The sequence below is a fragment of the Lytechinus variegatus genome, chromosome 14 (genome assembly GCF_018143015.1).
Source record: "Lytechinus variegatus isolate NC3 chromosome 14, Lvar_3.0, whole genome shotgun sequence".
Taxonomy (NCBI): Eukaryota; Metazoa; Echinodermata; class Echinoidea; order Temnopleuroida; family Toxopneustidae; genus Lytechinus; species Lytechinus variegatus.
The window spans coordinates 21,973,711-22,045,799 of record NC_054753.1 but is presented as its reverse complement, the minus strand read 5'-3'; the positions used below and the strand labels follow the sequence as shown (position 1 = coordinate 22,045,799).

Here is a 72,089-nt window from a genome sequence, read left to right as displayed (position 1 = left end):
TATCAAGACTGTATCTTGATATCAAGAAGTAGAACCGTTGACATACAATTCTTGATATTTAAGAAATAGAATTCTTAATTTCATTAAATGAATTTTTGATTTATAAAAATTGCATTTGTTAATTGTAGAAAACAATATTTGATATATTGATATCAAGAAATCTATTCGTGTTATAAAAAAATGCCATTTCGAGATTTCAACTATTAATTCTAAAAATTGCATTTCTTGATATGATGAAATAGGAATAATACAGACATCTTTATTAAACCGCCCGGGAATATGGTACACGCCAAATAAAAGTAATGACAGTATTTCACTCTCTTCAGTTGCGAATGTTTGAGAATAAAGTTGATATGAAAGTCGACGGCCCAGCAATGAAATCAGGTTTAATATCATGATTGTGATGACAATGGCTCAGTTTAATGTATCTTTGTTCATTACACATTTCTTCCTTTTTCCCTTTCCAAAAGGAGAAAACATAATCTTGCATGCTCTTGGAAAATTCCGAGTGCGTGGTTACATGGAATACCTTGAAATAATCCATCGCCTACTTGCTTGCAAGACTCAAAGCAAGGCAAATCAGATTAATGCTAGAGATACAGAAGCATGTCACCACACATAATAATCATGAATATATGAAAAGACTTCATGACTGTTGTGTAACGAAGAAGGGCGGAAATTAAAATATGTATTTAGGACAGATGAATCTATATTTTTACGAAGCGACAAGAGGCCTGGGATACATTTCCGTTGCAGTTTTTATTTTGTTTTGGACAATGGAATTCCAAATGTATGAAACTGTAGATAATGTTCTTGCGTTATATATAAGGAAATGTATATATTACGCATGTGGTTCTACGAAAGAATGACTGTACTGTAAACCTATGGTATTGGTAAAAGGATATCTTCTTAGCATTATATTAAACTCCAAAATGTACTTTGTAGTCAGGGGCGGCGGCATTTTTATTCGGATAGGGGCAACATATACATATATACCCGAAAGGTGTCTGATTTTTTTATGGAGTATAATTATACTATAATTATACTTAGAGTATAATACTATAATTAAACTATAATTATACTTAGAGTATAATTACTCTGCAAATCGAAACGCGTTGTGATATCCGTGTGGGCAGTTTTAATCCCAATGACAATTACGGTACCGTATTTGTACTTACAGATCATTTTGCATACTTTATTTGATTCATTCTGCCTTGATCGAAAATTCAAAATTTTGACGTAAACAAGCGTAACAGTACATGCGCGATGACATCACAATGAACTTTTCGGGCGATAGCTTGTTGACAGTGGATATCGTTTTGATTATCGGGATGTCGTTCATGCAGCCCAGTAAAAATTCTTGCATTGCTCTCAACCAATCAGATTGAAGGGATTTTCTCATCCATTCTATAATTTTGAATTAAGCATTATCGCTATATTTTTGTTGTTTGGTTTTCGCACAGAGTTGAGTAGGAAGCAAGAAGTGTGATATATTTGTGGAAAGTGAAGAAATAAAATCGATAGTATCGGTGTAAGAATACACCCCCCTCACTGTTTTGAATGCTGCACCCGACACACTAGATGCATCTCACTATATGACTATTAAGAATTTTTTTTCATTCATTTGGACAGGCGAGAGTGTCTGAATAAATTGTCAGTATGAAAAATGCACGTATTGTACATATCAGGTTTCTTTAAGGAGCAGTCTCCAAAATCACATAGTATCACGAATAACTAAAAGGGGGTATCGGTATCTGTTAGGCTATTGCTCTATGTAGACACAGCTGAGACCACAGTGGTTCAAAATGATTTTTTCCCCCTTTATGCGTTCAAGACATAAAGCAATTTCGGCACGAGCATGCATAAGATACCCGTCACTCGTATTTTCGTTTGCTTTGAAATAGAGGAAGTTTATCCTGACGATGTGTTTGATCTAGTAAGAGCAGAAATATTGGGAAAAAATATCAATGCAGGTTTGATGAAAATTCATCGAAGAATAAGAGAAATATGATTTTTTTTTAAGATTTGAATATCTGACGTCATATGTAAGCACTTCTTTCCTAGGCCTATCATGTAGTATGAATTCGATATACTCATTTTTTTCATGGAACATGAAAAATAGAGGTGTTTGATATGTGAATAGAAATTACAAATATAAATTATGATACGACAAAATATAGGAGCCGCTCGTGTGTGACGTCACACAGTAAAAAAAATCATAACCTCAATTTACTTCGAAGAAATTTCATCAAACAGCATAGTTAAGCAATACTCTCCTAACTTGTCGTGTATTAAAACCAACCTAACCCAAATATTTTCTCCAACTTTTCTGCTTTTTCTTCAAACCAAATTTTCGTCAGTGTGAACTTCCCTTTTAAAGCGATGGGTAAAAGCTCTCGACATCCCTTCTCTCTCCGGCATTACTAGCGTAACTGAGGGGTCAGAGTAACGATTTGCAGAATTTTGTGACTCGAGATCAGTGCGACCACATTGTCCATACACTCGTAATTCCGAAGCTTTGTTATTCCAAAGGTTCGGATATTCCGAAGGTTCGTTATTCCGAAGGTTCGTATTTCCGAAGGCTCGTTAGTCCGAAGGTTCATATTTCCGAAGGTTCGTTAGTCCGAAAACGAAATGAGGTTCGTATTTCCGAAGGTTCGTTAGTCCGAAAACGAAGTGAGGTTCGTAATTCCGAAGGTTCATTAATCTGAAAACGAAATGAGGTTAGTAATTCCGAAGGTTCGTTAGTCCGAAAACTAAATGCTTAACGAACCTTATTTCGTTTTCGGACTATCGAACCTTCGGAACAACGAACCTTATTTCGTTTTCGACTTAACGAACCTTCGGAACAGCGAATCTTATTTTCTTTTCGGATTAACGAACATTCGGAACATCGAACCTTATTTCATTTACGGATTATCGAACCTTCGGAATAACGCCACAAATGTTCGGATTAACGAACCCTTTTACGTTTTCGGATTAACGAACATCGAGGTATACGCAATTTGCGTGTTTCGGAATTACGAAGTGTAACCATTGCCCATACCCAGAATGTCCGCAGTGTGTTCACATGACTCTGTGAATATCAGATTCACATGGCCGTATTCTTAAGTCGGGTTTAATATTAACCATGGTCTAACTTTGTGCTAAAATTATGGGAAGCCAAACATTTCCAAAAAATGTTTACATTGCATATTTCTAATAGTGTGCTCTTCCTTAATTCTTTTATGGTGAAGACATTTATCTTATTAATCCTTCCCAGAAAGTTAAGAATGATTTGAGAGTCAAATTAGCTGATACATTGAACGTGTACTGTAGGAGATTTATGTCACAATTGGCTTTCCATAGTTAAACCGCAACTTGAAACCAGAGTTTGAATTCAACCCCACCTTAGAATATACGGGCCACTGTGTTTAATCTGCGCGTTTTATCGCTGTGTAGATGTTAACAGTATTATGACACGCTGTGTGACAATCCTCTTTCCATCAGGGTGTAATATTAAGGATTTTTTGCAGCAGCTACGCAAACGCTTTCTTGAACATAGAATATGTATTGTCAAATAACCTTCATGATAATGTAGTCTTAGTCGACGGTCGGTGAACCGAAACAGCAGTTTCGTCCATAACTCAGGACAAACTACATTTGAAATCTTTGTCTGCTCCGAAACGTGGAAAGAAACTTCTCTTCCGATTCACCACTCGACAAAGACCTCCCAGGCTTTCACTGTTATTTGATTTGCATTTTCAATGCGTTTGCTTCGTGCTAGGATTGATTCTTCGTCGCAATGCAAGAATTCTCTATTTTAAAGAATGAGGACGGACAGTGTTCACATGTAGGCCTGAAAAGTGCATGGGCTTTGCACCCCTGCTCTCCAAAATCAGGCTCAATATGTATTGTGTATGTGAGGGTGTGTGCGTGTGTGGGTGGGAGCGTGCGTTAAATGAGGGGGTTTGTTGTGTATGATTTATATTTTTATGTTGGTGTATAATAAAAGACATATGTGACCCGGCACCCCCCAACCAACAATAGGTCGCCCAAAATGATTTTTTTTTAAGATTTTCAATTAGCTTGAAAAATAACCTTAGAACTATTAAGCTTCGAGGTGATTTACACTTTGTCAAATAAACAAATAACCCTTACAAGCTATACAGTGTCTCGCACCCTGATGGCATGCAGCGTTTCATATCTCGATTTGGCGAGATAACGTATCTCTGGATACGTTATCTCAATGGCCCGTATTCTGACGTCGGCTTTAACTTAAACTCAGGTTTAAAGTTGTGGTTTAAGTATGAACAGCCACTTGCTACATAATCACTAACAGTAGAGATATCATACTTCAGCTCATTCGGCTCTCAAATCATTCATAATTGTCAAGGAAGTATAAATAGATGATTGTCTTCACCATCAATGAATCAGGAAAGAGCACAGTGAACATATGAAAGATACACCTTAATAAAATTTTGATACTTTTGGCTTCCCATATTTAAACCACAACTTAAACTTAAGTCTAAGTTAAACCCGACTTCAGAATACTGGTCAATGTCACTTAAAGCTTCAGAAGACAGCAAAGCGATTCCGCATATCGAATATCAAACCGGGGGGGGGGGCTGAGGGTGGTGACTTCCCGTTCAACTCTCTGTTAGATCAAATCTCGATCTGCTCCTGTGACCCGTTTGATAAAGAGGTACAACGATTCAACTTTGGAAATCATGGCAACTACCATTGCAACGCGGCCAAGCGGGCCAACCACGTTCAAGGTTACCATGGAAGTTACAATAATGGCAAATTTACAATAATTACAATAGTAATTCTTTATTGAAATGGGCACCTGTAGGGGCTCTATTATCTCGTCGACCACGGTCTACAAAATAGTATGCCCGTTTCTCTCATGGTTGCGTCGGAATATCAAAGCTCGTTATCCGCCAGCGGTAAGAAACATTCCATCGTAAACTGTTCTTAAAGGTCAAGTCCACCCCAGAAAAATGTTGATTTTGAATAAATAGAGAAAAATAAACTAGCATAACACTGAAAATTTCATCAAAATCGGATGTAAAGTAAGAAAGATATGACATTTTAAAGTTTCGCTTATTTTTCACAAAACAGTGATATGCACATCTCAGTGACATGCAAATTAGATGGTCGATGATGTCCCTCACTCACTATTTCTTTTGTTTCTTATTGTTTGAATTATACAATATTTCATTTTTACAGATTTGACAATGAGGACCAACTTGACTGAACTATATAGTATTAAACAATGCTAATTCCACATGTTCAGGGAGGAATTAATTATTGTTTCACTTGACAATGAGGAGAAAATTAGAATATTTCATATATCATATAATAAAATACAAAAGAAATAGTGAGTGGGTGACGTCATCGGTCTCCTAATTTGCATACCCACCAAACTTTAACATGTCATCAGTTACTTTACATCCGATTTTGATGAAATTTTCAGTGTTATGCTTGTTAGATTTTTTCTTTTTATTCAAATCAACATCAACAAGGTCTAAATTCTCTTGTGGTTGGGGATAAGCAGGCCGAAACACCCCCTCCCTCCCCCCAAAAAATCAGAACAAACAATTCTGATTAGACACATTGAGCATTAATTCAAAATGCGTCAGCTAAATGAAAGCGTATAATGAGAAGAAGTTATTTTATTAACATATTGTAATTATTAACAATACAATTCAGCATGCAGTATTCATGGTATTCATCTATAAAACCAATACTAATACTCAGCTAATACTCAGACATTGACGTTATTTATAAACGATATTTTAAATAAATAAATAAACACCATGAATATATATACACATATACACACATATATATATATACAGGCCTATATATATTCATATATATATATATATATCTCTACAATAAATTCATGCCTATATGGCCTGTTTATGGTATATATATACATATACTTCATATTGATTCACCCATGCATTGATAAAGGTGTGTCGAAGACAAATGACGCCTAGTGCTATGTTGCATCGTATCACGGATTCTGCTTTGGTATACGCTCTTTATTCGGAATTACTGTTTTCCACAACTTCATTAGTCTGTAACACGCAAATGGCAGCTACCAATGTTCGTTGGTCCAAAAACTAAAAAAAAAACACCATTGGCTAATCCGAACAATGTGGCATTTTCCGAGGGTTCGTTATTCGAATCTTTGTTAACTCGACACTGCAATAAGGTTCCTTTTTTTTCGTCGGTGGGCGCGTCGTGGTCGGGTGGTTCTGACTCTCGCCTTTCAAACAGAGGGCCGTGGGTTCGAATCCTAGCCATGGCGTGTTTTCCTTCAACAAGAAATTTATCCACACTGTGAGGTCCACCCAAGTGAGATTAATGGGTACCCGGCAGGATTAATTCCTTCCATGCACTGAGCTCGAGCTTAAGCCTGGATAATAACAGCAGCGCATTTTACAGTTTTATCTTCAAGCAAAAATCTCTTTATAGCTCCAGCTATTATTCTATTCTTATAAATTTTTTCAATTATTACAATTTTTCTAATGTTCGTTATATTCTGTAGGTTCGACAGTTCCGATATAAAATGATATTAGTACGGAAGTGACTTAACTGTAGGACTGCTAACGCTTTTTTTTTCATTATATGTCAAACATTCGGAATGGTGAACCCTATTTCATTTTTTGATTAATGTACCTTCGGACTAGGCCTATAAACCTTAGGACTACCGACCAACGGATTGATCGAACCTTCTGAATAACAAATCTTCGGAATAACGAGCCCATGCCTTATTTTTTATAAAAACACATAGACTTAAGCAGTTAGCTCCTAAACAGACGCTTGCAATCCATACGGAACCGCTTGTTCATGAGAGTATATACAAAGTAATTGATAATGTGATTGATGCCTGGTAGTCGTTTGCCGATGTAAACCAGGGTATCGGCCGTGATGGAGGACTCGATGATCTCCAGAGTGCTGTCTCGAAGATGGAAAAAGACAATGGGTGGCAGCCATGAAGCAAGGAGTATTGTCGTCACTGCCATCAACATCTTCGTTGTTCTGTTCTCGCCGCGGTCAGATAGCTTTGGTCTGGGACAACTCGGTCCGGAGGCATTCGGTTTAGGATGAGTGTGTGACCTCTGATCAACGGTACCTGAAACTGACAGGGTGCCAGAGAGGTCTTTTGGAGAAGAACTGTTTATCAGCAAGTGATTTGATGGGTTTCTTATTTGCAGGTCTACGTCGCTTGTAATAGTCTTATCCAATGGTTCACTAGGAGATGATTGAAGACCACTACTACCTGATGGTGGCTGGGAAAAATTAGCTGGGAACAATGTATTCGAGATGCCCCCTGTAAGCTGAGCATGTACTTTGGCCTGCTTTCTAATGGCCATGTATATTTTGCCATACATTGTAACGCTCGTAACCAAAGCAAAGACGAAACCTGATGTCTTCAGCCATGCCTCGAGAGTATCTAAGAAGTCATAGACGTCCACCACGAGACAGGTGATTTCCCCGCGGCTGGACGTAACTGCATCCACATAGATGAGCTTTGTGCATGTCAGAGAGCTTCCGAGAACCCAACAGGTGACCCCCAGGACCAGCGCGCGTTTATTCGACGTCCGCTTTCCAAACGGCCGGCAGACGTAGAAGAAGCGGTCAATGGCGATCGCTGCGGTCAGGAACAGAGAGGCGAAGGCTAGCGAGTTGATGCCGAAGAGGGCTATACGACAAACCACCTTGACTGTAAATTGATCGGAGACCGAATTGATGATGTTTATCGGTGCGAGTAGGGATGCTGCAAGGTCGATAATACCTTGGGCAATTATCAGGATGTCGGTGCTTATCTTCCGCTTCTTCTTGTAATATACAGTGATGATGAGGACGTTGCCAGGAATGCCAAAGATGATCTGGAGACTATAAAAAATTACAGCGTAGATGCTGATTGGCGATAAGAGAGCCATATTTCAAGAGGGGTTTGTTGACAGGCGACAATCTTCAAAAATTCATCAATGGTAGTCATTCATTTGCATTTCATCTAGGTATATGGGGAAATCGTTAAAAAACATCCCGTAATTGTAATGATGTTTTCAGATTAGCGGATGTAACACAAATACAAAATGTAAACAAAATCTATTTCAGTCACATGATGGAGAAATGCTCCTAATTTCCATTGGTATGTGCAGTAGTGTTTCGTTCCCGTCATCCGCTGCTTCTAACAATGCGTTCGCATAAGTTTTTAAAAATCTGTAAAAGTTCATACTCATGACACGCTGGTTAAATTATTGCATATTCTACTTCTCATTTCCTTAGCTTGTGGGTCTCGATGCAGTAAATATAGAAATTATTCAATAATCCACGCTCAATCAATCAATTGACGTTCCTTCATTTCTATATCTTTAATTTGATTCAGATGAGAAACGACAAGACAAGACGTTGCTGGATGTATTTTCATTCTACATCCTATATGATCCACTTCGCGTAAATTTATATTCAATATAGCATCTTTCATCATGATCCATGTCTGACATATCCAGCAATTTTGTTTCCATTATCAAGCGAGTTATATGCAGTGGTGAAGATTCACTTTGCAACAAAATCTTCGAGTTGAGAATTTATTGATTGGAAGTAAACCAATGACATTTGTGAGTTAGGTGTGTTTTCTTTGATCGAATCATACCTGAATTCCGTCGCATAAAAGTCAGATATTGAAAAACCCCAGAAGTTTAACAATAATATTTCTTCAATTGCCACATTCTTCTTGAAGGAAGGAATTGAACATCGATTCTCATCATAGTGTAGTATATTCATCACATCCTCGTGCCTTTGCTCCTTATTCTGGTTCTTAAAGTAAGGTCTAGATTACAGCCAATGAAAATCCACGAAATGCATGCAGCATCGCACAAATCATCAACGAAAGTGACTTCTTACGTTATTTAAAGATAAAGCAAGTTTGTTCAGTGTTTTAATTGTTACGCAGGTCGCCTTATAACCAAACGATGCACGTTGATTGTACTGAATAGCAACCCGAAGAAAATGGGTTTTCACAGTTATTTAGATCCAGGAGACCTCTTCTGCAAACCTTGTTCAACTCTATCCATGGTGACTCCTGGAGATAAATAGACCAAAGTTAAAGTCAATATATAGGAGCATCGCAAAAGCCATCAACGAAATTGACAGACGGCACAATTAATTTGTTAAATGATAAAGAATTTTTCCTTGATGTTTGAACTGACGTAGGCGCAAGTCGTTTGAACTGACGTAGGCGCAAGTCGACTTTTCAAGTGGATGCTGGTTGGTTGCACGTACGGAATTGCAACCCAAGAAATGCTTTCCACAGTTTTGTGGCTCCGGGAAACCTAACCTGCAACCTCAACTTTATCCACTGTGAGGCTCCGATCCTGAAGATTGATGTACAGCAATCCTGCTCCAACCTCCAGTTGGCCATGGAAACTAAGTGAACGCTGAAAGCCCAGGCGGTTTTGTTGTATGCCCATCTCGAGACGACGCAACGCTGTCGATCGATTCCCATGTCATGCAGCCACACAGGCATCACCAAGTAAACAAATCGAACAGAAAATCACACTTTACATGATAGAAAGCCATGCAGAGAGACAGACAAGCATGCATGCACCGAAGCCAACTAAATATTACGTCTCTCGGATTAAGATCAAAATGAAGAAGCAATAATATTAAGCCAGGCCATGCACTGATATTACAACCGGTGGCGCCGAAATGTGACTGACAATTGGACAAACATTAAAACAAAAAAGATTTTCTTTTAATTTCGAATAACTTGCTCAAGATGTGCATGAATGGGAGGATAACTCTGCGCATTTTGGATGTAATTCAAAGATGGCGCCACGAGAGGGACAGAGAGTTTCCGTCCTATTTTTAAGCAGCTGTGGAAAACGTATAAAGGAAAAAGAGTAGAAAGTGAAATAAAGAAGATACATTTAACTCTGAATACCTCTATTATTGACGATAAATGACGTCAACATTAGGCCGTCTTGCCCCATCCCCCACCCATCAGAATGTCCCGGCACCAACCTTGATCTGATTGGATGAGACAGTGAATGCCTCTTGTCGCCCAGAAAAAATAATCTAATTTTCCCAGTCTGTTCTGATAAAAATCATTACATAGGCGGATCCAGGGGGCTGAGGGGCCCGGGCCCCCCTATTGGCGGAGCAAAAAAAAAGAAAGGAAAGAAAGAAAAAAGGAAGGAAAAGAAAAAAAGAGGAGGAAGACGAGTGAATAAAATAAGATGAGAGGAACACTTTGAAAAAAATCTTTTATGTCACTATACAAAATTTTAGCTCGCGCTTTGCGCTCGCATTGCATGTTAGGTGATTCACATATCTTGTTCAACATGGAGCTTAAATATCAAGTTTGGAAGTCAATATACAAAACATATTTCTCCTCGGAAATCAAACTTTCATTTTTTTGTGTGAAAATTGATTTTTAAAAAGTGCCCTGTAAAATTTTATGGTATGAATGATAACCTTTTCTGCTCGCGCTGCGCGCTCGCAAATTTTGATTTATCTGGTACCTACTATTTTCATGTATACCATAAAAAGTTTTCAAAATGTCCCTTTTCAGGACTGATTGTCAAAACGTATCAGCTAGCGCTGCTATGCTTGCATTTTGATTGGCGGGTTATGTATGTCTCAAAATTGTAAATACAACAAAATACTTAAAATCCCCTTTTCATAACAGTTTATCAGAAATTTCGGCTCGCGATTTGCGCTCGCATTGATGGTTAAAAAATATATCATTGATTACTGATGCATCCTATTCATAATGATGAATAGGATGAAATGTGCAGTGTTGAGGCCATAATATCATCAGATTCTGCGCCCTCAATATGCATAAATGAAATAAGATATCAATTTAATAATTAAATTGTCCCTTTTGTTAATCTCGCGCTAAGCAAGATGAATAGGAACATAGTCATCACATTCATGTCCTAACGATGTCCCGGTCCTATGTCTTAAAGTAATAATAATGAAAAATATCAGCTCTTTATCAAGTGTGATTTATATATATCCACCTTACAATTTTCCTACAAAGTGCTTGAAATATAAAGCTGAAATTGATCCTCTTTCCAGATCGGAATATCAAATATTTTAAGCTTGCGCTTCGAGCTAGCTTTTATTTTCATGATAAAAGATGTATTTAGAATGCCTAGATTCTAGGTCTAAATCTGAAATACACGCACGCATATTCACTCAGTTATCCAGTATCAGATCAGAATATCAAAATTTTTCTGCTCGCCCTTTGTGCTCGCATTATTAATGTAGGAAGATCACCTCTTTCTCAACCTTTTCATGATTTACAAAACAAAATACAGTGCGTATCAAAAAAAGTTTACACTTTGAAAAAGCCCTGGGAATTTAAAAATATACAACATGTGGGTAATATTTTCACATACAATCCTGGGTTTGGGTCTCATCTATCCAATGAAAGTAAAAGTTTTGACAGAATGTTACAATTGAGCGAGCACTATCCATTTTTGTAAAGCTCGCAGAAATCTGTTTGCGCAGAAATGATCGTTTGTACGCTGTGTCAAGGGGAAAGGGTGAAATCAAACTTACCCTGCGAAACATTTCTCATATATTTCCCTTGCACCTTTTGTCAATTGAAATAAAACGGATACATTCAAACATTTTCTAACAATTTTGCCACCCAAATTGCAATTTTAACACTTAGTATACACAACTTTTACCCTTTTTGTGCCTGCTGGATCTGAGGACATAACTGAATCTGAACCACTAAAGTTTGTATCAGACATCTCTAGCATTTTTTCACTAAGTTTTTGTCATTTTAAGTGGGTTTACATTTAATTTTTTATTTAATACTTGTTTCTCCACACTTTTCCCAATCTTGACAATGATTGACAAAATGAAAATCAAGCCTAAGCCATGTCATGTAAATCACAGCTCAGTGTAAAGCAAATATCGTCCCGATGGCCTTGGTGTGTGGGGAGTGGGGTGGGGCGCAATGCACTCCTCGAAATGGTTTGGGCAAAGAAACAAGTTAAATAGGTGATATCTTCAAATCAATTTTACTAGCTAATTTGCACGTGTTATTCATGATTAAGGTCTACTTTTATTCACATAACTATTTCAAAGTTCTCCGCAAATCATTTTTCACTAACTTTTCAAAAGTAAGTGGTGCTCACTCAAGCGGAAATATTTTTCGACAGTTTTATCGTCATTTGCTTAAATGGACCTGTACCGATGTTTAAATGTGGAAAAATCTTCAGGATATTATAAATGTATATGATAATTTTACAGGATTTTTTCTAAGTGTAAACTTTTTTTTGATACGCACTGTAGAGTGTCCAGTTTTAGGTCTAAATCTCGAACTTTTCCACTCGCGCTCGCATCAATTGTGTAGTTATATCATATCTTGTTCACGATTACAAAAATTGATTAAAATTTTTCATTCTTTATGTAGAAATGTCAAAAATTTTCAGTTCGCGCTTCGCGCTCCCATTATTTGATTGTTGTATATATGTAACGTCTTCATGGCTCAGTGCAAGCAGTGCTTAAAGGCACTTTTCGGTCAGTTCAAAACGTATACAAAATTTTTTTTGTTCGCGCTTCGCGCTCGCATTATTAATGTAGGGAGATCCCCTCTTATTCATCCTTTTCATGATTTACAAAACATGAATAGAGTATATCGTTCTATGTCAATATCCAGAAAATTTTTCCGCTTGCGCTTTGCGCTCACATTAATTGTTTAGTTATATAGCTATTATTACAAAAATTGATTAAAATTTTCCATTCTTTATGTAGAAATGTCAAAATTTTTCAGCTCGCGCTTCGCGTTCGCATTATTTGATTGTTAAAATATGTAACATCTTTTTGGCTAACTGCAAGCAGTTTTATCAGGCAGGCCTACCTTTTCGATCAGTTCAAAACGTGTATAAAAAAATTCTGCTCGCTCTTCGCGTTTGTAGTAATTATTTAGTTGCAGGCTCATTTTTTCAGGATAAAAAATTTGCCCAGAATGTTCAAGTTTTAGGAAAAAAATCAATTAAAAAAAATTTGCTCGCGCTTCGCGCTCTCATAATGAATAAGGTTTATGATATTATATATTTGTGTTGATTCAGAGAATAAAGTTAAGAAGTGACTTATAGGACTACCCCCTTCAAAGAAACAAACAAAAAATCGAGCGGCCGATCGGGGAAAATATGGCTGAAAAATTCCGCCCCCCCCCCATTGGCGAAGGCTGGATCCACCCTGTCACTATGATTTATCTTATTAAGGGGGAAGGGACGATCTCAGTATGTACGTCAGTATTTTTCTCACCAATTATGTTTTCTTGTGAATTCTGTGTAATCCATTTTCGTTTCCTTGTCCTGTTTTGCCGTGTCCCAACAAGCTTTCTTTTACTTTTGTCTCCCGACACCCACATCTCCCATTATTTTCTTTTCCATTATTTTAAAACCAATTACAAGAATACTTCCTTGTACTTTTTTTCTATTGTAATATAATAATATAACATTTCATATTTTACAACGATATTTATATGTTTATAATTTTAAACAACTTGGCATTGTTATGTTTTTGCAGAAGAATTTTGGGTGCCCGTCAAAATAAAAACATCTCCGTACATATTATCTCTTTTGCTCGCTCTCAACATAATAGAGTATATTGCCCGATACATCATTACTTTGACTCGAGATTGTTTGGTTTATTACGCCATTAATATTGATCAGTGTCTGTTATCGCAATGTAAGTTCATCACCTTAGTTACATTAATTCCATTAATTTCAGCTCCCAAACAACGAAATACATCGATGAATTTGAAAAGCTGATTAAACACGTTTATTTGGTCAGCCGCTCATGATCTCCCTTTTCACACTTGAAGTTATTATATTTTGCATTTTGATAACGTGACTCTTGATCATGTACGAGGTTATGCACACATAACACGGTGCCGCCGTGATTATTATAATTGGAACCTGTCACGGGATCGCACATGATTTAAACAGAAAAATCTTCCTCTATACCGAGAAAATTGTAAAACAATTACACAGCACGAAAATTTCGTCGTGTACACTCTATCTGCTTCAAAAAAAAATTCGCGTCCAGCCCGTTTATGCATAATTTGTAATATAACTCAATGCGGTGTCGTATTGGGGGGGGGGGGGTGCAGCCATGTCCCAGTCCCCCCCCCCAAAAAAAAAGGGTTCCACGACCAAGAATTAAAAAGGAAAATGAAAGTTAAAAGGATGAAATATATTGTCAAAATATATAACAAAGTTAGTGTTCTGTATAAATACTAAATATTCTGAGATTTTTTTAATTGCTCGCTCCGCTCACTCGCGACTTCTCGGAAATATTGCTCCCTCGCTATTTCGATTGCGAAACTGCCGTTCTATCGTACATTGAGAAAGTATTTATTTATCTTGCTCACTATTACCCGTGATGGTTCTCAGACAAAGTCAAATGCATGTGGTAGGATATGCTAATTTCTTAAGAGGGGCCAGACAAGGCGAATGGGGAAAATAATAATAATAAAAAAGAAAATCTGCAAGCGAGTGAGTGAAGAAAGCGATAAAATTTTTTGTCTTTTCCACTGAAAACTCCAATTCGGTGATAGATTTGACATAACATCAAAAAGATTTTGCCCCTTCAATTCTTTAATCTCCTTTTCTTCTTTTACCTTGCCATACATGAAATTTTGCCCCCGATATTCTGTATGCCAGCGGGGGAGGGTTCATTGAAGACTGAAATTTAATTTAATTTAGTTTTTTTTACATACGACTAGGTAGATGATGTAAATAATACATACGACTAGATAAATGATGTAAGTGCGAAGAGCCTGAAAATTGTCCCATTTAAGGACCCCGATTTTCATGGTTCTTTTCCTTTAATCTTTTTTTTCAATTTTCATTTCTTTTTATCTTACTCACTTATTTTACATCATGAACATGAACAAAGAATACTAGAATAATTATATTCAAGAGGACTAGTAAAATTAACAGGGCAGTATGCCCCTTTTGTGGAATTTTGGTAAAACTAATAATTTAAGTTTGGAGGGATTCTATAATCGTCTAGTTTTAATTTATATCCACCCACCTTGAGTGAAAAAAAATCACTTCGCTAATAGCATTGCTTGTCTGTATCAGGGTCTGGTTCTGGCTCTCATGGCCGAAAATCTGGAAGAATATTTATCAATTTTTTTTTATAGTCGGTATAGTTTTTTATTTTGCCAATTTCATGCATGTCGATCGCCCAAAATAATGTTAAGTGGACAAATATATTTCTTATCGTTACTTTAAAGACACCGTACCGGGTAATAGATTTTCTGATATTATCCGAGAACGGAGAAGATTCGAACAACTGTTTCTACGGATTTCATTCTTTTCAAAATAACAGGAAAGATATTATCATCATGTCTGCTGGAATGACTACAATGAAATCAAAGATGCAAACAGAGTACGGTCCAGATTCAGGCGGTCGTATAAAGGTGAGTAAAAATGTATTTTTGTGAGAATATTCTTCGGCGTTGGATGTTCAGCCCAGCACTAGATCTTTGGCGGCCTAAGGCCGCTCAGCCTCCCCGATCTTAGGCGGTGGGGCGCCTGTGTTGTGCTGGCCATTGAACGCGTGCATTATTATTGGAGCCGGGGCTTTTTTGGGTCTTCTTTTCTTCTTGTTTTCCTATTTACTTGAAATTGAATATTTTCTCATGAATCATGACCTCTCACATATTATTTGTCATGCTATTTGACAAACAAATTTTATTTTCAATTGGCATGATTGGTATTATTTTTACTAAAACTTTGACTTGAGATAGATACTACTCACTAGATAGGCCCCCCCCCTTAAGTAGTTAGTATTTTTTGTAGACTCGACTAAATTTCACGAGTAAAGCACTCATATAAAGTGTAAGGGTTTACAAGCATACACAGTATTGTTTGCACTAGAAGCTTTCATATATATTATTACTGAGGACTGCTTGATACATGTAAGGGAGAGGAATGCGACTTTTGGGAAAGCTGCTAAAGCTTTTGGTCTTGGTCTTGATTATGAGTTATCTGTAGAATAAAGCCTTTTAATGTTATTGTGTGACTCTAAAACTATCCTGTCTGAAGTCTGGTTCTTGTTCAGGTATTCTACCCCTTTCAAATGAACAAGGCGTGCCCAAATATCGGACACTTAAGCATGATTAGACCAAAACAAAAATACAATAATTGAATCAAATAAAAATCATGTGTAGACCCTATTCCCGTTGTGAAAATGTTGAATATTTATGAATAATGTCATGACTCATGAAATATCTAGTAGAAGTGAAAAATACGGGGAACCGAAAAATACATCCATTAGACTTAATAGAGGATCTTTAATATGGTAAACGGAAATTATTTAGGCCTAGATTTAACAAGTTAGGGATGTACTTACTAGTATACTATATACTAGAAACTTGTTTTTTGCCAAATATTAGACGCAGTTTTAAAATCAATTTCGGCGATTCAAATTGCTCTCAAAAGCAAAACCCTAAAATAATTGCTTAATTGTTGAGAAAATTACTTATTTCATCTGCTCTAATTCGGAATTTAATTATCACTATCAATAATTTTGATATATAGAAATTGGTAAACAATGATTATTTACTCAACAAATGGACCTCTTTTGGCTCTTAACATTAGACGTCTTCGCTCAGCTGTGCATGACTTTGTTCTGAAAATGAGCACGTGCGCTTCAACACGCATTTCCAATTCAGGCGGCCGATATGTCCGATGTTTTGGTGAGGGCCATATTTGGAAGGGTGTCAAATTTCCCGCCGTGGGGTACCCCTGCAGCTTTCATTGCAGGTTTGTGTGTGATTGAACATGTGTGATCTCGACAGCAATATTTCCAGCAAAAATCACTTCCCCCTGAACAAGATTTTTTTGGGTCATTGATCTTTTGGGGACTATAATTAGCGAGGATCATAAGTAAATCTTTGAAAGTCAAAATCATGGATTTTATTCCCTGGATTTAAACCCTGATTTTTTTTTGAGCAGCAATCTGGTTCATGTACAGTATCTTACCTGTAGTACCTGTAGTTGTGGAGAGGGAGTTAAAGTCATTTTCATGTGATGTTTCATGCGATATATATGTATTTACTTTTTTTCTTTGCCAGGGTATTACAATAATCAAGCCCATTGTATATGGCAACATCTCGCGCTACTTTGGAAAGAAACGAGAGGAGGACGGACATACTCATCAGTGGACTATTTACGTCAAGCCTTACAGGAATGAGGTAAAAATCATGGGCAACTATTTTCTTTCAAAGAACAATAGGGACTTTTCACACAGTGACACGGAATGATCCTATAACAAAAGATTTCCTTTGAAAATGCAAGTCAAATCACAATGAATTCTTCGTCGGGTGTCAGTGAATCGAAACTGCAGTTTCGTCGATGTCTCCGGACATGCAACATATTTGCAATCTTTTGTCAGCTCTGAGACGTTGGATTAAACTGCTGTTCCGATTCACTGACACCCGACGAAGAATTCATTGTGATTTGACTTGCATTTTCAAAGGAAATGGTGCGTTGTAAGATTCATTCCGCGTTGCTGTGTGACAAAGTCCCTAGTGATCTTTCACAACTATAATTACATTGTTCTGAATGATTGTGTAGCATTACGTCATAATTGCACACTTAAAGATAAATTCCAGTTCTGGTAACGATCTCAAAATGACTTTTTACAGAATCTAATATAATGACCACCCAAGTGTCTGTTAGTATGAATAAAAAATATGTGCCAAATGATTCTGGAAGAAATTGTGTAATTGCTAAGAATTAAGCAAAATAAGCGCCGATTCGGTCACTTTTCGGGTCTTTATTCCAGCAATAATAATACACTGTCCCACGTGTGCCTATCTGTGTTGGTGATCTTCAGAGTGAACATTTTTCAGGGTAGATTTCAAGATTTCACAAAGTTAAGTTTATGTAACTGTACCAGATCTAGATCCTCGATGATATTCTGACAATTAAGTCTGGTTTTACAGACTTTCTCATGAAATCAGTGTTTACTGCAACTACTGGCAGTTCTCTTTAATAACTGGCTTTTCAGTTTTTTTTTTCTATCTTGCCTAAAAGATGCACTTTACATAGCATGATTAATTGCAATGCCTTCTTAAGAATATACATCAATTGATAAGTGTAGTTAAAGGACAAGTCAACCCCCACAAAATCAGTTTTATGCACATCCTTGGTGGTATGCAAATGAGGGGACTGATGAAGTCACTCACTCACTATTTCTTTTGTATTTTATTGTGTGAAATATGAAATGTTTTATTTTTCTCCTCGTTGGAAAGAGAAATAAGTTTTCTTCCTCCATGAAAATGGGGAATTACAATTGTTGTAACGTTTTTGGGGTCAGTAAAATTGGTCCTCATTGTCAAATCTGTAAAAATTGAAATATTGTATAATTCAAGCAATAAAAGACAAAAGAAATAGTAAGTTAGGGACATCGACTCTCTCATTTGCGTGTTGCCTAGTTGTGCATACATGTAACCGTTTTGTGAAAAATATAAGCAAAAGTTTAAAATGCCATGACTTTCTTATTCAACATCCGATTTGGATAAGTTTTCAATGTTATTCTTGTTTGATTTTTCTCTATTGATTTAAATCAACATTTTTCTAGGATGGACTTTACCTTTAATTAATACTAATTTAATTGATCATTCAATATGATCCTTATTTTTCAGCAGTCATGACACAAAAATGAATACTAAATAAGTATGAAGAAATATAGTTAACAATAACCAAAATAGATCAGAGTTGCTAATTTTCCGGATTTTTCCGGAATTCCGGTTTTTTTCCTTTGCTGAAAAATATTCCGGGAAAAAAATTCGATTGTCAAAGTGAAATCCGTAAAAATTTCCCCTCCAAATCTTGTCACGGAGTTCGCTACGGAGAGCGCAATTTCAATTTTGGATGGCCAATTTGCGCAGACGGAAAATTATTAGCGTTGTGCGCAGCATGAAGTTTAGCTGGTACTGTACTTGCACGGTACGCGCGAGCAATACATTGTAGCAGTTGCAAACGCCGCTCTATACCCTGCAGGGATACGGGTGTCAGCGCTATCCCAGTCGGGCGATCGCCCGGTAGAACCGCTCGAAGCACGGCCCGGTGTGGCTGCAATTGCCTGCTGCTGCGTGAGTGATTGGTTGTCTGCCGCGGGATTTCAGCTGAAAACCTATTTACTACCATGAAATATGTGTTCTCTGGTGCGTATTCATCAATTCATATGTGTGAACTATCCATCATTTTGATAGAAATTGTGATTTATGGATTTTCAATAGTATAGGATTGTCTTGTTGATGAGTACAGTGAGTGAAAAAGGGCACCCCAGCTGCTACATACACCCGTCCCGAGTCGCACCCATTGGCCGCAGCATATTAACCCGCAGCAGGTTAACCCGTACCGTAATGAGTACGGGTTACATGATTTTTTTTTTTGGAGCACCTTTCTTGCCTATGATATGAAGTTTATTATGTCATTAATTATTTGTTATGTACTACTGTAGATTAATGATTTCAGCCCTCTAAAGAATAAGAAAACGTTCCAGCTTCAGCTTCGCCCTTGACCCCGCCAGGGGCCCTGGGCGGGCCCCTGGACCCCGGCCTGGGTTTTCAGGATTTTTTTGAGCTATCAGTTAGCATCTCTGAATAGATGAATCATGAAGCAGATTGGGATTTTTCAAGTAAAGATCAAACACATTTTTGTTCTGAATAGTCAATGAAGGGTTCAATTATTGTTGACATTGATATCTGTTTTTTAATCTTGTTTTAAAGGATCTATCAACGTATGTGAAGAAAATTCAATTCAAACTGCACGAGAGCTACGCTAACCCTCTTCGTGGTAAGTTTCAGATAGGGGCTCCTTATCGCATAGGCTTGTGATAGACTGCAATAAGAAAGATCAAACCTGATTGGTTCCTGGTCAGTTGTTGGAATGAAATGCGCATGCAACAATGATCTTGATTGGTCATTAGCATTGAGCAAACAAGTACAAACCTAGTATGGAGACCAGGGTCCTGTCACACAAAGGTTTATAGCAATTAATCATATGCTTGATTTTTGCGATTGATTGTACATTGTAGTTAATGGAATCAATCGTAGAAAAATGTTCATTGCTAAGCTTTGTGTTATGGCCCCTAGGGCCCTATAACACAAAGGTTAGCAATCGATCACTACTTTGAATTCTGATTGTTTCCTAGTCAGTCTACAAGGCAAAATACGCATGCAAGGATGATCTTGATCTACATGTAGGCTATTTCAGTTATTGATTACCGGTAATTGCTATAAACCTTTGTATCAAGGGGCCCAGGTGGGTGTTTCATAAAGCTGTGTGTAAAGTCATTCGTATCTTACGAACAGCTTTATGAAACACCCACCAGAACTGAAGTTACATGTTCATTTGCTTTCTATTTTCAATTGTTATGTGTTAGTTTTTTTGTGTGAAAACTCCGGACAGACTTCTATGTGCAAACTTACAGTGTATTTCAATCTTTGTTCAACTTTGTTTTCTCCAGCAATTTGATTCAGGGAAAAATATTATCTTTTTTGTTTACTGGGTCACTTATGAGCTCACCAGCTCAAATTTGCCATATTTTATTAAATTTACATTGGACCCTAAGTGAATTTCAGGGGCTCTTCATTTAGTTTTTGAGTGGTCTTTATCGGGCATTTGGGGGCTAATTTGCCTGAGCCACCATGTAATCTTTTACCCTGATTTGGTTGGTCAACAATATTTTGTGCCCTTGTAACAAAACAAAATATTGTTTATTTCCGCAGTTTATTTTGTGCTCCATATCCTGATGATTTGTACACAAATATGATGCTGAACTGTATTGTGACTTGTCTGAATGAACCTTTCAAAGTCAGCATTTTAACCTGTTCATTTCTGTTGTTTTTATTTGCCAGTTGTCAGCAAACCACCCTATGAAGTAACAGAAACTGGCTGGGGAGAGTTTGAGATTACCATCAAGATCTTCTTTGTTGACCCAAATGAGAGACCAGTAAGTTTCCAGGGGCAGAGCTGCTAATTAGTAGGATTTTATCCTATTTATAACATTTTTTAAGGGGAAATTGACACTAAATAGGATTTCCCATCTCCCTGGAAATAAGATTTTTTAAACTGATTGAAAGAATGGTGTCTTATGTTTTTCAAAATTTTTAAGAAAAGCAGGATTTTTAGGCTTGAGATTTTTTTTCAATTAATGTTGGCAGTTCTGAAGGGGAGTAGTTCACAAAGCTTTAAGTGTGACTTAGAGTTGCATCTAAAACCCAGCTACTTGGGATGTGAAATGCATCATCGCATTGGCCAAATCAAAGTTGGACGCTTTTGCGCGTGTCAGCGTTTAAGCGTGACCATAAATCACTTGTACCTTTCTTTTAAACACCCCTTGTCAGATATTTTACCCAGGTTGATTAAAGATTTGATAGTATGGAGGATGGATCTCCAAGGCAGTAGAGTAAATAATTTTTGATAATGATTGAACATGTTCAAGGAGATGTCTCAGTTGACAATATAATAATAATAATAATAATAGAACAGCTTTTGTATAGCGCATTACACCTTACAAAGGTCTCAATGCGCTTTAGAAGAAAAAGAAAGATGAGGGGTAAGCTGCTGGTAATGCTTTGTTAATATTCTTTTCAGTGAAATAAATATGTTTTCAATGCAGTTTTAAATTGCCCAATTGTGTCAACTTGCCTTAAATTTTGTGGGATGATATTCCAGAGTTCCGGCGCAGCATGCGCAAACCCCCGTTCACCATAAAACTTTGTCTTAACAATCGGTACGTTATATAAATCCTTATGAAGTGATCTAAGATTTCGAACAGGTTCATATTTTACAAGTAACTCTGACAGATAAGTTGGAGCCATTTGTTGAAAACACTGAAAAGAGAGTAGTAAGATCTTGAACTTAATACGTGACCTGACAGGCAACCAATGCAAGGATCTTAATACAGATGATACAGATTCATTTCTTTTTCTTCTGGTAACAATCCTAGCAGCCGAGTTTTGAATGACCTGAAGTTTCTGGAGTTGAGTGTCTGGTACTCCATACAATAGACTATTGCAATAGTCTAAGTGGCACATGACAAAAGCATGCACCAGCCTTTCAGAGGTATCTCTATCAACATAAGGTCGAATTTTCCCAATCTTATGCAATGCATATGACGCAGATCGACATTTAGATTTTATATAATTTTGCATAGTAAAGTGATCATCAAATAGGACACCAAGATTTCTTACTGTTTTAACAGGAACAACCTCTACACCTTCAATTTCAAAAGGGCACAGCGGTACATGAGGTCGAAATCGAGATTTTATATGCATAACCTCTGTTTTGCTACTATTCAACTTAAGGCCATTCAATCTTGACCACTCTTTGATTTCCTTGATACAACTCTGCACTCTAGGAATCAGATCTTCTATATCCGATGATTTACATGTCATATACATCTGAGTATCGTCTGCATAAAACATTTTAGAAAATCCATAAGAATCAATAATATTTTCTAAAGGTGATGTATACATGGTGAAAACTAAGGGTCCGATAACAGACCCTTGAGGCACACCTTGTGTCGGTGTATAAGATGATGATTCTTCACCATTAATAAATACAGACTGAGTACGAGATGTTAGATATGTGCGAAACCAGTCCAATGCAAGGCCTTGGATTCCAAGAGGACTGCTTTTGTACAACATCACCTGACAATATTTTCTAGTAGCAAATTTAATCTTCATGATCTTTGGTCCCCTCATCAATTACCCATGGCAAATGGAAATTAAAAAATTTTAATTATTGATGTCATAATGATTTTAACTTAATTATCGTCATCGAGTATTTCTCTTTGTCACTTTCTTATCGTAGGTAACAGTGTACCACTTTCTAAAGCTGTTCCAGTCCAGTGCAGGTCTTGTTCTTGGGAAGAAGACCCTCTTTTCAGAGCATTATGATGAATTGGTAAGTCTATGGTGAAAAAGGTTGTAAAGGGACTCTCACGCTTGGGCTCTGTCTTACAAAGAGTTATGATTGATCAGATCAAGATCAACTTTGTGGAAATCCATCAATGTCATAACTTTTTTCTCCGGGGAATGTGCATAATGTCATTTGTGAACACACTGCACCCACACTAAGATTATCAAGAAAACAATGAATTTATGAATATACATCATACCCAGAAACAAACATGCAATTTAGATGTTGACGTTTCCGGCTTTCCATAGTTGTGGTTGATTGAATCAATCGCAAATCCTTGTAAGAGACTCTTGATATCGAGAAATCAAATTCTTATAAACAAGAAATAGGATATAGTGGCCGGTATTCTGAAGTCAGGCATAAGTTAGACCATGGTTTAGGTCAGTACTAAAATTATGAGAAGCCAAAAATGAAAAGATTCTTGATACATTGTATGTTTACTGAGTTCCGTACCCATGCATTAATATAAAGAATGTATTATTATTCTCACGCATTTTTGTATGGTTAGAGTGCCAAATAAGCTGATAAATTCAACGTCATCTAGAGACATTTGTTACAATTAGTTTTCCATAGTTTAATTACAACTTAAGACCAGAAATTAAATGAAACCCGAGTTCAGAATACAGGCCAAAGGATCAGCTTTCCATGCGTACGTTGGCATACTGAGGTTTACTCATCGAGGTGGGTATTTCGTAAAGCTGTTTGTTAGTTATGAGCTACTTAACTAACGACTGGTGATTCTTTCTCTGCCAATTTTAATTGTTGTTAATAGCTCCTAAGAATGGATCCCAGTTGTTCCTAACGTCACTGGTAACTTAAAAACAACTTTAAGAAACACCCACCAGGGGCCCGTTGCATAAAACTTTTTACCTGAGAAAACTCAGGTTGTTTTTACCAGAGTTTTTGCCCTGTGTTAAAGTCAATGGCAGAAATCAGACTAACCTTAGTTTTCAGTTTTTACCAGAGTTTTCTCAGGTAAAAATGTTTATGCAACAGGCCCCAGATATGACAGCCCCTTGCAGCTTGCTTCTTGTGAGACAATGCATTTTATTCTTCTTGCTGGAATACTATTGGAGGGGTTTGAGAGTTCAGCTCTGGGCTCTTTTCATGTATTTTAGGTTTTGATTTTCTGCTTCATTTCTGCCTATGTTAGCTTTCTTCTGTACCAAAGTTTGGGATCTCTTTCAGTTTCAGCTTTTTCAACACCTTTCAGCTTTTTAGATTTTAAAACACTCACATCCATATTGTAGCTAAGCTTTATAAATGGACCATATTATTATTATTTTCTATCCTTACAACAGATATTTCAAGACCCTACTGCCATGATGCAACAACTGTTAACAGGAACAAGAGCTTTGACGCTGGGATCGTATAAACACGAAACAGATTGTAAGTACATCAGAATTCTTGTAGATTACACAGATTTTACTGCACTACACGTGTGCATCTAATCAATGACAGACATATGCGGACAATTATAATGATGGACATCCTTGTCAAAGTTATGAAGCAACATTTTCGGACTTGGACGCACTGTTTGCGGATGTGGATGTACCCTTTTCGGACTTTGATGCACCAAGGTATCTGGAGTGACTGACATTGACGCACCCCAAAGGCTATGTTGTGACGCACCAAATGGGTAAAATAACTGGACCCTACATTACTAATTTGATGTAAATGACCCACCCATGACTCACCATTCCCGGGGGTCGCACAATGACAGGTGTCCCATGAATGTATGTGTATTGTACGAGTTGTGGGTTTATAAAGGTTAAGTAGCAGCTACATGCAGCTTTGTAAAAAAAAAAGAAATATATGACATTCTTGATTTATTGGAGACTGGCCAATAATGCTATAACAAATTAACATTAATTTTTTTCATTTTGTTGCATAGCATCTGTAAATTTGTTTTACTTCTGTAAATTAATGCCACATCTTTTATTAGGTTTATACATATCCCAATTTAATAATTACCCATTGTGTTTTCAGATTGAAACAGAAAGTTCTGTTTTTTTTTCATTCATTACTGGGCAGCATTTTGTATTTTTTAAGTATTTTGAGTTGAAAATTAAGCAATGCAACACTAATTACCATTGAAGATTGAAGTAATATGTTAAAAATAGTGGGTATATTTATGTCCATGCAAGTAATTATCACTTCACAAGGTAATAAATTTTGTTTAGTGCTTGTTTAGTTGAATTTGGATGATCAATTAGTTTTCATTGAAATGCAGAAGCGCATAGCTGCTCTACTGAAGCCAGGGGCTTATTATGCACTGTTGTAGACTGCACCACTTAGGCCTGGCTAACAGTCCAAGCTAACACCTTTGTTTTTTGGGCTGTATCTTGCTGTGGTAGCCAGGAAAAGCAATATACAGCCTTATGCAGCATACTACAAAATATTCAGTTGCAAATTGAACTTTTGCCGAAGAGGTTGTCTGAGCAAGTACGAAGTTGCACATAGTGTGGCGATGGGAGCTAAAGCGAAGTAATTTGAGGTAAATTGCGCACTCATGCTGCATAAATGCCAGTGGAAGTCACTCGCCGTTGCTTGTTGTTGTTTGTTTATGCGCGTTCTTGCTCGCATTTGCTCCAATTGTCATTGCTAGTATAAATTATGATTGCTTTCAGTTGCTTTTTGTTGTGGATATTTGAAAAATTAAACTTTCTAGCTAGAATGCAAGGCCTCATCATTAGTTTGTGTATTGACCTTGAATTAGCTTGTTTGATTGCGTTGTGTTGCATTGACTGCATCTGTCTGTGTTGAAGCAATTTCAGCTAAATGCAAGCCCAAAACGCAAAGGTGTGAGCCAGGCTTTAGAGACTTCTGATGAAGTGAATGATAAACAATTTATGTTAAAGCAAATATATGTATTTTTATCATTAAGATGATACCCATGGTATATGAAGTTCAACAAGTAATGACTTTGTTTATGTTAGCTTCTGATGGCATCACTGATTATAATTTTTCTATCTCGTTTTTCTTTCTTTCTTTAGTTGAAGAGAATGAAGGCAAGACGGTGGCATCTTTGCAGTCGGCGCGGAAGAAGATCCGCCACGAGATCCAAGACCTCAACGAAAGATTAAAACAGAGCAAGGAGGCCATCGCTCACTTCAAGGAGGAGATCCGAAAACTGGAGGAGTCTGAAATGAGCAAAGACAGAGATTGATTACTCCGTAATGGAGGACAAACTGAAAGACATGAACAGAATGAACACAGAGCATTGTGACCCAGTGTTCCCATCCTTGTGATAAGGACAGTAGCTCTTACTGCACCAGCCAGGTCTTTTCCATGTGCAAGGTTTTCAGGCAGGTGTAATTTGCCTTCTTCTGTGTGGTCTCCTTCCTTCAGTCCTGAAGATTCTTGCAGAACTTGGTGGAGTGTGTGTCACAAGGATCATAGAGTGGATATGCCAATTACATACATGCTGCAAAGTACGAACTGGAATGGATCTAGATGTTGTTGACTTTCATCAGTTGGAGACGAAAGACTTGGCTGATTGTGCTGTCACAATATTTGCTGGGAGAGTTCCACACCTACCTTTATGGTTCTGGGGAAGGATTATTGATATTGTTGGGTCCGCGATTATGGCAGCCCTCATCGTAAGACATCAGAAGGACAGGGCCATAGGTGAATTTCTGCAAGGTTCTGTTAGTCAATACCCAAGTCCCAAATCATTAGATTTACAATAATGGTAACCTCGCCATTAGGGAAACTGATGGGAATCTCGGTTGTGTTTTTCTATTGAGCCCTGTGACCAACATTAAATACCATTATATCAGACTTATGAAATGGACCCCCAATGTTTTGGCATCTCATAAATTTTTATCATACCCAATTAGGTTTTTCTGGGTCTCACACAAGGCGCTCTTTTGTGAGCAGTCACATCGGCCATACTGACTCCAGGCTGACAAATTTTTTAACATAATTTCCAATGAAATACCATCGGTTGGTCACCAGACAGTATAGTTGGTATCACCGTAGCATTAATACCCTGTGACTTTCAAGCCCTCTTGAGTTGCTGTGTCGCATCTCGACCCCTCCTTGTCACATGATTATACCATCTGATAGAGTCTTGCAAGACAATCTTTGCATTTACAAAGAGTTGCAATTGATCTGATCATCCACAACTATGGAAAGCCAGCATTGTCATTGTCTAAATTTGTTCAAAATGTTTTCTAATAATTATGGTGAATATACATACACTCACCATTGCAAATTCAGTGTCCTCCTCTTTGTTTACAAAAGGTTATTGTGCGAATTTCCTGTTGGAAAAATTGTGACATTGATAAATTTCTATATATTGTGAGGTCGTTCAGATTAGTCCTAACTCTTTGTAGGATGAGACCCTTGTGTGCACCCATGGGTATAGCTTTCCTTGTCTTAGATTAACACAAGCAAGCCCAGGTAGTTATTAGGCATCAGGATTCGAGCATGCCATATGAGGTCCTTGTGACTCTGCTCTGAAGATCATTTTACAGTTCTTTGGGTTAAGGAATAACATCAAATCTTGAGTTGTAATGAAGGACATGCACTACACGAGAGAGAGATATTAATTGCATTCCACTTCACAGAATTTCCTATTACAGTCAGCCAATGGTATAATGCGTGGTTTGTACTCGTGTCCCTGTAAATTCTCCAAAGTATGTAGTAAGCTAGGGAGAAAGATGAAGGCTTAAACGATTCAAGAGATATAATCTAACTGTTCTTCGTTTTATATGCCTCTCCATTGATGGTGATACAGCTGGTATATTACTTTTGCAACTTTCCATTCTTGCAACAACTTGAGAATCATTTGATGTACATTATCTGGCTTACCTTAATTCACCTCATTTCAAAGAGGTGTTTGCCAATTTATTATCCTGTGCAAGTCATTACAATGCTGTAATGAAAAAGTGTCCCAAAATGATTTTGTAATAAAATAGCAAAATGATATGATAATGAACTGTGTTTCCTTTAAGTCTTTGAATCTTCATCCTGTTATCTACAGGTGAACTATGAACCACAAGGTCCGGGATTCGCATTCCATGGTAGCACTCGCGCCATTTGGTTAGGCATTTATTTACCTTTGCCACTCTCCAGCCATGTGTAGTAAATGAATAGCCAGTAGAAAAACATTTTTGAAAGGACAAGTCCACCCCAACAAAAACTTAATTTGAATAAAAAGAGAAAACCCTCAAGCATAACACTGAAAAATTCATCAAATTCGTATGTAAAATAAGAAAGTTATGACATTTTAAAGTTTCACTTCATTTCACAAAACAGTTATATGCACATCTCGGTCAGTATGCAAATAAGGGAACTGATGACATCACTCACCATTTCTTTTGTATTTTATTTGATTTTCTCATCGTCATGTGAAATGAAGTTTCATTCCTCCCTGAACACGTAGAATTCCATTATTTTAACATTTTGTGGTTCAGGCAAGGAGGTCCAATAATTCAAATAATAAAAAACTAAATAAAGAGTGAGTGAGTGACATCATCGATTCTCTCATTTTTTATGTAACTGGCTCGTTCATACAACTATTTTGTTAAAAATAAGCGAAACTTTGAGATGTCATAACTTTCTTATTTTACATCCGATTTTGATGAAATTTTCAGCATTGTGCTTTTCTGATTTTTCTCTATTGATTCAAATCAACATTTTCTGAGCTGGACTTGACCTTTAAACAAATTTTTGAGAACCAAGGCAGACCAGCTAAAGCTGGGGGTAATAATAATTTATCATGTTAACACTTCCAATACTGGGCTATTTTGATGTCTCAGAGGATGGGGAGGGGCAGATTCAGCCCGACCCCCGAAATTTTTTTCGGCCATTGACCAACATGCATGTTACCCATGAGCTTACCTACAAAACTTAATTCCTCGAGAAATTTCATTACAACTATATTGCTAATTTATGCACAAAATCAAAGGTTTTCTGATTCTGGTTCTCAAACTGCTTGTGTTTTTGTCTCACCTGCATAGCAGAGTGAGAATATAGGCGGTGCTTTTCTGACGGCGGCGCTTTTCCGACGGCCGTGTCAACATCAAATCTTAACCTGAGGTCAAGTTTTTGAAATGACATCATAACTTAGAAAGTATATGGACCTAGTTCATGAAACTTGGTCATAAGGTTAATCAAGTATTGCTGAACATCCAATCAAAGTTTGATGTCACATGACCAAAGTCAAAGGTCATTTAGGGTCAATAACTTAGACCATGTTGGGGGAATCAACATCAAAATCTTAACCTGAGGTTAAGTTTTTGAAATGTCATCATAACTTAGAAAATATATTGACCTAGTTCATTAAACTTGGACATAAGGTTAATCAAGTATCACCAAATATCCTGCATGAGTTTCATGTCACATGACCAAGGTCAAAGGTCATTTAGGGTCAGTGAACTTTGGCCGATTTCGGGGTATCTGTTGAATTACAATAAAAACTTCAAAGTTTTTGGATTAGATTCATGAAACGTGGACATAATAGTAATCAAGTATCACTGAACACTCTGTGCAAGTTTCAGGTCACATGATCAAGGTCAAAGGTCATTTAGGGTCAATGAACTTTTTTCCGAATTGGGGGTATTTGTTGAATTACCATCATAACTTTAAAAGTATGTTGGTCTAGTTCATAAAAGTTGGACATAAGAGTAATCAAGTATCACTGAACATCTTGTGCACATGTTAGGTCACATGATCAAGGTCAAAGGTCAATGAACTGTGGCCATAATGGGGGTATCTGTTGAATTACCATCAGACCTTCACAAGTTTTTTATCTGACTTTTGAAACTTGGACATAAGAGTAATCAAGTATCACTACATATCCTGTGCAAGTTTCAGGTGTTACGATACTGCAACAAATAACAAGTAGATTTTAAATTTAATTTTCCCTTTTTTTATTACAGGAAATTGATCATGTACTTAAACAAAATAAAACCAAATAATCTTACATTAATCTCTTGAAGTGTCCGATGTAAAATCCCGAAGTGATGATACTATATCCAAGTAATAATCCAAATGATAAAATCCCAGTTGACTGGCGAAAATTCACAATGATGGCGATGATGAAACTGATGTTGAAGTCCGATGAATAATAAGAGTCACTGTAACGAGTTGAAATGTCCGTGAAGACGATGTTGATGATGATTAACAATCAATTTCAGCAATCCATGAGTTGAAACGTGTTCATTGAACAGGTTGATGATGTTGATGATCTCGATGAGAACTGATAATTTCTCTCTCAAAATAACTGCAAACAGGTCATTGATGGTGGGCAAATAATTCCACACAATATAGATATTCCAGGTGGAAATAAACTGATATGATCTGGTGAAGTGATCTCATATGATGTGATGTGATCTCCTGCTCTCATATGATGTGATGATCCTTGGAAAATCTGCCAGCCTTAAATACTAATTACAAGTATTCTAGATCATTCTCAAATTTCAACTAATCTACAAGCTTCTAGAATTCACTCTTCTGGAAGCTTCTTTATTTCTAAAACATTCTTGAATGACCTCATTGAAATCAACATGTGTAAACAAAATACCTAAGCCTATTCATTTCCACTACCAATACAATTCTATTGTTTGGCTTTTCCCTATTCAACAATAAAACTCCTTGGCCTTTAAATAGGCAAGGCCTGCATAATAAAACGACATCCTGGAATGTTCTTTACAATTCTTGGCTATCCTTAAAGGGAAATAACTAATAGATGAATGTAATTGCTTTTAAAATTCTCTTACAATTATTCTTATATATATAACACAGGTCACATGATCAAGGTCAAAGGTCATGTGAGGTCAATGAACTTTGGCCACATTGGGGGTATTTGTTGAATTACCATCCTATCTCTGTAAAGTGTATTGGTCGAGTTCATAAAACATGGAAATAAGAGTAACCAAGTATCACTGAACATCTTGTGTGAGTTATAGTAGTTTTCAAAGTCAGCACTGCTGCTATGTTGAATCGCGTGATGCAGGTGAGATGGTCAGAGGCATTCCACTTTTTTAATCACAGACTCTGATCAAATATCCCCCCCCCCATTAAAAAAACTTTTGTGGTTCTTAGTTTTTCATTTTTTATTGTTTTTATTCTTTTTTTTAATGGAAATCCTCAGCAACTTTATTTTGATTTTCATAGACAGTAATAAATTAATCGAGTGTACTCAGCAAGAGTTGAATTGATGGAATGAATTTTGGCTAAAAATACTATGAAGGTAATATCGGTACATAAATTCAAAGTTTTGAGAAAATTTTGGTCTGACATACTGTGCATGTTTGGTCTCAAAACTAGTTGCGTGAGACTCGGAAAAATAAAATCTTGGAACAGCGCATCAGATTTATCGCGAATAAATTGGAGGGGGGTACCTTTCATAGTGTCTCCAACAGGCCTGGGTGAGGCACCTCATTGGAAGGTTCTGAGATACGGTGCACAATCCAGTGGCGCAATGAGGCAGAAATTTTGAGGGAGCTCGATATGGCATGTCGGGCAATTTTTTTAAAAGATGTGAGCGAGCAACTTAAAATTTTGATATTTTTTTTCTAAAATTAAATTTTGTGATAGAATTCGACAAGATATTCAGAAAATAATATATTTCACCTTTCCCTCTTTCCTTCTGTTTTTTTTTTCTTGGTCGTGAAAAGTTTGGGGGTAAGCACCCCCAAGCCCCCCCCCCCCTCCATCTGTACGCCACTACTACAAATAGTTTCTTAGTAGATTAGGTAAATGTATCATTTTTTATGTGAAAATATACTTTCTTTTTATTGGGGGCCATAAGGATAAAATACCTTAAGCATGATGTATAGCATACCCCAAACTATCTCAAAATCAAGTAAAAGGTCACTTTGAAAAGGAAAAAAAAAGAGGAGCTTCCTGTTGTAATGGAACGGCAGAATGGTAATATGCTGATGGATTCGAAATTTTGTTATGAAAAATGTTGCAAAACCAATAAATGAAATGAAATTAGACCGCCTATAGAGCGTTTATTCTTTTTTTTCCCGGAGGGGGGGGGTAGAAGCTAGCTTTTAGTCTTGTAGAGAGAAATAGCAGCTACAGTGATGTACCAAGGGGGCACGCCCCCTGGCACTCGTTTTGTTTTAATACGAAAAAGAAACAGACTAAAAGAAGAGAAAGTAAAGAAAACCAAGGAAAACCCCCTGGAAATCTAATTTTGTGATCAACCAAAGAAGCTACGAGTGTGAAAATCTAGAAGGGTTGCATGTTTGTTTTTGTTTTACCTACCGGGCGCTGGTACAAGTAGTTCACCAGTTAGCAAAAAAGATGGCATAGAAAATTAGGATGCTTGAACTGGATGGAAAGATGTTGGTTCATTTCTGCCAGTCCGCCACCCCTCTGTCTGATATTCGCTTCACCCCCCACTTATATATATATACATATATATATATATATATATATATATATATATATATATATATATATATATATATATATATATATATATATATATATATATATATATATGTCATTGATGCGATTTAGCGCTTTGTCGTATCGAGGATTATGGAATAGAGGGGGCGCAAAAGACATCATAAAATAGGCTGATCAATGAGCAATTCTAAAAAAAATAACAAGGGGCGTGTGCCCCTGCATGGATCGTCCCCGCTGGGATCCGCAACGATTTTGTGTGAGGGGTGTTTTGGACAAGGGCAATCATGACGATTGGAGGAAAAGCGGGCCCAGTAAGTCTATGCAATCGCTACTGCTTTGGTGCCTCTATATTACAGACATTTCGACCTTCCCCTTTTCCAGGAGTTAACCCGTTTTAAAGGTTTTTTTTGCCAACCATTGTATATTTAAGATTTTGGTTTAATCAAATCAGCCAATATATGTATTTGTGCGGTGGGATATGAGTGTGTGCATAGGTGTGAGAGTAATGTAGACTTTCAACACTTGTAATTTCTCAATGTTTAAATAGAACCCTAAACATGTCTTAATTTAAAAAAAAAATGGGAAATACGATTAGGACTATTTTCTTTTTTCCATTTTCAAATGTTGGCAGGCCTGAATTAGGGTCATGGCTGAGAAATATATATATCGAACCCGTTTGCAGCCGAGAGGTGAAATCGCCCTCTCTTGAACACTGAATTTTGGTTCCATGTCATTTGCTGAAGCCACAATAATATTGCTCCGATGGAAAATATGTAGGCCTACATTAAGCCAAACAGAAAACCTTACTTCCAAAACTTATCACAATCTTTACCATTCTGAACTAAAAATTTATGACAATCCTAACCCTAATGCTATGTCCTCTGAGATACTAAGAACGAAGCAAATGTCGCAGAAGATATGTCAATAACTAAAGTCACCTGAAATTCTCTAAAAAAAAAACCTTTTTGAAAATAAGTGTGACTTAATTCCAATGCATATAGATTTGTCATATATATTAGAAATAATTCCATTGCTCTCCTTCCCTCCCTCCCTCTCCCTCTCTCCTGAAAAGAAATCTCAGTGTAGGATCAGCTATGGGCGATCAGCCATGAAAACAAAATTCACATTGAAAACCAATATGATTATGAAGCATTCGTAGAAGCAAATACACGACTATCAACGTCACCATGTCAAGGTTGTGATTGTTCCAAAGTGAGGAAGGTGTGGTAATGATATACCACCAATACATCATTGTATGAGACCGAGCTCAGATCACAGCAAAGAGGTCCAACTTCACAGTCGCTCCCATGAGTTGTTCGGAATTTATATATTATAATGCCTTTCTCATGACTTTGGTGTTTGGAAACATAGGCCAACTGTATGGTCAGGCTGATCGACGGCAACTCGGGCATTTGTTTTTGTTTTGCTTCATATACCAGAAAAAAGAAGAGATTTTCTAACTTGCGCATTTACGGTTACGTGTTCTGATGTTCGGACTTGGGAATAACAAAGCTTGTTTGATTTTCGTACTGATCTTCAAAATATAACGAGAATTAATTTCATGTTGGATTAACGAATCCTCGGATTAACCAACTGCCACAGCTTTTATTTTCGGACTGACGAACATCAGTGGTCAAACCCGCCGGGGGGGGGGGGCACTCGACCCCAAAAGTGGGTGTGCCGCGGGCGAGACAAAAAAGCGGGGGCCTAAAGGAGGGACCAGAGTGGCGTAACGAAAAATATGCGAAGCTTTGGAGCGGCTTTCTTTGTTCTTTTTCTCAATAAGACAAAATTGCTAGGCCTTGGAACAGAAATTTGAGTGAAAAATTGGGGTCCCCTCCGCTGCACATACCCACCTTGCATTATATACTGAGCGCCCCCCCCCCCGGGGGTCAAACGCGCAATTTGCATGTTTCGGATTAAAGAACCTTTGCAATAACTACTGTAGGAAGTTCAGATAATCATTCAGCACAAAAGGAATGTTGTGTTATGTTTGCCAGCTGATGTATTCCTGTTGTATTCTGAGTTGCTGAATGATTATTTAGACTAACATAATGTCACATCGACCACTTTATAAACCACTCTACATTATTTTCGGGTTACCGAGGGCCCACTGATCATATACATGTGTAATCTCATCAATAATATAGATGAGATTACACATGAAAAAATATAGTTTACCAAAAAAGTTCCATATTATGGAACGTTTTGGAAGAATATATATTTTTCAGTGGGAGGCCAACAGTCGGGATTCTATAGGGCTGAGGATAATGCATTGTCATACGGCGCAAAAGACCAGTCTTTTGTAGAAAATTGGAGAGCCGGAACGGTAGTTGCCCTAGCGTGATGAAAGTGCTATTGTCCTATATCATGAATACAGACGAAGAGCGAACCATATGCCACATGTTCCTCAATGATCTTATATATGTCGTTGTGTATGATCCGCCATTCTGAGAGAACCACTGATCTGTATTAGGCATGCCGACTGATCAGTGGTAAACAGAATTCAGTGTCTGCGACGGAAGGTGTCTCTTTAGAAGACAATTTTAACCATGTCAATGTTTTTTTTTATCGGCAACAACGTTGATTTGATTTGAATTGGCAGCCATCCTCCAAATTAAAGCCGTCTTCACCGAGTTGAAACTTTAATTGAAACAGACGCAACGAACTTGTATGGACACGATAACTTTTTGAGTTTGCGTTGTATTCATACACGCAATCGAGCTGATCCATTGTTGACTGAAAGTGGTAGAACTGTCCCCTGCACTAGCTACTTCTACTTCTATGAAGACACTCGGCATGATCAATAGGTCAGGATGTAGTGCTTTAAGGAATGAACTTGGATGCTGATAAAGCCATCTTGAAGACATCTTGAATAAGTGTACTTGCTCTTGTTTGCCGTGATGTCACAGACCGATATTTTGATCGACACCTTGGAGGACACATTAAAAACCTAAGTAATGCGTGATGATGATGACACGATGACTCGGTACACTTGCGGAAAAACTCTGAAAATTGTGTTCGGGGCATCGTATGTCCTGATGGTGTTTCTTGTAATCAAACACCAGCTTCGTGCCTATCCTGGAGTGAAACCCAGGAGCGTGTATGACGATGATCTACGGCCCCCTTCCCGCGGGGCGGACCGTGCGCCACTTAGCCATGGACGGTCGCGTGATGAGATGTCGGGCAACCGCTTAGGCTACGATGACGGTGGCGTTGACAACATCCGTGTCAACGGAGGTGCGTACACTGTTAAAAAAACTGATTTTACAGAAAAAAGAAGAAAGATTTTGCAGAAAGCAATAACAGAATCATTCTGTAAATTCATAAAACAGGATTTTTTCTGCAATTTAACAGAACAGTTCTGTTTAAAAAGGGGAAAAGCGTGTTTTATTAAAGGAAATTTGTAAGGTTCCATACACCAAATACCATTTTCCTGTAAGATTACATGTGTTCTCGAGACTCTGCTGCAGGAACTTCTTTTATTTTAAGGATAAATTTTCTAACAGTGTATATAATTTGTGTTGAATTCAAAAAGGGAAGCTCATGCGCCGTGATGACAAAATGGTCGTAATAAAAGCAGACATTGGAGGAAAAATATTGGTGAAAGTTCGATAAGAACGACGAATTTTTTTCAATGTTTGAACTTTTGATTTGTGAAAAGTTGTGACGTCACAGATCGAAGAGCAGCTCCTCCATGACCATGTCTAAATTCCAAATAATGTCATTTTCTAAAATATTGAAAGCGATTACCATCAGGCATGCACATAACCCCTTCTGTAGTATTTTCATTCATCATGCTCAATTTAAAAAAATAGGAATTTTCTATCACGTCTTTATTTATTACAAGTAATGGGGAAGCTTTTGCATAATATGACGTCACAAATCAAAAGTAAAAATCATGATTTATTCTTTGACGGATTTCATCAAACCACCAAACACATTTTTCTCTATTTTTTCTGCTTTTATCAAAACCAACTTACCGTGCGGGTAAACTTCCCCTTTTAAATATTGACAAATATTGACAAATATCAATCTGTTTACAAATACGAATTCAAGCGAATAATGATTTAATATGCAATGCCATTTAAAACAAGTGAACAAATTATAACTTCGGTTTATAACCGAGTCATCTATTAATTAAAAGCACACTATAATAGATCACGTTTTACTAAATCATATTATACTGACACTGGAACATGTAGATGGAAGAAATGCATGCCGGGAAAATTACATTGGCCGAAAGGCTTTAGGGGGGAAGAAGGAGAAGAAGAAAAAAAGGAGAAGGGAGAAGAAGAATAAGAAGGAGAAGAAGAAGAAGGAGGAGGAGAAAGAGAAGAGGGGAGGGGAAGAATAGGAGAAGGAGAATGATTAGGAAAAACTAAGAAGGAAGAGGAGAAGAACGAGAGGGAGAAAGAGTGTGTGTAAAGGGGTTACAGAGAAACAAAGGGTGGGGGAGAAATTGTATACCTGTATATATTTCACACAATACTAGTAGTAGTTAGTATTATTATCATTATGCTGCAATTTTGTTCACTGATTCAACATAGATATAATACAAGGCAAAAGGAAGACGAGAATCTGTATGTACCAAAGGTTAGGACAAGCTTGGGAAAGGAGTGTTTATCTTATGTAGGCACAACTTCTTGGAATGAGCTACCAACCAAAATCAGAAAGAAACCATCAAGATCAAGTTTTCGCAAAGCTATTGTCGAACATCTGTTGGAAAAATGAGTTTTGATACCATCTATATTTGTTATCATCTAGATATCTTTCATATGTAAATACTGTTAACTAATTTTGTTAAATTGTTATGTAGTCATTGCTAGAGTGTATTAGTAGACTCACGATTTTCATTCTTAAAAACATGTTTCTATCTGTCTAGACTAGAAGGGGCCAGACTTGACTAGCATTCATGCTATTTTCTGGTTCCTATTATCCTTGCTTTTTTATGTATTCATAAATTATTGTCTGTAAACTTGTAAATTGGTATTATCATTGCATTGGATAATAATTTTGATACCATCTATATTTGTTATTATCTAGATATTTTTCATATGTAAATACTGTTAACTAACTTCATTATTATTATCATTATCATTTTATTGTTATTGTTATTATTATCATTATTATTGATGTATTTTTCATTTCCCAAAGGTGTTCGTGAATCCACACGAATGAAGATTCAAACTACTAATGAAGAGGATGCCGTATGGGACAAACTTCTGCTTGGCCCAGCGAAGTCTCCTTCGAAATCAAATTCCTCTTCGGGGAAACCTGGCAAGGGGGTTTATATCTCGCCAAAGCTGCCAGATTACAGACCCACAGATATATCGGATCTGTTCATCGGCGTTAAGACGACCGGGGCGTACCACAGCAGCCGGGTCCAGCTCATTCTGGACACCTGGCATTCGTTTGCTCCAGAGCAGGTATTTGACCAAAGAGCCTGGTTCTCTTGTGATGATGATGATGAGGGTGGTGGTGGTGACGATGACGATGATGGTGTTGCATGATGATGATGATGGTGGTGGTGATAATGATGATGATAAAGATGAGGATGAAGATGGTGATGATGGTGATGACGATAATGATGAAGATGATGAAGATGATGGGGATGATGATGCTGACGATGATGACGATGTTGGTGGTGGTGATGATGATGATTGTGATGATGAGGAGGAGGATGGTGGTGGTGGTGATGATGGTGCTGATGATGATGATGAAGATGACGATGGTGTTGGTGATGATGATGATGATGACGATGGTGGTAATGATGATGATGATGATGATGATGATGATAATGATGATGATGAGGATGATGGTGATGACGATAATGATGAAGATGGTGGGGATGACGATGATGGGGATGATGCTGACGATGTTGGTGATGATGATGAGGAGGAGGAGGAGGATGGTGGTGGTGGTGACGATGACAATGGTGCTGATGATGATGATGACGATGGTGGTGGTGGTGATGACGATAATGATGAAGATGGTGGGGATGACGATGATGATGCTGGTGGTGATGATGATGATCAAGGATAAGGAAACGATTGTACATGTAAATAGATATTAACAAAATAGATGGACATGATGATGCTAATAGAATAGCAATGATGGTAATGAAAGTTGACATACAATAATAAAGCTCCTAGACCTGCACTCACTTTCTTGGTATCGATTCATTTTTCACAACGCTTTAAAAAGACAGATCAAAATGTCAAAAACCTTCATTCTCTCCTTTAGATAAATCAAAAATTTGTTTAAAAACATTTCAAGGATTTTAAAAACATTTCAACCCCCCCCCAAAAAAAAAACGAACAAAGAGCAGAATAATTTACATTGAATTTCTTTTATAACTAATTTCACAATCATCAATTATTAGTTCAAACCACTTGCTGTTTTAATTTTATCGGCGCTCTGTAAAATTATATAATTCTATTTTTAATGATTTTTATCAGAATATAAGACCGCAAGTATTGCGGAAAATGGAGGAATACTACTTCTACTACTACTACTACTACTACTACTACTACTACTACTACTACTACTACTACTACTACTACTACTACTACTACTAATACTACTACTACTACTACTACTACTACTACTACTACTACTACTACTACTACTACTACTACTACTACTACTACTACTACTACTACTACTACTACTACTACTACTACTACTACTACTACTACTACTACTACTACTACTACTACTACTACATGTGCTACTACTACTACTTCTTCATGTACTTCTACTACTACTACGTCATGTACTACTACTACTTCATGTACTACTACTAGCTACTACTACTACTACTACTACTACTACTACTACTACTACTAGCTACTACTACATACTACTACTACTACCACTACTAACAATAATAATGATATTACTTATAAAACACACAACTACCATGAAAATTATGTAGACAAACAAGTTGGTTAGTGTTTTTTTTTCAATGCGCTTGAATATGACTCCACGGTTTAACAAATGACATTACACTATTTTTTCTCTGATATTTTAAGAGAACATTATGACCGACCTCATACCCGTTATCGTTTATACAGTACCAGCATATTATAGACTGCAGATGTTTTTCCAACTTTGACTTTTTTCCCCTAAACATAAAGAGTGACTGATATTAGCTTTCATCGATTCGACCTAGTTCGTTTAATATGTGCGGACTGACTGAAACCGCTCAACAGGGCTCTGCCTATTCACTGGTATAATTCATGAACAATAGTTGCTACTCCTTGCACGGTTAACGCCCCAAATCCCAAAGATTTTCTTTGTCTCGTCTGAAAAGAATTTTTTTTTTAGAAGGCCAATATCGATTGGCAGATAGAGTAAATAAATAAAGCAAATTCAGAGTTAATAAATCGTTTAAATTTGGAGTATGTTTTGTAAAAAAATGTGTTTCACATTTTATGCCTATAAGCATCAGTCTGTCCCAGAATCATTAAACCAGGGCAGGATGTATGTAGAATAGTGCGTATCAGTACCACTTTGAACAAATCCCATATGATAAAAATGCATATATTTTATATCTTGAAGCCATTTCCACCCCGTTTTCCACATTTACATCGGTACAAGTCTCCAAGCGAATGAAATTATGCATGACTGTCAACATAAGTTCCGCTTGCAATTACATGTATGAAGTGAGCAACACTTAAAAAGAAAGTTCGTGGAAACAAAAAGGGACTCGGTCATTCATTGTAAAGAGTTACATGGATGAAAGCTGACATAAATCATGAAGCCTTATCTTAGAGTAGGCCTACTTGCAATTTAAAAAGAACATAGATTGACTTGAAGTTACTTTTCCATTTTCACTTTTCTGTTTTCCTAAGAATATATGTGAAAAATATCCCCATGTCCGTCTAAAATTTCCTACTCGCGAGGGGGGCCGTTTCTTAAAGCTGTTCGTCAGTTAAGAGTGATCCTTTTTTGTGGTTAATGATATTAACATTATGTCCGTTTGATGCATTATTCAGCGCGTAAGAAAGGTTCAACAGTCGTTTTCAAAGTCACTCTCATTACGAACAGCCTTGTGAATCACCCACCCGGAATATTACAAAGTATAAACTATGTAGTGATAATTTGACAAGACCGTCACTTATTATTATTGGATACGGAACACATGAAAGCTTTTACCAGTAATTTGGTGATCCTGTTCACATCGGCTCTTATGTTTGCTAAAGGTTACAAATTTTGAGAGGAAATGATTTTAAAAAATTAAGTAACTGATTTTTTTTTCTTTACAGATATATTTTTTCACCGACGTGAAAGATCCTGTTTATCAGGAGAAAACGAGTAAGTATTATTTTCGTTTCATTCATTTCCATTTTAATTGAACTACATACGAACAGGAAAATTTTTTTTTTTAGAAGTGATGAAATCACTTGTTGAGTAATAATTTTCTTTCCTTGTCGATTGTTTTCAAAAATTCTGTACAGTGATATGATGATGATAGTAATGATGATGTTGATGATGATAATGATGATGATGGTGATGACGTTGTTGATGATGATGATACTGATGATGGTGATGATGATAAACCCATATTCTGCAAACACCATTCAGCGTCCATTATATAACGGTCGGTTAAGGAGGTTATGAGTGTCTAACACAAGGAGTTGCCATGCCAGATTATGGCAATTCTTTAGTACGATACCTGATCATGATATAGATGTATAATTGAATATAATTAATATATTTCTTTTGTTATAAAAACATTTTATTTTTCAGATGGTCACATGGTCAACACTGATTGTCCAGATACGCACAAATTGTAAGACTTTTCCCAACTTTTAATTTTGCTCATTTTTTACATATTTTCTTCATAATACTTACGGCTTAATGTGTTTACAGCATTTCTTATTCCAAGAAAATTAAGTTGATGTACCTTTTCATTCATTTCATCTAATTATTTTTTTGTGATGAAAGTTTGTTTCTAATATTTTGTGGGAGATTGAGTTGATTTGAGTTTTAATATCTACACGCATGCTATGCAGTGATGTTAATTATTTACCTTCAAAAACAAATTAATTTACTTCTCTCATTTCTTTCAGGACCGCCCTTGCCTGTAAAACATCAAGCATATTCACCATGTTTGAAAAGATAAAAGACAAAAGGTATGAACCACGATTTGCATAAATACACCCTTACACAAACCTACATGCAAATACCCACCCGTACACCCAGTGGCGTACCGTGGGTCACGGCATTGGGGGAGCACCAGCAAAAATTTTGAGTCACTTAGTGAGCGCGCAAAGCGCGCTCAGTTGTCAGGTATACTGACCTAATGGAGACATTTTAAGGAAGCACTTATAGTCATTGTAATCACGAATGAAAATACACATCTCAGCAATCAAATAATGCGAGCGCGAAGCGCGAGCTGAAATTTTTTTATATTCAGACCTAAAAAGGGACATTATAATCGATTTTGTAATCATGATACGTACTTGTCTCGCTATACAATGCGAGCGCGAAGCGCGAGCCGAAATTTTTGTATATATTGACCCCAAACAGGGAGCTCTTAAGGACTATATTAGGAATCCCTTAATAGTATACATATCTCACCAAGAGTGCCAAGCGCTTGCTGATTTTGTTAGAATTACATCTGAAGACATGAAGCACTTTTTGAAGTCATTTTAATCATGATTACTATACGCATCTCACTAATCAAATATTGCGAGTGCGAAGCGCGAGCTGAAAATTTAGATAATTCAGACCTGAAGCGGGCATTCTAAGGCTTACTAGTAGGAATTCACTAAGACCATACGTATTTCACTAACCAAATGATGCGAGCGCGAAGCGCGAGCTGAAAATTTTTTATATTCAGATCAGAAAAAGGGACATTTCAAGGACTGATTTTAGGAATTATCTCACCACTCCACTGATGCGAACGTAATTATGGACAGGAAATGTTTCATATTAAGACCTTGACATGGGGCAATCATTTTAAGTAGTCATGAAAAAAGAAGCATATGTCACATCATAAAACAATAATATATTTGGTGTATATTAACTTGAAACGGGATTTTTTCGTACAACATGTTTATATATCTCTTTAAACTGACAATGCGAGCACCAGGAACAATGACAACATAGGCCCTGAGCAAATTATGTTTCATAAAGTTATGATAAAAAAATTTCCTATGTAATATAACATAACATTATAATGAATAATAATTTCTTCTTTCCCACTACATTCCTCTTCCTTTCTCCCTCTTTTTCTCCTTTTTCTCCTTTTCCCCGTTTTTTTTTTTGGTCAGCCGATTGGGGGGGCACGTGCCCCCCATGCCCCCCCCCGTAGTTACGCCACTGCGTACACCCACCCACACACTTACACACAAACGGGTATATATTATAGACAAACATTCATAACTTACCTCCATATTTCATAAACCTCAATTATGATAAATGCAACATCCTTCAGTTTGGATAGTACAACATGTTCATTTTTGCAGCAATATGGTGTATTTTTAAGAATGAATTATTAATGGTATTACAGGGGCCGCGGAAACGGGGGAGGGGCGCTGGGTGGAATTCAGCTCCCCACTTTATTTTTCTAAAAAACCGTGTACAAAAACGTAAAAATGACTATTATGATTGTGATTTTTTGCATGGTCACTCCCCACTTTTGGCTCAGCCCCCCCCCCCCCCACTTTCAATTTTTATGTAATGAATATTTCTATTATCACCTTCAGAAATGGGTTTTTTGGCGTGAAAAGTGTCAATATTGACTAAAAGATATTTTCTGATCTGGCACTTTCAGTGGAATCCTTTGCTTTGATTGGCAAAGAATCACTGCAAGATTGGCAGTACTGACAAGCTTACTCAGAGTTTGGTACAGCTGCCCCCCCCCCGCCCCACTCTCCCCCACCTTTCCCCGCGGTACCCTATCCCCTCTACCTTGACGTACTGCTCGACTTTAATTTCGACCTTTTTTATATATATATTTATATATTTGATTTGTAACTCTGCGTCTCACTTTAATTGTCCATGATAATGATACAATATGTGTAGATTTTGATCAATAAATTTTGAAAATTGAAACTTAATTTCAAACAATCGTCAATGTCAAACCATCGTCACTGGATGTGTTTGAGATGATTTTATTTTATTATGGAACGCGTCCTTTTGTTTAGGTGGCTGTGCCACGTTGATGACGACAACTATCTAAATGTTCCAGAGCTGTTAAGGTTCCTGAACCATTTCGATCACCACCAAGAGCTTTACTTCGGGCGAGAAAGCATCAATTACCGGACGCTCGCAATAGATAGAGATACAAATGAGGTAAGAATCAATTAGTAAATTCTTACCACAATCCGATAAGGGATTGTCGTTGATTCAAGTAGTTTTGTAACATTCTAAAATATGAGTAGTAAGAGTAGCGGCAGTAGCAGAAGTAATGAAGTAGTAGTAATAGTAGTAGTAGTATAGTAGTAGTAGTGGTAGTAGTAGTAATAGTAGTAGTAGTGGTAGTAGTTGTAGTAGTAGTAGTGGTGGTAGTAGTAGTAGTAGTGGTAGTAGAAGTAATAGTAGTAGTAGTGGTAGTAATAGTAGTAGTGGTAGTAGTGGTAGTAGTAGTAGTAGTAGTGGTAGTAGTAGTAGTAGTAGTAGTAGTAAAAGTAGTAGTGGTAGTAGTAGTAGTAGTGGTAGTGGTAGTAGTAGTAGTAATAGTAGTGGTGGTAGTAGTAATAGTAGTGGTGGTAGTAGTAGTAGTAGTAGTGGTGGTGGTAGTAGTAGTAGTAGTGGTAGTAGTAGTTGTAGTAGTGGTAGTAGTAGTAGTGGTAGTGGTAGTAGTAGTAGTAGTAGTAGTAGTAGTAGTAATGGTAGTAGTAGTAGTGGTAGTGGTAGTAGTGGTAGTAGTAGTAGTAGTAGTGGTAGTAGTAGTAGTAGTAGTAGTAAAAGTAGTGGTAGTAGTAGTAGTAGTGGTAGTGGTAGTAGTAGTAGTAATAGTAGTGGTGGTAGTAGTAATAGTAGTGGTGGTAGTAGTAGTAGTAGTAGTAGTAGTAGTGGTGGTGGTAGTAGTAGTAGTAGTGGTAGTAGTAGTTGTAGTAGTAATAGTAGTAGTGGTAGTAGTAGTAGTGGTAGTGGTAGTAGTAGTAGTAGTAGTAGTAGTAGTAGTAATGGTAGTAGTAGTAGTGGTAGTGGTAGTAGTGGTAGTGGTAGTAGTAGTAGTAGTAGTAGTAGTAGTAGTAGTAGTAGTAGTAGTAGTAGTAGTAATGGTAGTAGTAGTAGTGGTAGTGGTAGTGGTAGTGGTAGTAGTAGTAGTAGTAGTAGTGGTGGTAGTAGTAGTAGTAGTGGTAGTGGTAGTGCAGTAGTAATAGTGGTAGTGGTAGTGCAGTAGTAGTAGTGGTAGTGGTAGTAGTAGTAGTGGTAGTGGTAGTGGTAGTGGTAGTAGTAGTAGTAGTAGTGCTAGTAGTAGAATTAGTAGTTAGTATTTAAAATCTAATCATGCATATATCTTAGAAAGTACATAAACCTCGAACATGAAACCAATTATAAGCGTATTCAATATCACAGATAAATCTTGCATGAGTTTCTGGTCACATAACCAAGGTCAACGCTAATTTAGGATCAAATAACTTTGTTTTGGTATCATCACTGAAATCTTAACCAAGGTTAACTTTTTGAAATGTCTTCAAAACATTCGAAGGTATATGGATATATTTCATGAAACTTGAAGATAAGAGTAATCAAATATTATCGATCACCCTGCCCGAGTTTTAGGTCACCTGATTAAGGTCAAAGGTCATTAAGGATCATTGAACTTTAGGATCATTGTATTTATTTTAGGGTCATTGTATTTTATTATCATATGAGTGGTATATTCCTTAAAGATTATTCATTTTATTTGTTTCAAAGTTTTCACTGCTGTTATGTTTAATCTCGTAATGCTGGCGAGACTACCAGAAGCGTTCCACTTGTTTTTTGTTTTTTAAGAATTCTAAATGGATCATTATGTTTCCTTTTACTTTATTTTGCAGACATATAGGTTCTGGTTTGCAACAGGAGGGGGAGGAGTTTGCTTCAGCCAGCCTCTAACTTACAGGATGATGAAGTATACAAGGTATGGTATTCTTCCCAAAGACTTGGGGTCTTGCAAGAAAATATTAGCAATCAATTGCAAATTTACAAGTGATAGAACAAATTTAACTAGAGCAAATCAATTTATAGTTAATAGTTATTGATTGATACAACAAGCAGACCAGCAATCAACACTTATGATTGATTTGGGGACCTGAAATTGACTTGCAATCAATTGCAAGTTTCGTGCATTTTAATTGGGAGCGACGGGGGGGGGGTTAAATTATTGCATATACGTTTCTAGAAATGCGTTTCTATAGAAACATACATATTATAACATTTGGTATTTGGTCTCGCGGGTGGGGGTATACCACCGTAATAAGGTATACTGTACTAAAATATGTCACTCTCAAGAATGACCTTTTCGCCAATGATCTTTCTAAACCTGGCATATGCCCCCTTTTATATATATATATATATATAAATATATATATAATGTATATATTTGGGGGGGTGGATAGTCGCTTAATATTGGAAGTGATTCCAATTTGTATTTCGTTGTGGGATGTGATTTCGGCATTTCGTTGCTTACACGAGGCATTCTTTAGTCCTTTAGCTTTTTGATGAATACATATCTCTCATGAAAATCCCCCCAAATGGGTATATTTGCTAGACTAAAAATAATATAGTGACATCAAGTTTATTATGATGGGCAACTTTCCCCTTAAACAACGTAGGTCTGTAACCGTTTCTATGCTTATTTTTTTTCTTTTTCAAAGAAAGTCTTTATTCAATATTTCTCCACAACGCATATAAACAAATGCAAAATGTATGTGATACATCAAATTCAATATCATACATATACACAATACATAATTTAAATAAGCTCGATGTGCCTCGATTCATCAAGATATACAATAACCTTATTTTGTTGCATGTGCATAGTTCGTTCTATCTCATGCTGATACTTTAATTTCTTTTGAAATGATGAGAATGATAAGTTTCCTTTTAAACATTTAGTTGAAAAGATATAATATTTGGCATATAAAATATCAAAATTAAAAGAAGAATTTCCAGCCGGTATGCCAAATACAAAGTCATTGAAAGATAATTTTATTTCACTTTTAAGAGTGTATTTTTCAAAAACATCTAAAAATCGACGAGTAAGGGGACATTCCCAAAATAAATGAGCAATAGTTTCCGTGTGTGCTGAACAAAAGGAACATAAATCAGAATGTGATATACCAACAATTTTCAAGTACTTGTTAACGCCAAGAATAATATGAAAAATTTTGTACTGAAAATATCTAAGCTTTGTTGAAAAAGTACATTTAAAAGGAATCATATAGATTTTGTCCCAAGTAACTCTTGGATCTGAAATAATACTTTTCCAATTGTTTTGTGAAATAGGAATTTAAAAAATTTTCTCAACACACGTTTTATGAATATATTTACACACTTTTGTTACCTTGTTTATGTTATATATAATTTCCTCTTGGTAATTCACTTTTTTTAGGAGGTTCTTTGCAAACCATTTTCCATTCAATTGGTATGGCAGATATAACAGAATAATAATCAAGAATGCTTATTGGTCTTTTTTTGTGTGCGTGTGTGAGCATGTATATAGATTTACGTACATCTGATTTTTGTTATGACATTATAGAAAAAAGGTCTTTCATATTGATTATTTCATATGTGATAAAAATCAAATTAACATTGCAAAAAACTTCTTTATTTTTATTTATTTATTTATTTTTATTTATTTATTTTTTGGGGAAGGGGGTATGTATTCAGGGTAATTTGAATCTAACACCCCACGAAAAATATTCATTTCTTTAATGTTTTTGTCGGTGTTTTTTTTTCTTGTCAAATTATCGTCCCTTAGCAAAGGTAATTTGGCAAAAACTGCCGAGAAGATAGGTCGACCGGATGACATCACTATTGGATTTATTGTAGGTGAGTAATGGATCCATTTTCTACGCACCCTCCCCCTTTCCTGAAAAATAGCAATTAAGCATATATTGGGGCAGAAGTCACTGTTAAAAAGAAAATCTCCTTAAAACACACAAGAGAAGTTCCTGCAGTCTCGAGAACACCTGTAATCTTACATCGTACAAGGTTACAGAAAATTGTTAAATGCGGTTTGAAAACTTTTTTTCTTTGAAAGTGGACCTTGGGCCCGTTGCAGAAAGAGCCGAGTTTAAAACGCAAGTCAAAAAATCAATCGCAAGTCCCAAATGCGCGCTGTTGATTGGTTGAAAATCAAGTTACGCATGATTTTTTAGAGTTGCGACTGATTGGAACTCTTTCTGCAACGGGCCCCTGTTCCGTTAAATTGCAGAAAAAATACTGCTTTTAAGATTTACAGGATCTGATCCCCTCCCCCCCTCCCGTAACAGTTAATACGCGCATTCAATCTTATCAACCGCCCATGCATGCCACCGTTGCACTGAAAAAACTATGATTGATGATCTCAACTGTATGGAAATCCATCAATTTTATAATTTTTCCTGCAAATATTTATACAATATCCAATGTAAACAAAGAGACGCTCACTGAATTTTCAACAAGATCTAGAAAATATTTTGAACAAATTACATGCATGTCAGATGTTGACGTTGCTGACTTTCCATAGTTGTGGTTGATCGGACCAATGGCAACTCTTTGTAAGACGGGATCCTGAGTTTGTTCCAACTGAGTAACTGTGGCATCAGCTTCTGTTCAGGGGCTTTGGTGTCATCCAATGTTGCTTTGGTAGTCTCATATTTGTTTTCGATAATCCATGATCTCAAACATATAGGCCTATACTTAAAGGAAAAAATTCTATTATCTTTAAAACTACAGCTGTGGATAATAGACCCTTGATGCACAAACTACACGCAAATTTTTATGATATAGGACATAAATGCACTTTCTATAAAGTAAAAAAATCTATATAATGCACTTCTTTATTGCTATACCGTAAGACTGTAGAATTAAATTGGCTAACATGTTTTTACTGAATTTCTGTAGAATAGGCCTAATGCCCCCCCCCCACTATCCGGTCATTATTTGATTTATCATACATACTGAATTATCTAACAATTATTTACACAGGGTAGTCACTTTAGCTCTGATGAACTGTTCTCCCACTGGGCCTGCATGCGTACATGGCATATCATAATGTTTTTATCATACTCTTCTCCATATTGAATGTCGAGCATTTTGACAAGAAGAGAGAAGGTCCCATTTTCTTTGTCTTTGATATATGACTCTGCCGGGAATCGTACCCACGACCTCCCGTTCAACAGATGGACATCCTACCACTGAGCCAACATGTCCGGTTTGAGTAAAAATCACAATCTATAATTTCATAACCTTTGTATCCATTCTCTTTATTTCTAATTTTCATTTCAGAAATCTTATTGGGGAAGTCCTTGACGAGAGTTCGCAAATTCAATTCTCATATCCAGAAGATGTCCGACATTCCAACGCGTGATCTCATAAAGCAGGTACTTATTTCATTTTATTTCATATCGAAATCTTTTTATTCATTGCGTTGGATTTATTCAACCTTTGTTAAACTTGTCATAGAGCTCACTTTAGCAATATTTTATCACTTCTTGTATTTTGATACGACACATTATTTTGGATGGTCTTTTACTAGATTGCGCGTAGAATTTGATGAAATTTTACATTGGGCATGGTTTAGTTTTAATACTTAATCACCCCTGGGTGTGGGAAGTATATTTAATTTGGTACAAGCTAGCAAGTAAAAACACATTACACGAAATTGATATAAATAACATGCATATAGTTGGACTCGTAACTGTAGGCCTTCTTGTTAATTGGCTCTGAATATCTCTTTGGAAATATCAGGGTGCCACAAGGATCATCCCTTGTACCATTTCTATTCATACTTTATGTGGGATGGGGGGTATAACTTACAACTGTGATATTCCTTGTCAGTGAACATACATGATACTCTCTGCATGCAGAGTGTTAAATAATTTATTCATCGAATAAATCACGTTCTTCTAAATTAACGCAAGGTTTCTCTCTCACTTTTATTCTCGTATTCAATAGTGATCAATTATGATTTAATTCGCACGCAAATGTTATCAAGTAATGATTTATTATTTAGAAGTTGTACTGGCACCGGCACGGACATACTTTAACTTTAACATTTTACACACTTATCTAAAGTAAGATCTACAAAGTACAGGTAATAGAAAGCGAGACAAAGGGAAGGTACAAACTGTAGCACAAAATGTCAAACACTGTATATTTTTTTCTGGCTATGATTACAAACTGATTTAGTTTTCAATTTTCTTTTAATACAGATTACCCTGAGTTACTGTCTTAATGATAGGAGAGAGCTAGGACCCAATGTGATCGATTTTCGACCGATAATGGAAGACGATCCTACCAGGTATGGAATACTTTCTACCCCAAAACCGAATGTTTGTTTGTTTGTTTTATTTCCGATTTCATAAAAACACTATAAAACATACACAATACAAAACAATAACAATAATAATATGATACGATTGGATAGCCCATTTTAGAGCTGTTGAGCATAACAGCTCTGTTCTTCCATAATAATAATAATAATAATAAAAATAGGCATTTATATAGCGCCATCTATCTAGAAATATTCTATTCCGCGGCGTGTTGTTATCATTATTACCCCGGCTTTAGCTCGAGCTGCCTTTCAGCGCTCATGCATTCAAGGAATTAATCCTGCCGGGTAACCTTTCACCTCACCTGGGTCGAGTGCAGGACAATGTGGATAAATTTCTTGCTGAAGGAAATTACACCATGGGGTCATGGGGGCTTCCATGGGGTCCGATGTGATAATGATTATACAATAAGCAATGGTATAACGAAAAGACCTAATGTGAACTGTCCTCACTTAGAATTTCTTTACTACGCTTTTTACTACAAGAATTTGACTGCAGTTAAGTTTTGATACTCAATGATTTAAAATCTCGTCAACCAATTTAGTCAAATATCTATTTGGCCTACACGTCACAGCAGGTAATTTTTCTCTTTATACTAAATTTTTGCTGTCGACGGTTTCAAATTCCAGGGGCCTTTCATCCGTCTATGATCCAAACTGTCTTGCTTTGTTTCGTCTGTTTATAAAAGTTCCCATTCGGTCGACACAATCATTCTGCTAGAAACTATAAGGCTATCGACTTATTGCCAGGACACAATCATGATAGCGATTATGGCGATGAATATCCAATTTGGAATGGGGCATTGATGATTTCTTCTTGCACAAGTCACGTAGTGCAGATGTATCGGTATGACACTAACTGATAGTTTTCACTTGATATTTTTCCCGCTTCCTGTATGCTCAAGTTTGCAATTATGTCTGTCCTTACAATTTCTTCATTTTTTTAAATATGCGGGGTACTCCCACGGCGCCGAGGGTCCCCGAGACCAGGGGCCCGTTGCAGAAAGAGTTGCAATCGATCGCAACTATAAAAATCATGCGCAACTTGATTCTCAACCAATCAACAGCGCGCATTTGGACTTGCGTTTGATTTTTTGACTTGCGTTTAAACGCAGCTCTTTTTGCAACAGGCCCCTTGATAGATATATACAATATGTGAAAAATCGGCCTCGTGGACCCTCCGCCTTGTGGCGAAATCCTCTTGACTCGTTGAACCTTCCCAAATGTTTATGATTAAATTCCCAAAGTGATTTACCTAAGCTAATCGAATGTTGATTCGATAACTGTATTTTCTTTTGTTTTCTTGTTTGGTGTCCTTTTACAGATTTAAGTCATTCCACTGTTCCTACTACCGTAAATTTGGCGGTACCTGCCCTTACGACTAATCATTTGGGCAAGGCCCGGCAAGGACTGACCAAGGATTGACTAGTCACTGATTGTATCTGCTGTCCTGAAAGAGACAGCTATTCCAGGAGGGACTGCTGGAAAGCTAATAGAAATCATTGGTATACGCTCTCATTTTTTTAAAACCAACCTATAAGTTGGTTAAACAACTGTTGCCTAAAACAAGATCGCATGCAAAATACATTGGGATATTTTTTGCACACCATTGGTAGGTTCATGTTTTAATCACCTTTTAGGTTGGTTTAAAAAATATTAAGAGTGTAGGCCTGTAGCTGGCTTGTACTGGTCATTGTATCGATTCGTCAAGTCATTATAATAAAGATTTCTCTTGTATTCAATTGACAAGAATTGTGAGGGGAGAAAAATCAGATTTATGCAAGTTAGATAGTCTAGAAAATGTTAAGTCGAAGGAGAAGCAATTAAGAAGTGACAAGATTTTTCTCTATTGGAGGGATTTATTCAATACTGACAATTACAATCGAACATTCAATATCGACACAAATAAAAAAAATCAAGAATACATCATAAGTTGTAACAAAAAAAGAAAGTGACTTTGATACAAAATGGTCTCCGGTCTCGTATGGGTTGGGAAAGTAGATATACATGTAGGCCCTATAGTCAAAGATGACCTGCATGGGGCCGTCTTACAAAGAGTTACGATAGATCCGATCAACCTCAGGTGTATATAAATCCATCACCGTCATAATTTTTCTACCTTAAATTTAGCTAATGTCTTTTGTAAGCAAAAAGAATTACATTGAATTTTTAAGAAAAACGATGCGTGTATGAATACATCCCTTTATCTAGAAAATATTTTGAACAAATGTGCATTTTAGATATTGACGTTGCTGGCTTTCCATAGTTGCGATTGATCGGGTCAATGGTAAATCTTCGTAAAACGGGACCCAGATATTATATCAAGGAGTTTTCGTAACGCGACGAAGAACGGATTCAATAACACAGCAAATGTCTTGAACATGCCCGCAAAATGACAAGGAATAGCTGGGAGGTCTTTGTCGAAAATTGGTGGACCGGAGCAGCAGTTGTGTCCCCCAAGTTTCGGAGCTGAGGGAAAAAATGCAATTCTGATGTTTTCCCAGAGTCCAAGACAGTAACTGCTGTTCTGATTTAACAATTTCCGACAAAGACTCCTTGGTTGCTCTTTGTCATGAAGGGCTTTTGGTAATACATTATCCATGTTGTCAAATCCGTTCGGCGTCGCGGTGCAAAACTCCCTGGTCCAACTAAAGTGTATTCATAGCATATCATTAAACTTAGAGGCCTTATCCATGCTACATTTGAAGCGTTGCCATTCATTTACGGAACGTACAATGGGATACATTTTTCAAACACACAATAAGATATACCTGCTGTTGGAAACACACACTGCTCTAACAGGGCTGGGGCCATTACATAAAGCTGTTATGGTTTTATCGCTACGAGCGTCTTTAAGAACGAATGGTGAACCTTTCTTACGGCGCTAAACCATCGCGAATCCGTTATAACAGTTACCACAATAAAGGGTCACCAGTCATTCTTAAAGGCGCTCTTAACTGCGAACAGCTTAAGAAACACCCACCAGGCCCTATTATATAGGGAAAGGGGTATGAAATGCCAAAGTGTCGTATCTCGTTTGTTTGCATTTATTTAGCTTGTAAATATTCGCTGACATCAATAGAATACTTCTGTTTGATTTACGTGCGGTGACCTCATCAGTCCACAAAATTACATTTGCAAAATGATTCATTATATTACGAAAAAGATGATCACCTGATGTTTGTATGACATTTTAAAGGTAGAAGTATCAGTGCATTTAGATGGTTGGATTTGCCATTGATTGTTTATCTTAAGAAACGTAGTTAAGTGCCTTTATTCTACGGTCATGTGCGGAAATTTAATTTGCCTTTCATGTTATAATCGTGTTATATATTGTCTCATGTCTCTTTCAAACTTAGAGTTGTATTAGGAAAATTAGGTGGATATTAAATATAATCATAGTATCGTTGACATAAGCTGAAATACTAGTACATGCATAAATAATGAATAACACCCTCTTGGAAACAACACTGGTGTCTGTATGACAAAATAAACAAAAGGTGAATAAGATTATAATGGTAATTTATGTATATACTGTTCCTTACTTTGTAACTTCTGTGGATTATATTATTTGATTCTTCATTTCGGTCAACGTAGACAGGGGCGGATCCAGGATTTCCATGAACAAGACCCCATCCCCCAAAAGGTCTTCACCCCCAATTAATGGGTACTTTGTAATGTCTGTAAAAAGTTGACAACCAACAAAAAAATTTTTCAGAAGAGAATGGTGGTGATTATCTCCCTGTAAAAAAATTGACAAAAAACAACAACCAACAAACAAAGGTACTCACTTGCGGAGGCATGACAATTCCCCTAATAATATTTGTGTGCCTCTCAGAAGGGGGAGGGGGCACGGGGCAGATATCCCCCCCATCTGGATCCGCCACTGTAGATTTAGTTAAAAATTGTCTTCCATTTACAGTGACAGAACATTGTTGTTATATGTTTTCAAAATTTCTTTCAACTCATTTTGTTTATCATTTATTACAGTGTATTAGCAAAGATTGAATTTGAATAAAACAATTTAGAAATGATTAGAAATTTATCCTTTTCTCTCGATTTATTACCTGTGGATGTTGTGAAGGAGGAATTACATAGACCAAGGAAAAGGGGCTTGTTCAACCCACACCACAGAAAGGGTTTTACACCGTTTTACACTGCTAGGTAGGGTCTGAAATTGTGATATCATTATATCTACAATCGAAAGACGATGTAAAATAGCACCCCCCAAAATCAACAACCTTTAATAGGAAGAAGAAATACAATTTTTACAATAATTGTATCCATATATGTGTGTGTATATATATATGTGTGTGTGTGTATATATATATATATATATAAAATATATAATACATATGTATATATAATATATAATACATATGTATATCATATATATTACATATGTATGCATATATATATGGATATATAATAAATAAGTCAGTGAAGAATAAAAAAATTGCAAATATTGCTTGGTGATAGCTTTAATGATACAGCAATTTTTCGAAGTGAAATTTCGAACCGCCAAACTAGGGATACATCCATGGCCAAGTTCAATTTTCATCTCAAGTAGATATGAACAAATTGAGATGACAAATTTATTTTGCATAGTTCAACATATGGTGCTCTATAACACTATTGTGGGATTGGGCTACTATTTACAATCCTGTATTGTCGTTGCTGGCGATACCATCTGATCTCAATAAAAAAAATACCATTGGCGGAAAGAACCGAAAGAAAATTAAAGGGGCAAAATATCTTTGAAAAAGCCTGCGAGCTAGAGAAGCAAGTGAGCAAATCATTGGCGAGCTAATACAAAAAAAATCTGTTAGACTTTGACTTGAAATCAAGAAAATGGTACCATATTTCACAATTTTCCTTTTTTTTTCTTATAACCCCATTTTTGTCTTAACCGTTACTTAACGAGGGAGGGGTCAATTTGTTCCCCTCAACGAATTCCGTCACTACGCCTCTGCGCGATTTTTTTGTTACTTTTTACTTTTTCAAGCCTTGCGAATTTTTAGACCAAAATTGCGACGCCCGGGTACGCGGTTCCGAAATAATGCACCATTATAGTAAGCCAAGATCCCACATTGCTATTAAAAGAAAGTCAATGCAAATTTTGTTTTTCAACCAAAAATCATAAATGTATAATTATTATTCACTTTTTGTTTAAATGGATTTATTTCATGTTATTTATGATCGGAAAAGGGTCCTCCACAAAATTCATGGAAAAAAACGATTAAAAACAAAGGTTTGAAAAAAGAAATATATAAGAATTTAAAAATGAAATCAGTTGTTTTTGGATTGTTTAATATATATATATATATATATATATATATATTTAGAAATGTAAAGATTGATATTGTCTCCAAAGATTAGCGTTTTACAAGCTATATAAAGTATGTTGATCTCCGCCACTTCAATATAACGTATCAAAATGATACCATATGACAGTTCTTATGATACAAGTTTTCAAACTGTGGTATCGCTTACAGTTGAATTTATCAATAATAAGCAAAATGTCAAATAGACATGTATTTTAATGGGTAGGTCAAGAGTAACTTGCCACATCTCCGATTCTATAAACTAGGCGTATTGGCAGAGACAATAAAAACATGAGTTTTATTGTCTAAGCCGTTACACTTTGTTTTACCCTTAGGTCAGGATATCAATTCAAAACTGATTAATAGTGCTTCTATTTGTGACGACACAGGTCAGTTGAAATACCTGTATTGACTTGTTTATGAACCCTGTTATTTTCAAAAGATGTGTATTTACATTTTGTTGTGCATTGTGTGGTGGATGTAATATGATAAAAAATGAAATTAAGTGCATGATAGCCAATCCCTTTCAACAAAATTTTTACGTTATACTTAGGTGGTGGTAGATCTTCTTAACACGCTTACTGACACGTCAAATTTTAGTCTTTGTTTATTTGATCAAAATGTATAAATCAATACAAGTATAAGCACTGAGCATAAAAACCGATATTTGTAGGCCTACAGGATAAAAACGATTCAGTTCCAAAGGTTTCATAGTCTAAAAATGAATTAAATTTCTTATAGTTCAATGGTTATGTTTGTACTATAAGAACCCTCATTTAGTTTTCAGAATTTCGAAACATAGCAATAACATTCATTGATTTTCGGACCAACGATTCTAATTTCATTTTCAGAGTAATGAACATTTTGAATTGCGCCACAAAAAAATGAATAATTTGCAAATCCTCAGCCTATTTGGGGGCTAATAGTATGATATGCGTGTTTCGGTTGAACGAAACATTTTGGAAAATGGACCTAATTCGGTATCAAGATCGTTCGGAATTATGAACCAAATTTGGTACAAAGAAGTTGAAAGAACCTTCAGAATTATAAACCAGTTTGGTATCACGATTCTTTGGAATCATGAACCTAATTCGGTATAATGAGCCTTTGGAATCAGGAACTTGATTCGGAACGACGAACCTTCAGAATCTTTATGATTAGCCTAATTCAGTGGCGTAGCTAAGATTTTTTTCCCGGGGGGGGGGGGGCACTGGGGGGTCCTTGCTTTTTCAGGGGGGGGGGCACCGGCCATTTTTCCGGTGTGTGTGTATGTGTCCACAAGGGCGGATCCGACTTTCGCCAATAGGGGACGGGGCCCGAAATTATCTTCACCTATATCAGTCACTTCTTAGTTTTATTCTTATAAAACAACATAAACATACAATAATCTCATAAGCCTTATAAAAAATGCGAGCGCGAAGCGCGAGCGATTTTTTTTTTTCTTTAATGTATTTTTTCCTGAAAATTTAATTTTCTGGGCAATGTTATGTGTGATCCTGAACAAGATTCGTATGTACCCCCAAGCGCGAACAGAAATTTTTATCAACTGTTCTAGCATTATCGAAAAGGGACCTGTTAAGGACTGCTTACAGTTACCCACGAAGACGGTATATATTTCAATAATGCGAGCGCGAAGCGCGAGCAAATTTTTTGAAATTCCGACCTAAAAAAATGGTCATTCTAAGCACTTTTTGTATTAATTAATGGGATAGGTATGTAACTAAACAATTGATGCGAGCGCGAAGCGCGAGAGGAAGAAAATTGAGATTTTAGACCTAAAAGTGGGACACTCTATTCATATTTTGTAAGTCATAAATAGGATAGTCAATTGGGTATCATTAATAATGCGATCGTGAAGCGTGAGCAGACAATTATTGATATTCTGATGTAAAACTGGATTAAGTACATTTTAAATAAAGAACATGCAGGCCCTATCGCGCATGTTTTAGATTTAGAATCTGGGCATTCTGAATAAACATTTGTTTAATGGAACAATATGAACTTGGCAAATCAAACAATGTGACCATTGCGTGAGCGTGAGCTTAAAATGCTGATATGTAGACCATAAAACGGACATTTTACAGAGCACTTAAATTTGTAAATGAAAAAAAAAATAATGAAAGCTCGATGTCCGAGCTAAAATATGTTTTGCATATTGACTTCAAAACTTGCTCCACATCAGCAGGATATGAATCCCATCGAACAGGCAATTATGGCGCGAAGCGCCAGCAAAAATTTTATATACTAACATGAAAAGATTTTTTTTTAATTGCAAGTCTTCCCCTCACATTATGTCATTCACTCGTCTTCCTCCTCTTATTTTCCTCTTCTTTTTTCTTCTGTCTTTCTTCTTCTTTTCCTTTTTCTGTCTTCTTTCTCCCTTTTTTCTTTTCTTTTTTTTGCTCTACCAATTTTTTTTCTGGGGGGCACACCAAATCTCGGGGGGGGGGCACGTGCCCCCGTAGCTACGCCACTGGCCTAACAATAGGAATAACGAACCTTCGGAATGATGAGCATAATTTGGAATAACAAACCTTTGGAAAATAACCTAATTCGATATAACGAACCTCCGGCATACCGATTTTTTACCGTCTACGGAGGAGCCTCCTAATAACCTGTGTACTCTGATGCTTGAACCGTCTGCTCATGAGAGTGTAGATGAACACGTTGACGATATGGTTGATGTTGCGGAGAGCATATCCTACGATCACAAGGAGATTGTTGACAACGCTCTTCCGGAAGACCCTGAGCGCCGGACTTGGTATGTGAGTGGTGATGACTCCTGGTATCCAAGATACAAAGAAGATGATGGTGATGACGAGGAGCATGGCTGTCGTCTGGCGTTCTTTACCTCCACCTGATAGTGAGGGCGTCGTTTTCTTCCTCTGTTTAGTATGTCTTGGTGAAGATGCTCTCTTCGTGCCAGGCTGTAGGAGACCGTTATGTTGCCGCCCTTCGCTTGTGGATTGGTCTCCCGCGGGAGGTTGGTTAGCCGACTGCAGGTCGCTTGGTTGTTCATCTTGGTTGGCCGTCCAGGGATTTCTCAAGACCAACCTCAGTGGTCGTCTTTCCGGCACCTCGGCTGTCCGAAGCACTTCCGACCCTTCCTGCACAGATTTTCTACCAGATACTGTGCTGATTTCCTGGACCCCATTGTGGGTTAAGGTGCTGTTGTCTGAATACTCATCGGCAGCAGTGGTGTTCGCAATACGAGATGAAGGGGGTGCCGTCATGGTCGCTCTGATACGATTCTGCTTACGTATGACACGAACTACCTTCAGGTACAGAGCACCAGTAACAAACAATGCGGCGAAGAATAACGCCGTAGTGACGATAGGGTAGATTTCATCAAAGAAAGGAAATTGGTTGACAGATCGGACGCATCGTACTCCGTTCACTAAATTGTGTGGAACCGTCACTAGAGCGTTGGGAAAGCTAATTGCGATCCCCAAGAGGTTGCACAAAGTCACCAATATAATGATGTGAAGGGTCTTCCAGGACCATCGCTGATCGAGTGCGTGGCATACAACTCGGAAACGATCAAGAGCAATCGCAGCCATGAGAAACAGGGAGGTATAGCGAACGTACCGAAGAGAAAACGCCTTTACCTTGCAGAAGGAATCGTTGACGTGATCAGGTCCTGTTAGCATGACGATGGAGTAGAAGGCTGGGATAGCCGCGAGGAGGTCGATCACGGCCTGGACGCCTATGAGGAGATCGGTGGTCGACTTCCGGGCGTAGAGACAAGAGACGACGATGATCATCAGGTTACCTGGAATTCCGAAGACAACCAGAATGATCTCCATGAAAAGATTCACACTGTTGGCAACATTCATCGTGGCTTTAATCTCTTTAATGAATAGTTGTCAGAAGTGCATGATATTTACAATTGAAATTATATGGATAAAGTCGGAAAATGGAAAACAGTCATGTCTTTACAGAATTCGAGAGATTGGTTCTTCTGAAAACGAGAATTGTGACAAAGTACACAATCCTTCCGGTAATCGTTATGATCGCAGAGATCATTTACTAATCTTGTTGACAAAGCTCAAAATATGACTGCGAACAGTCGATATATCCGTCAGAATTTGTTTGATATTGAAATAATCGGTGAACAATACCGCTTTGGTAGCAAATATGAAGACGATCACTCTGAGTCTAGTTTGACTTTGTTGGCATGGTAACGGGCGGTAATTACAATGAATATAATGACAGCCTTCCTGAAATGGGAATGGTGTTCAAACGTCCGACTTCACCATTAACATATCAGCAATTTCATTAAGGATGAATGTTCCCTGCCACAATAAGATATAGGTCTGTACACAAACTTAATGCCTGAAAATGTGCGAGAAAAAAAAAATCTCCCCTTCTTTGATATTTGCAATAGTGATAGTCTCTCCTTCGTCTCGAGTTCGTTTACTTTGTCTTGTAGGTAACGACTTTATACCCAAATGTGTTCCCTTTTCAAATGGAAACACGAACCAACGCGGTTTGTCTGATATTTACATACGTTTGCAACCTCGGTGCAACGAATCGAAAACATGCAGTGAGAGAAAAAAAAATTCAGATCAGGAATATACAAAGTTAAAAAAAAAAAAAAAATTGAGGTGAGTCTACCCTTACAAAAGCTCGGAAATGAGATAACTTGCAATTTCTTCATCTTTCTCATTCGCTATTTTTCTGCTTCAACGAGTCCTTGATGTCAAGAAGTTGAAATTCTTGTGTGATCGATAAGAGATAACATTGGTTAATCCGTGCTGTTCATATTGGTTTCTGACATTGGCGGCGGAAGCCAAAAAAATTGGGGGGGGGGGTCTACCTTAAATTTTGTGATGGACACATGTAAAAAAAATTTGACAAGCAAAAAAAAAAATTTAGGGGGGGACAAGATCCATTTTAAGAGGGGTCTACCAGAATTTAGGTGGGGACGCAGAAAAAAAGGGTATCAACCAAAAATTTAGGGGGGGGGGCCGTCCCCCCCACCTCAATTTTTTTTGGTGGGGTCTGTCCCCCGTCCCCCCACTTCCGCCGCCTATGGTTTCTGAGATTTGATATATTCTGTTCAACCAAACTTCATTTACTGATGTCGTTTCTGTTCAAGGTCGAATCGCGCCGGGATCACGTAAAGATATTATAAAAATAGATAATTAAGGTCGCGGAGAACTTCCTGATTGAATTTGAGTTTTATTAAAGGGTGAATTAAATTTGATTTCATTATGGATTCAGCGAGATATCACAAAATACGTTTGATTCGCTAATGAGGGTATAATGATGTTTTTTTTTTCCTGAAATTATTACCCTTTTCATTCTTGAAACTTCCATCGACACATATCTCTGAAACTAAAGAAAATGGGTCTGTATCAAAACCTTTAAAGGCTTGATGATTTTTCACAAATTGCATAATTTAAACGCTGAAAAATAAGAGTATATAACTGTAAGATATTTATGGAATTAACTGCATGAATGATTGATTATTTTCGCCACTAGAATCCCTTTCTGATCCTATGTAAGATATAACTATGATTTGCTTCAAGAGTACTTAGTTGAACTAAAACAGTATTGGAAAAGCACAGTTGTAGTTTTATAAAGTTCACTCTCTGTAATTGTCTCTTGCTATTTTTTCTTTCCCTTTTCTAGTTTTTTGTTCCATTAGATAAGATCAATTAATGTTCCTTGATCAATCGCAGTGGGCTTGCACAGTTTTTTTTTATTCATTTAACTTCGACCCATATCGTTTGCTTGAAAAAATAGAGATAAAGTTAAACCCGAGCGATAGTTGGTAATTCATAATCTATTTATAATATCCTTGGCCGCGGAACCATTATTCATTAAGTTATGTAATAAGAAATATCAAAGATATTAAAGACAACATTGTTGGTTATGCAAACGACAAAGTTTGTCTTTTACATAACCAACATGCAAAATACTTTAAAAGTACAATTGATCAAAAAGGAGACAACTGTAAACGATTGATAAATAAGAAACTAATTTGATTCGCGATTTAATTCTTGTCTATATGGAACTTATCATTAATGATGAAGAAATATGAGAAAAAAAAACATGTATTTTTTTATTTTACATCTTTATACAGGGTAACAAATTCGGTTACACTTCGTATTTCCGAAGCTTCGTAATTCCGAAGGTTCTTTATTCCGAAGGTTCGTAATTCCGAAACACGTAAATTGCCTATACCTCGATGTTCGTTAATCCGAAAACGAAAAAGGGTTCGTTAATCCGAACATTTGTGGCGTAATTCCGACGATTCGTTATTCCGAAGGTTCGATAATCCGAAAACGAAATAAGGTTCGTTGTTCCGAAGGTTCGTTAATCCGAAAACGAAATAAGGTTCGTTGTTCCGAAGGTTCGTTAATCCGAAAACGAAAAAAGGTTCGTTATTCCGAAGGTTCGTTGATCCGAAAACGAAATAAGGTTCGTTTTTCCGAAGGTTCGTTAATCCGAAAACGAAATAAGGTTCGTTTTTCCGAAGGTTCGTTAATCCGAAAACGAAATAAGGTTCGTTAATCCGAAAACAAAATAAGGTTCGTTAATCCGAAAACAAAATAAGGTTCGTTAATCCGAAAACAAAATAAGGTTCGTTAATCCGAAAAATGAAAACCGGGAAAGCAGAGGCAGAGGCAAGGGGAGGGGGCGGGGGACACTGTTGCCGTTCAATTATCATATGAGGATGGGAAGGCAAGGGCGGCCGAACGAATTTTCGTTGGGGGTAAAGCCAAAAAATGAAACTCATACGTCAAAATTGGGACTGTGGTGATATTTTCACCTTAAGATTATCATCTGCTTGAAGTCATTGTCTGTTTGATAGTGATTAAGTAGAGAATAACTTTTTTGAAGTGACTTCTTATTATGGCAAAATGTATATTTAGGCTTTATTTTTCGGGAGAGAGTATAATGAGCGAGCGGCTTGGTAAAAAAAATTCAAAGGTGAAGTTGTATAACGTTTTTTGTGGTCAGATATTCTTAAAATGGCATTATTGCGAGGTGTTGCGAGCGTGAATCACAAGCTAAACTTTAGGTTATTTCAATAAAAAATGAAAATTATTTTTTAAAAATCCGAGCAGATTTCTGCTGTCATTAAAAAGATGTGCATCTAACTAAAGAATTAACACGAGCGCAAAACGCGAGCTTAAACATACTGACCAGAAAAGGAACCTGTTAAAGAAAGCATTTAGTGACCTCTTTAGGATGCATATTTCACCAATCGAATGAGAGTGCGAAGCGCAAGCTGAAATTTTTCAATATTCCAGCCTGAAAACTTAACTTAACTTGTATACTTTAAAAAGAGTATTTTATTTCGAAAAAACATGAAAAACGGCATATTTATTTTTGAAAAAGGAACTTTCCCATTTTGGAAAATATTAATTCCCCTGTTCTTTATTCCATTTTTTATGCCCCCTGCCTCCCTCCCGGCGGATCCAACTTTCGTCAAATAGAGGGGGGGGGGGGGTAGCCATATTTTCCTTGATCGGCAGTTTAAAGTTGATTTTTGTTTGTTTCTTTGAAAGGGTAGTCCTAACAGTCAATAATTATCCTTATAAAATAAAGTAAATATGTAATAACATGATAAACCCTTTTTAAATAATGCGAGCGCGAGCTATATTTTTGTTAATATGATGGGCAATATGTTTGTGATCTTCAAAGCGAGATGTCTATGTAACTAAATTTAGATAATAACTGCTAGCAAGAAGCACGAACAGAATTTTTAAATATATAAGCTCTGATCTGATCTAAAGGGGACATTTTAAGAACTTTTTGCAGTTAGCCATGAAGACGATGCGTGTTTTAGCCAATGGCGGCGGAACGTATTTTTTTTTTGGGGGGGGGGGCAAAGTAAAAAAAAGGGGGGCCAATAGGGGCAATTTGGTGCAAACGGATATTTTCACCATTAGATTATCATCTGTGTAAAGAGGTTGTGTGTTTTTGTAGTAACTAAATTGAGCTCAATTTTTTAAGTGATCACTAAACATGCTAAAGTTATATATTTACGTTTCATTTCTGCGAGCGTAGAGAGCAAGCGGTTTGGGGGAAAAAGTCAAATCTGAAGATGTAAAATTCACCTTTTGGTCAATACTGTGAAAAGGGCATCCTTGTGAGATGTTGCGAGCGAATCACGTGCTCAAACTTTTGGAAATTTCATGTGGGCTTAGAATGATGATATTGATATAGATATCATTTACCCAGGGAAGCCACTTCAGTTCTGAAAACTATTCTCCCAGCTATTATTATTTTTTTTTACAAAAATGCTATAGAATGTCCAGTTTTCCGGTTGGAAAATCGGAAAAATTTGGCTCACGTTTCTCGCTCGCATCAAGTATTGTTTATTGAGGAACTCATTCTATTCCTGGTTACAAAAAAGAAGTATGAAATGTCCAGTTTTCAGGTTGGAAAATCACAAATTTTAAGCTTGCGGTTCGCGCTCTCATTATATAGTTCGTGAGATATATATTCTATTCATGAGTCACTAAATGCAGTCCTTAAAAGATTACTTTCTGAAGCCTGTTGCATAAAACTTTTTACCTGAGAAAACTCTGGTAAAAACTGAAAACTAAGGTTAGTCTGATTTCCGCCAATTACTTTAGCACAGGGCAAAAACTCCTGTAAAAACAACCTGAGTTTTCTCAGGTAAAAAGTTTCATGCAACGGGCCCCAGGTCAGTATATAAACAAATTACAACTCGCCCTCGCATTAATTCTTTAGAAAGATACACATCTTTCTCACGATTACAAAAAATGCTCCGAATGCTCACTTCACGTCTTGTTACATGAAATGTCTACTAGTTTCAGCTTGCGATTCGCGCTTTCAACATCTCACAAGGATCATTATTAGTATTATTTTTATTTTTATTACCAGCAGAAGCTGTTATTAAAAATGACATCCCCTCCAATACAAATCCTATTATCTAGAGGTTGCTCGCACGCTTCCAACACACTTGATCGTTATCGTTATTATTATCATTGCATAATATCGTGTAATCTTGTAATGACAACATCGTTTTTGTTACCAAAATGAATTATTTTCATTTTCGGAAATACGAACCTTATTTAATTTTCGGATTAACGAACCTTATTTCGTTTTCGGATTAACGAACCTTCGGAATTACGAACCTTATTTCGTTTTCGGATTAACGAACCTTATTTTGTTTTCGGATAAACGAACCTTCGGAATTACGAACCTTATTTCGTTTTCGGATTAACGAACCTTATTTTGTTTTCGGATAAACGAACCTTCGGAATTACGAATCTTATTTCGTTTTCGGATTAACGAACCTTCGGAATTACGAACCTTATTTCGTTTTCGGATTGACGAACCTTCGGAATTACGAACCTTCGGAATTACGAACCTTCGGAATAACCGAACCTTCGGAATTACGAAGCTTCGGAATTACGAATGTATGTGACAAATTCAGCTATATACGCTAAAAACATTAACAAAGATAAAAAGCCGGTTTGCAATCGGGCCTGTTAATCAAAATACATACAAATTATACAATAAATAATGTGCAAAATATTGACTAGAAATACATCTTTAAAATCCCAAACATCTGTGCCGTCATCAGATTCATCAGAAACACACAAACACACGGAAGCTGCCAAACCCACACACCCACACAAGCACTCCCTCACATACAATGGCACATTCTGCAGACTCGTTACTTTCTTGTCTTATTATCTTTCTCAAGTTACCTTGACTGGACCTCTAGGAATATCAATGGCTCTGAATAAAGTGATCCATCCGTATATTTTTATGTGCATGTTTATATATTTATATTTGATATCATATCTTGTGCAATGTATTTTATTGTGATTTTATATGGTAAATAAAACCAAACCAAACCAAACATAGTAATTGATTTAACATTTTGATTGCATATTTACCTGAGCGAAAATAAAATTATGCAATTAAGATATGTGAATATTTTTCGGAATTCAGAAGTCGTTTGTGTATTACTAATGATTGAGCAGATCGAGCATCTGGAGATAAACAGTTCCATTCACTTATGCCTAATAATAATAATAATAATCCGCTTTTATATAGCGCTTAATCCATCGGAACGATGGTTTCTAAGTGCTTTACAGATATATTATTACCCCGGTCATCGGATTCAATCAGTCATTCCCGCACACAATGTGTGCACATCCTCCACTCCCTGGGGAGTATTCCAGTCAGTCGCCTGTGAGGCGCACACTGGACAAGCTACAATGACTTTCACATCCTACCGGGTACCCATTTAGCACCTGGGTCGAGAGTAGCAAAGTGTGGATAAACGCCTTGCCAAAGGACGCCAGACCGCGGTGGGATTCGAACACACGACCCTCTGTTTACAAGGCGAGTCAGAACCACTACACCACGGCTCCTCCACTTATGCCTACCGGTATAAATGTGTTTTTTTGTAATACTGCGCTTTGAATTTCGGGGCTTGTAGCATTAATCTGTTAGTTCTTCGTGTTATAAATTTGATACTTAAAGGTCAAGTCCACCTCAAAAAAAAGTTGATTTGAATCAATAGAGAAAAATCAGACAAGCACAATGCTGAAGATTTCATCAAAATCGGATGTAAAATAAGAAAGTTATGACATTTCAAAGTTTCGCTTCATCTCACAAAATTAGTTTTATGAACGAGCCTGCTACATCCAAAGAGAGAGTCGATGATGTCATTCACTCACTATTTCTTTTGTTTTTTTATTGTTTGAAATATGAAATATTTTGATTTTCTCGTCATTGTCATGTGAAACTGAAGTTTCATTCCTCCATGAACACGTGGAAATCCATTATTTTAACATTTTGTGCTTCAGGCAAGGAGGTCCTAATCGTCAAATTCATCAAAACTGAAATATTGTATAATTCAAACAATAAAAAGCAAAAGAAATAGTGAGTGAGTGACATCATCAACTCTCTCATTTGGATGTAACTGGCTCGTTCATATAACTATTTTGTTAAAAATAAGCAAAACTTTGAAATGTCATAACTTTCTTATTTTACATCCGATTTTGATGAAATTTTCAGTGTTATGCTTGTTGATTTTTTCTCTTTTTATTCAAATCAAGTTTTTGTTGGGGTGGACTTGTCCTTTAATAAATGTGGAGCTAATCTATTTACACACTTATATACCGTACATAATGTAGATTTCCTGTACAATTCTTTTAAAAGAAGACTAAGAGGATTTGAAAAAAAATGCTCTGATTGGGGTTTCCTATGTATGTACCGCTCACGGTGTATGCTGCACGTTTATGGAGTTTTTGCACCGACAAAACAAGAGCAGCGGAGATAATGTCCCGGGGGGCCACTTCCATTCACAAGTGGATACCATGCGCGACCATGGGGTCTCGAAAAGCACCCTAAACACGTAATTTCCATATTCTGAAAATGCACCCCTTAACAAGTATTTGCGTGTGAAACCCTACCTTTAACAAGTATTGGAAACAAAACGATATACTCTTGGCAAATATTCCCTGAAATGAACCCCTAAACAAGTACAGGAATGTTTTATTGTTACGGGTCCTTCGGTCGTCGGCTTTACCTTATTTGGTTTAGTACGACCCCTTCTTCTACACCTCGCGTAAATGGGACTCTAAACACGAAGTGTTGGGGCAAAAAAGACATCCTTTTATTCCTTTATAAAACATTTTAATTTTGTTTTATCATCCCTGCAAATTCGACCCTAAACACGTAATTTTCCTAGCGAAATAGATACCCTTTTTTCATTATTTTTGTGTTTTTGACACCCTTATCACGTTACGTGCGTAACGTGCCCTATCGTGAAAAAGGCATCCTTTTTACGTGTTTTTTTGGTCGCGCATGGTATCCACTCGTCAATGTAAGTGGCCCTCCGGGGATAATGTAAAAGCTAACACCATGCGATTTATGTAACAGAAATCAGTTTGATAAAAAAACCATTCAATATATTTCATAGCTGCACGAATATCAAAGGGTCAGTCATTAAAGATAAAGTTAATGCGCTTTGTGCATATTCATTACCGCGGTAATTCATGTTTGTGATTCTTCGTTGTTGTAATTGTCTTCACGATTTCAACAATCTGTAAATTTTCATTCTTTTGATCGTAATAAAACAAGTAAAACATAACTATCAAGAAACGAAAGCATTTTAAAGCTAGTGACAAACACCTATCATCCAAAAGTGCACAATTGCGTAATAACTGAAGAGTATGATCTTCTCTGCCATTTTCTGCCGGATTTGAGATTGAAAAATTGTATTTTTCTTTGACGATCGTGTAGGTCTATCTCTAATTTTTCCTCAATTCTCCATCATTCATGCATGGCGATCATGATGATTATTGCTACATTAATGTAGCCTACATGATAATATCAGCTCAGCTCTTTAACCCCCCCCCCCCCCCCTCTCTCTTTCTCTCTCTCCTCCATACTACCCCTCTTTCCCAATATTTTCGTCATCTTCTTTCAACTGACAAAGTAAAGCCCACACTTTTAAAATGTTGGGCAACATAATTTGTCCACACAACAATTGGTTAAAAATTATTCAACTCTGGGTAGTTTTCAATCAATTTTGTGTATATTTCACCCAAAGCACACACTATTGGTTCAAAACTACCCAGAATTGGATAAAGTTTGAACCAATATTGTTGTGTGCACAGGGGCGGCGATCCTGGGGGGGGGGGCACAGTGCCCCCACACTTTGGAAAAATGCCCCAGTTTTTACGCAAGAAAGAAGCCCCCTCACGAACCTGTACTGCGCCACATTCCTCGGAAGAGGACCCTTATTAGGTGTTACCAAATGCCCTTCATAAGTGCCAAGTAAAAAAATGCCCCCTCACGGACTAGCTGTTCTGTGCCCTTTTTATCTCAGAAGTACTCGTTTATGCCGTTAGCAAGTGCCCTTTAGCCATATATAGGTGCCCTTTCTTGTATCAGTGCCCCTTTTTACCCAAAAAAAGTTCCCTTCAAGAAAAAGTATACCCTTTGATATGAAAAGGACATGTTTTATGTCTGAGCAAGTGCTCCCTTGCCTTATTGTCAGTAAATCAGTGCCCCTTTTTACCCAAGAAAGTGCCCCTTACGATTATCTCCTGTATGCCCCTTTCAACTGAGAATGATCCTATTATGCCGTTAGCAAGTGCCCATTTGCCTTCTTATTGGTGCCCTTTCTCGTATCAGTGCCCCTTTTTACCTAAGAAAAGTGCCCCCTCACGAACGTGTTCTGTGCCCCTTTCACATGAGAAGGACCTGTTATGTGTTAGCGAGTGTATATTTGCCTTCTCATGTATACATGTAGGTGCCTATTCATATCAGACAAGCTGTCCTGAAAACTGTTCTTTTCATACGCACGGTTTCTTTATTCAGCGCCGTTCTGCATCCTTTTGCAAGTGCATAATGAATTTAACTCACCAAGGTATGCAAAAAATCCATCAATTTCACTTAACAAAATGCAAAAGCGCCTCAATGATAAGCTCAGTCGCTTCTCTCCCTCGCTTTCGATTTTTCCCCAAAAAATGTTTATGCATGCTACCCATACCCCAGCGGAAAAATTCTGCATATGGCCATTTTTAAGATAGTGCCCTTTTCAAAAGAAATGGTGCCATTTTCCCCTGTGCCCTCCCCCCCCCCCACTTTCAAATTCGCTCCGCAGCCCCTGGGACAGTATGTTGCCCGTCATTTTTAAGAGTGAGCGCATGTAATATCCTCCGAATTTCCTAAAATCATTAAACATTCGTTGTTTTTTCTTAATACCACATAGAATAGGAAATATGTTTCCTTTCTTCATAAATCTCACAATCCGCTATTGATAGCAACACAGATGCCTATAACTATCTGTCTGTCATTCGTGATATCATCTCATCTTGCATGATTTACAATGTGTTTCTCGTGAATTTAGGGGCGTTATTGTGTAACTTTCTATCATTGCGTAACGTTTATTTTCTATTTTTGTCATGCAGCATGTCCCCCCCCCCGGGGCAGATTTCAGATTACTTGGTTTCCTATATTGCTAACAGGCGTGACAAAGCTATATGTTTGTGGAAGCGCACTGATTCTTACTACTAGTCAGTATTCGCTCGCTTCGCTCTCTATAATTATGTAACTTACCCAAGCAATGCTGGGTGTAGGCCCCATAGCTTTCATTACAACAAAAGTGAGTTTTACTTTATATTCACCATACTGCTATATAAATATCATTTTCTACTCATAAATATAAACTCAAAGGAACTATTCAGACGACAATTAAGGGCCTGTAAGTAATTTTGGATATACATTTGCTGGGAAAACGTCACCTTATAGCAGGGGCATGGCGGATCAAGCTGTGGCAATAGGGGGTGGAAAAACATTTTTATCCACATCTCTGATCGGCATCTAAAAGTTATTTTTTGCTTTTTGGTGGGTAGAGTTATAACTAAAGTTTTGAGTCCACCTTAATGTATTCTTACGAACAGGATATTGTAGGCTATACGTCATAGGCCTGAATAAATAGTGCGGGCTCGGTGCATGAGCTCAATTTTTAGATATTTTTGTTTTATATTTCATGAATCTAGACATAGAAATAGAATATCTCAGAAGTTTTTGTAAGCATAAACAAGATTAAACAATGTTACAGGCTCGAAAACTGAACAGCCACCTGTACTCGAATAAAGGGTTCGCACAATGCGACCCCCCACCAGAATCGTTCATTCACATTGAAGGTACACTTTTAAGTTTTTGACTTGTGACGTCATAGTGCCCCAATTATGTTATGTAATATAAGTTCATTTCATTATTGGAGGCTGCTCGCATATGACGTCACAAAAATAGAATTGTAGTAAATCTTTTCATCTTTGATGGATTCTCTTCAAGCCTTCACAAATATATTTTTCTGCAATATTTACAATTAACTTTTTGTCAGGGTGAAGTTCCTCTTTCAGTGCATATTTTTCTTCAGAGACGCGAATTACAAAATTCTTTCCACAAATATTGTTTGAAATGGTCACAAAGAAAGCTTAACCACAGTACATGTGGGTTGGCTTTATTGCTAAAGCAGTCTGAATTGTTATCCAACATCATTTAGACCATCAGCAATACAAAATACTTTTCACCCACGCTTGGATACACACTTTCCATTTGATTTGTGGTTCTAAAGATTGTTACAGCTAGTTTTTATTGCAAAATATAAAATACTGACGTCAAATATTATATTGATGATTTAGAGTGAATTGTGATGAATGTTGTTTTTTAGGGGAAATCGCAATCACGTATGAAATATAGCAACTAATCGAACCAAGAATGCTTTATTTTTAGCTACTTCAGCAATGAAACTGCTCTACCAGGGACATCTTGATATTTTCCATTAGTCTCGAGTAATAAGCGCTTAAATCAAATATAATATGGTCCCGTTTTCCATTTTCGTATCGTCTTCCAGAGACGGCGGAGCGAAGTCGAAAGTGTGGGGGGGGGGCACAGGGAAAAGGGGACATTTTTTCGAAAAGGGCACAATCATAAAAAAATACTTATCTACAGTAACGTAATGGGCAGCAATTTTGAGGAGTGAGATTCGTCATATGATATAAATTTCATAAGAAAAATTGTGACATTTTTACAAAGTTCAAGTTCAATTCATTTATTTCCAATGAAAATCGCAATATAAAAATTCATAAAAATGCATAATTGAGCAAATGTAAAACATATTCATGTATGTATTACAAAAGTCTTCCACATAAAATATATATTTATACAATAATTTATGTTAACATTTTAAACAACAGGGAAATAGGGAAATTATAAAAACCCCAAAATAGGATTTGTCTCGAAAATCCATTTCTGTGATAGATTTTGACATAATTTATTCAGAAAACAATATTATCTTTCACCCTTCTCTCTTTCCTTTTCTTTCCCTTTCTCTTTTTCTTGGTCTTTAAAACTGATTTTTTTTTTTGGGGCCGGGGCAATAGCTCCCCAGGCCCCCACTCATAATGTAGGCGTATACGCCACTGCTTATCTACCCCACCCACATGACTCATGAAACTCAAGGCACATAGGATTGGTATTAAAAGTATTTTTCCTTCATAAGTAGTAACAAAATTGAGAAGATCATGAATATTGTTTTTTATCTCAAGGGGACACTAGTTAATACATAAAACGGGTCTTTCTCAGGTAAAAGGGCACAGAAAACGTTCGTGAGGGGCACTCTTCTTGGGTACAAAGGGGCACTGATACGAGAAAGGACACCTATAGGAAGGCAAAGGGGACTAGTTGTTCACACATTGAACGCTTTTCCTTTTCAGGTGAAAGGGGTACAGTACAGTACAGAACACGTTCGTAAGTGGCAGGCACTTAATTTATTGTGTGAAAAGGAGCACTGATTTGAACAAAGGGCACTTATAAGAAGGCAAGGGGGCACTTGTTCACACATAAAATGCATGGGTCCTCCTCAGGTGAAAGGGGCACAGCTAGAACACGTTTGAGAGGATTTTTTGTAAGAATTGGCACTTATACGAGAAAGGGCCCTTGGTAATTCCTAAAACGGGTCCTTAGGTAAAAGGGGCACATTACACGTTTGTGTAGGGGCATTTTCTTGCGTAAAAAGGGCACTTTTCAGTGCTTAAAAGAGCCGGGGCACTGTGCGCCCCCCATGATTACCGCCCCTGTCGTCTTCCGTATGATTCGACCAGATCCTCGAATCCACAACCCCAAAATAGCGACCTACTGAAATTTTAAAGATTAATTTCTCTCACGACTACATGGACGCAGGGGTCGATAGGACAGTTAATATCCAGGCTTACTAATTAATTCTAAAAAAAAACACTAACAAATCATCAATGCTCTTTTGCAGGACACATGCTAGCCAGGACCCTGGGACGGATTTCTTTTTCACAAAGGGTGCTGGTTTAAATTTGACGAGCAAAAAAAAAAAATAGCACACCTAGCATATGTGGGGGTGCTGCTTGTACGCAGTGGCGTACC

The 72,089-nt window shown here is 37.0% G+C and overlaps 4 protein-coding genes across 4 annotated transcripts; 2 read left to right on the top strand and 2 right to left on the bottom strand.

Moving 5' to 3' along the window:
• Nucleotides 1-6,797: 6,797 nt before the first annotated feature.
• LOC121427271 (C5a anaphylatoxin chemotactic receptor 1-like) lies at nt 6,798-7,940 on the bottom strand. Its single transcript, XM_041623608.1, has one exon. It carries the CDS (start codon nt 7,938-7,940, stop codon nt 6,798-6,800), a length of 1,143 nt encoding a protein of 380 aa, XP_041479542.1.
• A 7,345-nt stretch (nt 7,941-15,285) lies between these two features.
• On the top strand, nt 15,286-27,915 carry LOC121427684 (YEATS domain-containing protein 4-like). Its single transcript, XM_041624205.1, has 7 exons — nt 15,286-15,460; nt 17,120-17,239; nt 19,784-19,850; nt 20,915-21,009; nt 22,875-22,967; nt 24,284-24,371; nt 25,979-27,915. The coding sequence occupies exons 1-7, from the start codon at nt 15,386-15,388 to the stop codon at nt 26,149-26,151; spliced, it is 711 nt and encodes a 236-aa protein (XP_041480139.1). The 5' UTR covers nt 15,286-15,385; the 3' UTR covers nt 26,152-27,915.
• Nucleotides 27,916-34,626: 6,711 nt separating this feature from the next.
• Nucleotides 34,627-51,492, top strand: LOC121428132 (beta-1,3-N-acetylglucosaminyltransferase radical fringe-like). Its single transcript, XM_041624725.1, has 11 exons — nt 34,627-35,597; nt 37,515-37,786; nt 40,631-40,679; nt 41,115-41,157; nt 41,438-41,500; nt 43,520-43,667; nt 45,365-45,447; nt 47,290-47,360; nt 48,801-48,895; nt 49,727-49,815; nt 51,170-51,492. Exons 1-11 carry the CDS (start codon nt 35,318-35,320, stop codon nt 51,228-51,230), a joined length of 1,254 nt encoding a protein of 417 aa, XP_041480659.1. The 5' UTR covers nt 34,627-35,317; the 3' UTR covers nt 51,231-51,492.
• Nucleotides 51,493-57,754: 6,262 nt separating this feature from the next.
• LOC121427270 lies at nt 57,755-59,005 on the bottom strand. Its single transcript, XM_041623607.1, has one exon. It carries the CDS (start codon nt 59,003-59,005, stop codon nt 57,755-57,757), a length of 1,251 nt encoding a protein of 416 aa, XP_041479541.1.
• Between the last annotated feature and the right edge of the window lie 13,084 nt (nt 59,006-72,089).

Excerpts from the sequence above, each read along its gene's own strand:
- LOC121427271 (XM_041623608.1), bottom strand. The coding sequence starts at position 7,940 with ATGGCTCTCTTATCGCCAATCAGCATCTACGCTGTAATTTTTTATAGT.
- LOC121427684 (XM_041624205.1), top strand. The coding sequence starts at position 15,386 with ATGTCTGCTGGAATGACTACAATGAAATCAAAGATGCAAACAGAGTAC. Across the intron at positions 19,851-20,914 it reads CTACGCTAACCCTCTTCGTG|TTGTCAGCAAACCACCCTAT; the intron begins GTAAGTTTCAGA and ends TTTATTTGCCAG. Across the intron at positions 21,010-22,874 it reads TTGACCCAAATGAGAGACCA|GTAACAGTGTACCACTTTCT; the intron begins GTAAGTTTCCAG and ends TTCTTATCGTAG.
- LOC121428132 (XM_041624725.1), top strand. The coding sequence starts at position 35,318 with ATGCGTGATGATGATGACACGATGACTCGGTACACTTGCGGAAAAACT. Across the intron at positions 41,158-41,437 it reads TGTCCAGATACGCACAAATT|GACCGCCCTTGCCTGTAAAA; the intron begins GTAAGACTTTTC and ends CATTTCTTTCAG. Across the intron at positions 49,816-51,169 it reads ATGGAAGACGATCCTACCAG|ATTTAAGTCATTCCACTGTT; the intron begins GTATGGAATACT and ends GTCCTTTTACAG.
- LOC121427270 (XM_041623607.1), bottom strand. The coding sequence starts at position 59,005 with ATGAATGTTGCCAACAGTGTGAATCTTTTCATGGAGATCATTCTGGTT.